The sequence below is a fragment of the Mustela nigripes genome, chromosome 1 (assembly GCF_022355385.1).
Source record: "Mustela nigripes isolate SB6536 chromosome 1, MUSNIG.SB6536, whole genome shotgun sequence".
Taxonomy (NCBI): Eukaryota; Metazoa; Chordata; class Mammalia; order Carnivora; family Mustelidae; genus Mustela; species Mustela nigripes.
The window spans coordinates 151,994,843-152,066,931 of record NC_081557.1 but is presented as its reverse complement, the minus strand read 5'-3'; the positions used below and the strand labels follow the sequence as shown (position 1 = coordinate 152,066,931).

Here is a 72,089-nt window from a genome sequence, read left to right as displayed (position 1 = left end):
TCTGATTTTACATCTTAAAAAGATCCAAATTTTCTATAGACCTGTTTGGGATAAAGAATGTGAAACACCTAGCAACTAACATTATAGACTCGGGATAACCTCAATTACAGAGAAAAAGATCCATATTTAGCTAATTCAAAATTTTGCATAGATATAACCTCTAATTATAAGGATACAATATGCTTAAGTAGCAGGATGAGCTTTAGAGAAGTCAATTTAAATACCCACCTATAATGTTGGGGACTCACCAAGAAAGAATAAAGGCTTATCTGTGACATGCTAGCTACACCACAACTCCCCCTCCCCCCAAAAAAAGAAGGTAAGAGTTTCCTTCTCTTTTTTTCTTTCTTTCTTTCCTTTTTTTTTTTTTTGGTAAGATTTTTATTTATTTATTTGAGAGAGAGAGAGAAAGAGGTGAGGGGCAGAGGGAGAAGCAGACTCCCATGAGCAGGGACCCCAATGGTGGGGCTTGATGAGGGGCTTCACCCTGGGACTCCAGGATCATGACGTGAGCTGAAGGCAAACACTTAATGGACTGAACCACTCAGGTGCCCCTGAGAAGATAGGAGTTTCTAGGATTCATTGTTTCTTGACATCTTATTGTGTTTTAAAAAAATACCTGATAGGGCTTCAAAACTGCAAGCTTCCTGTGTGAACTGAGACAGACCCTGGTTCTTTTGATCTGCAGTGAGACCCAGGAATCAGTACTATTAATTCCGGGAAATATTTTCTTCATTTGCCCAAGTTTCTTCTGACCTCCCTGGCTGCTGCTGCTTTGCATTTTTTGCTGGTTCCTCCCCAGTTCTCCTACCTCTAAACTTGAGCGTGACCAAAGGTTCCAACCCATTCTTAGACTGCATTTCTATTTTTTCTCACTGTTAATGATCTCATCCTCTCTTATGACTTCCAAACTATCTATATGCTGATGACTTCCAAATTTATATCTCTTGCCTGATTTTTCCATAAGTTTTAGAGATTGGGTGTCCAGCTGCTGCCATGACATTGCCTTTTGGGTGTCTAATAGGTATTATCTTCAGTTCAGCTCTACCAGAAAGGATCCAAATACTAGCAGATTTTTTTCTGTTGTTATATTTTTGTTGTTGTGTTTTATAGTAGGGGAAATCAAGGTAAGGAAATGGGGAAATGAAAAAAAGAAATGAAGAAATCCAATAAAGGATTCATTATCAAACCAGCTACCCTCTGGGCAAATGGAATGCTGGGAGAATTCTGGAGACCAGTGTAAAACACAAGCCTCACTTAGTCCCCTTAAAGGGCGAGGGAACTGGGGTATTTATATCCCAAATCCTGTCAGTTACTGGCTGACAGCTGCTCTTGGAGGATATTAATTCCCTAGCACATCCAGCCACTTTTGGTGGAAAGCAGACTCCTATGGCAAAAGAGCATCATCAGGCAAAGATGTAAATTTCTGGAAATGGAAGTTGGGCAGGTATACAGTGGAGTGGATAAGAGGACAGATGAGGACCATAAACCACTTCTGCCACAGACACTTCAAACTTAACCTGTCTTCTGATAGTCCGAACCCACGCTTCTAACAGAATTGCCAATCTCAGAAGTGCAGCAACTTTCTTCCGTTGCTCTGACTGAAGACCTTGGAGTCATTGCTGAGTCTTTTCTGTCCTTCATCCTCCAGATCCCATCATCCAGCAAATTCTGTCCTCTCTACTTTTGGAATGCACCCTGAATCCAAATCTTTCACTCCACCACTACTCCAAGCCACCATCACCTCTTGTCTAGATTGTCCCAATAGCCACCTTAGCTGTCACACTGCTTCTACCTTTTCACCTGTCTTAACCAGACAGCCAAGAGGTCCTTTTAAAATGTAGGTCTGGATAATGGAGCTTCCCTGCTCAAACACTCAGATACTTTTGCATTCCACTCAGTGAAAGCCAAAATACTTCCTATGACTTAAACAGTGTTATGTATTGGCACCTTCCTGCCCTAAATTCATTGTCTCTCTGACTTCCTCTCTTACTCTGACTACTCTCTTTTTGCCAATCATATAAGTCATACTTAATGCTCCTGAAACATTCTAGGCAGGCACAGTCCTGCCTTTGTATTTGCTGTCACCTCTGTCAGCGGTGTTCTTTCACCTGAAATCATTTTGGCTTGCTTCCTAACCTCCTTCATTTTTTAGTCAAAAGTTATTTTTCATTGAGAATTTTCCTTGCCACCCTATGTAAAATGTTAGCCCTTCCCACACATTCCTAACTCTCCTTCCTGAATTAGTTTTTTCCCTTAGTATTTGGCGCTATATAGCATACTATATATTTTAATTTATTTAACTTATTTATGACCTGTATCTACCCTAGATCTTAAGCTCCTAAAGGCAGGAATTTTTGCTTACCCTCAATGTTTGGTATTTTTTCTTTTTCTGGCTCTCAATAGATATTTGTTGAATAAATGAATAAAATTCATAGTACTCTACTTTTTTAATTAAAAAATTATTAATTGAATTATAATATACAGTTTTATAATAGTTTTAGGTACATAATATAATGACCCAACATTTCTATACACGAATCAGTGCTCAACACAGTAAATATACTCTTAGTCCTCTTTATCTATTTTACTTATCCCCTCACCCACTTCCTGTCTGGTAACCACAAGTTTGTTATCTGTATGTAAGAGTCTGTTTGTTTGTTTTTTAAGTCCTTTTTGTTTATTCTTTAAGTCCTTTTTGTTTATTCATTTGTTTTGCTTCTAAAATTCCACATATGAGTGAAATTAAATGGTATTTGTCTTTCTTTGACTTATTTCACATAGTATGATACTGTCTACATCCATCCATGTTGTCACAAATGGCAAGATCTCATTCTGTTTTATGGCTGAGTAATATTCCAATTCCTCTTTCTCCATATATCTATCAGTGAACACTTAGGTTGCTTCTAAATCTTGGCTACTGTAAATAGTGCTGCAAAAACACAAGCGTACATATACCTTTTCAAATTAGTGTTTTCATTTTCTTTGGGTAAATGCCCAGTAGTGAAATTACTAGATCATATGGTAATTCTATTTTTAATTTTTTGAGGAAACTCCATACAGCTTTCCACAGTGGTGGTACAAATTTGCATCCCCACCAACAGTGCACAAGGGTTCTTTTTCCTCCCCATCTTCATCAACACTTGTTATTTCTTGTCTTTTTGATTCTAGCCATTCTGACAATTGGAAAGTGATACCTCATTGTGGCTTTGATTTGCATTTCTCTGATGATTACTGATGTTGAGCATGCTTTCATGTGTCTTTGTGCTATCTGTATGCCTGCCTTAGAAAAATGTCTACTCAAGTTCCTCTGCCCATTTTTAATTGGATTATGTGGGTGGGGTTCTTTTGGTGTTGAGTTTATTTATTTATTTATTTTCAGCATAACAGTATTCATTATTTTTGCACCACCCCAGTGCTCCATGCAAGCCGTGCCCTCTATAATACCCACCCCCCGCCCCTTCAAAACCCTCAGATTGTTTTTCAGAGTCCATAGTCTCTCATGGTTCACCTCCCGTTCCAATTTCCCCCAACTCCCTTCTCCTCTCTATCTCCCCATGTCCTCCATGCTATTTGTTATGCTCCACAAATAAGTGAAACCATATGATAATTGACTCTCTCTGCTTGGCTTATTTCACTCAGCATAATCTCTTCCAGTCCCATCCATGTTGCTACAAAAGTTGGGTATTCATCCTTTCTGATGGAGGCATAATACTCCATAGTGTATATGGACCACATCTTCCTTATCCATTCGTCTGTTGAAGGGCATCTTGGTTCTTTCCACAGTTTGTCGACCGTGGCCATTGCTGCTATAAACATTGGGGTACAGATGGCCCTTCTTTTCACTACATCTGTATCTTTGGGGTAAATACCCAGTAGTGCAATGGCAGGGTCATAGAGAAGTTCTATTTTTAATTTCTTGAGGAATCTCCACACTGTTCTCCAAAGAGGCTGCACCAACTTGCATTCCCACCAACAGTGTAAGAGGGTTCCCCTTTCTCCACATCCCCTCCAACACATATTGTTTCCTGTCTTGCTAATTTTGGCCATTCTAACTGGTGTAAGGTGATATCTCAATGTGGTTTTAATTTGAATCTCCCTGATGGCTAGTGATGATGAACATTTTTTCATGTGTCTGATAGCCATTTGTATGTCTTCATTGGAGAAGTCTGTTCATATCTTCTGCCCATTTTTTGATATGATTGTCTGTTTTGTGTGTGTTGAGTTTGAGGAGTTCTTTATAGATCCTGGATATCAACCTTTTATCTGTACTGTCATTTGCAAATATCTTCTCCCATTGCGTGCGTTGCCTCTTTGTTTTCTTGACTGTTTCCTTTGCTGTGCAGAAGCTTTTGATTTTGATGAGTTCTTTATATATTTTGAATATTAATCCAAATACATTTATCAGTTGTATCACTTAAAAATTTCTTCTCCTATTCAGTAGGTTATTTTTTTGTTTTGTTGTTGGTTTCCTTTGCTGCAAAAAGCTTTTTATTTTGATGTCATCCCAATAGCCTATTTTTGCTTTTGTTTCTTTTGCCTTAGAAAACATGTCTAGAAAAATATTGCAAGGGGTGATCTCAAAGAAATTACTGCGTATATTTTCTTCTAGTAGTTTACTGGTTTCACGTCTTGCATTTAGGTCTTTTAGTCCATTTTGAGTTTATTTTTATGTATGGTGTAAGGAAATGTTCCAGATTTATTCTTTCATACGTAGTTGTGCAGTTTTCTTAGGACTATTTATTGAAGAGACTGTCTTTTCCCCATTGTACATTCTTGCCTCCTTTGTCATAAAGTAATCGACCACAGAAGTGTGGGTTCATTTCTGGGCTTTCTATTCTGTCCCATTGATCTATGTGTCTGTTTTTGTGTTGATACCTTACTGTTTTGATTATTATAGCTTTGTAGTAGGTCTTGAAATCTGAAATGGTGATACCTTCTGTTTTGTTCTTTCTCAAAATTGCTTTGTGGTTCCACACAGACTTTAGGATTATTTGCTCTAATTCTGTGAAAAATACTATAGGTACTTTAATAAGATTGTATTCAATTTGTAGATAGCTTTGGGTAGTATGGTCATTTCAACAATATAATTTCTTCAAATCCATGAGCCTGGAATATCTTTCCATTTGTTTGTGTCATCTTCACTTACTTTCACCAATGTTTTATATTTTCCAGAGTACAGGTCTTTCACATCCTTGACTAAGTTATTCTGAGGGATTTTATTCTTTTTGGTGCAATTGTAAGTGAAATTATTTTCTTAATTCTTTTTCTGCTACTTCATTATTAGTGTATGGAAATGCAACAAGTGTCTGCATATCAATTTTGCATCCTCCAGCCTTACTGATTTCATTTGTCTGTTCTAGTAGTTTTTTGGTGGAGTCTTTTGGGTTTTCTATATAGAATATCATGTTATTTGTAAATAGTGGAAGTTCTACTTCTACCTTGTCAATTTGGATGCCTTTTTTTTTTTTTTTTTTTTTTTTTGGTTGTTGTTGTTGTCTGATTGCTGTGGCTAGGACTTTCAGTACAACTTTGAATAAAACTGGTGAGAATGAACATCCTTGTCTTTTTAAAATTTTTTGAAGATTATTTATTTTAGAAAGAAAGAGAGAGAGAGCATGCAAACAGGGGGAAGTGCAATGGGAATGGGAGAGGGTGAGAGAGAATCCCAGACTCCCTACTGAACATAGAACCTGATGTAGGGCTTGATCTCTGGACCCAAGATCATCACCAGATCCTAAATCAAAGTCAGATGCCCAACAAACTAAGTCACCCAGGGGCCCCATGGACATCTTTGTCTTGTTCCTAATCTTAGAAGAATTCACCACTGAGTATTTATTAGCATAGGCTTTTCACATATGGCCTTTACTATGCTGAAGTATGTTCTCTCTAATCCTACCTTGTTTAGAGTTTTAAAAATCATGAATAGATGTTGTACTTTGTCAAATGCTTTTTCTGCATCTAGTGAGATGATCATATGGTTTTTTCCTTTTATTCAAATCTGAATCATAAAGCCTTTCAAAATTAATTCATATGCCATATCTGACAATGGAAGAAAATGCCATTTCTCCATGGCAAGAAAATTATTTACCAAGACAGTAGAAGAGATTAACATTACTTGGTATAAGATGTACAGTGGCACAAGTTGGCACACTCTTTTTGAGAATGATGAAAAATGGCTACAATATTTCCCCTTCTTTAAACACAACCTTAGTTAAGTAGTTGTTACTTGGGAAGTTGTGTGTCTCAGGACTTGACTTTGTGATTTGTTTTTGCCAATGCATCTTTAGCAACCATGAGGCAAGCAGGGCATTGGAAAGGACTTACATGTAAGACTTTCAGGAGAATATGACAGAGGTAGCCTGCTGGAAGACATAGGGTGATGAGGAAGAGAACTAAGCAATATTGCCTGCCAAACACCAGACACATGAGTGAGGCTGTATCAGATCATGCGACACTCAGCTAATAAACCAGCTTACAACAGTGGCCTGAGAGAACCCAGGAGAGAGCAGTTGAGCAGTCTAATATGAAAGAGCCACCTAGTCAAGTCAAAGGTCTATGAGCTAAGTAAAACTGTTATCATTTTGAGCCCATAAATTTTAAGGTAGTTAACAATATTTATTGATATATTATCTTGAATCAAATATACATTTGTTTTTACATTTTAAAATTTTCCTTTGGTTCCTAACACTTTTTAATTTCACATTCCTAAAGGGATCTCTACTGAAGTGTATATGTCCCTAATTACTACCCATATATTTAAGAATTAAGCCCTACTCTTAGGGCTTAATTATATTTGATGAATATATCCTATCCCTTCCTCCATCTAAACCACATGACTTGACCTTCTTATTTAAGATTTGCTAACAGCAATGTTATCATTAAATAAAGAAGATTAACTTAATATGTTCTAAGTATGTAACCTATAGAAAATAGCCTACTTATTTAGGCTGCTTCCTATAATAGGTGTGCTTTGTACCATGTTGTGAATGACATACATCAATTCAGCTAGTCATAATTTTCAAATTTTCCTAAGTATTGGTAGTCTTCAATAACTAGGAGTGGCTTGGAGTTACAGGACTCCTTCTCCAGAAACTTGTTACCATAGTACTATATTATAGTGAAAACAATCTCAGATAGAAATTGCAACATAATTAAGGATGGATTAGCAAACAGACAAAACAACCAAGGCACAAGAAGACCTCACTGTCTGTTCTTTTAGGTGTTTCCAAAAAGTACCTTGCATGAAAGATTCACTCTTAGGCAAATGCAATAATATTTTGATGACAGGTTAAGCCTACCTTCCACTTGGGTTAGGAAATAGAATACCCATTAATTGGAAGGCTTTTTCTAGACCTTAGTCTAGATGAACTAAGCTACTGGGTATATCAGACTCTTTCACTCTGTTCGCTTAGAAAAGCGACACTTGTATGATCTTTCTAGCTTGCTGTATGCTTTTGTGGGTTTATTTTGTTGGTAGTTCACTCAGCTTTTTTAATCTGTTAAGTTTTATCTTTTGCTAAATTTGAAAAGTTTTCTGCCTTTATTTCTTCAAGTACTTTTCCATCTCTGGCTTCTTTTTTCTCTCCTCTTCAACTTCTATGACATGAATGTTAGAACTTTTATTATAGTCCCACTGGTCCCTGAGACTATTTTTTTCAAAGTCTTTTTTCTCTTTGTGTTGAGATTCGGTAATTTCTATTGTCCTATCTTCCAGTTCATGTATTCTTCTGTTTGTCTCTTCCATTCTATTGAACTCATCCACTGAGTTTTTTATTTCAACTACTATATTTTTCAGTTCTAAAATTTCCATTTGTTTCTTTATATTTCTGTTTGTTTTCTGAGACTTTCATTTGTTTGGAATATGTTTATAAATTTCTCATTGAAAAATTTTATGATGACTGCTGTAAGGTTATTTGTTAGATAATGCTAACATCTTTGTCATTTCAATGTTGGCATCTATTGAATATCTTTTTTCATTCAATTCAAGATCTTCCTCTTTCTTTTTATGAGAGTGATTTTCAGTTAAGTCCTGGATATTTTAATAATAAACTATGAGACTCTGGACCTCATTTAACTTCTGTTTTGGTTGACTTTCTCTGACTCCGCTCCAAAAGAGGAGAGGTATGCCCTGCCTCATCAGGGTCAGGGGCAAGTAGAAGCTCCAGTTTCCCATGTGGGTTCTGATAACATCTAGTGCTTGTGTGTCTGTGGCTCCACATTACTCCAGGCAATGAAATTTCTGGCTTCCCATGTGGTCTCCACTGGCACCATAGGTGGGTGGCATCATTAGCACTAGGTAGTGGTGAAAGTTCTAACTCTCCATTAGATGTTCTCTGACATCACTTCAGTAGAGAGGTGCAGGATGGAAGTGGATCTATACTCCCCTCATGGTTCCCAGGGATACCACAGGGGAAGCTTCTCACAGGCTGGCTAAAATCAAAGTCTCATTTTCCTTCTTAGCCTTCTCTGTTACCACCCCAGTGGTACGGGTGAGAGCATGGGACACCTTCTTATAGCCTCTGCAATGTGGAAGTCTAGAATCCTCACTTAGCCTTGGCTTGCATCTGTGGGAGTAGGGCCACACATTTTTCTGTAGTGTTTGGAAGAAGTAGAGTAATTATTATCTGTAATGTTCAGTCTTGATAGGTTTCCCTATTCCTGTTCCTTTGACTAGAGAGTGCAGGGTTTTGTTGGGGCTTATATTTAATTTTTTGTCTACTATTATTGGCATTTCTGGGTTGCCAGTATCTCCAGCTCCAAGTCTGACATGTATGAGGTAAAAATAAAACTGAGGAAACTTAAAACCTTGTCATTCCTTGGATTTCATGGTCCCTGGCCAGTCTGTTTAATTCTCCCCATTGTTCAGAGTATTGTTTGGTTTGTTTTACATATATGTCCAGGGATTTTAATTGTAGTAAATGGAAGGAATAGGGGAAGATACCTGTACTCCATCTTCTCAGAAGTGAAACTCGTCTATCATTATTTTTAAGAACAGTTTTAAGCTCACAACACAGTTGAAAGGAAGGTACAGAGATTTTCCACATACCCATTTCCCTCACACATGTATTGCCTCCCCCATTGGCAACATCATTCACCAAAATGGTACATTTGTTATCAAGGATGAGTTTACATTGACACATCATGATCATTCAAAGTCCATAGTTTATCTTTGGGTTTACCCTTGGTGTTATACATTTCTGTGGGTTTGGACAAATGCATAATGACATATAGCCATAATTATAACATCATACAGAGTATTTTTCACTGCTCTAAAAATCCTATTTATTCTGCATATTCATCTCCCCTTCTCCCACTGGTCTTTTTACTGTTACCATAGTTTTGCCTTTTCTAGAATGTCATATAATTGAGATCATATAGTTCAATAGCCTTTTCAGATCGGCTTCTTTCACTTAGTAATACGAACTTAAGTTTCATGCATATCTTTTCCTGGCTTGATTGCTCTTTTTTTTTTTTTTTTTTTTAGTGATAAATAATATTCCACTGTCCGGAGGTAACACCATTTATTTATTCATTGTCCTCCCGAAGGAAATCTGGTTGCTTCCGAGTTTTGGCAGTTATGAATAAAGCTGCTATAAATATCCCCTGTGCTGGTTTTTTGTGTGGATATGTCTTCAACTGCTTTGGGCAAACACCAAGGAGAGTGACTGCTGGCTGATAAAACGAGTATATTGAGTTTTGTAAGATCCTGCCAAACTATCTTCCAAAGTGCCTGTACCATTTTGTATTTCTATCAGCAATATATGAGAGTTCCTGTGGCTCCACATCCTGGCCAGGAATTGATATTATTAGTGTTCTAAATTTTGGTCATTTTAATAAGTGCATAGGGATATCTCATTGTTTTAATTTGCATTTCTTGATGCCATGGAACATCTTTTCATATGCTTGTTTGCCACTTGCATATCTCCCTTGGTGAAGTGTTTGTTAAGATCTTTGACATATTTTTTGATTATGTCATTTGTTTTCTTATGTTGAATTTTAAGGGTTCTTTACTTATTTTGGATAACAGTCCGTTATTTGGTGTGTCTTTTTGTAAAATTTTTTTTCCCAGTCTGTGTCTTGTCTTTTAACTCTGTTGACAGCTTTTGTAGAGCTCAAGTTTTTAATTTTAATGAAGTCCAGGTTACCAATTGTTTCTTTCATGTATCATGCCTTTGTTGTTTTATCTAAAAAGTATTCACCCTACCCAAGGCCGTCTGGGTTTTTTCTTGTATTATCTTCTAGGAGTTTTATTGTTTTGCGTTTTACATGTAAGTCTCTGATATATTTTTGAGTTAATTTTTGTTGAAGGGTATAAACTCTGTGTCTAGATTCAATTTTTTATATATCGGTACCCAAATTTTCCAGCCTCATCTGTTGAAGAGACTATCTTTGCTCCATTGTATTGTCTTTATTCCTTTTCAAAGCTCACTTAACTATGTTTATGTGGGTTTATTTCTGGACTCTCTATTCTCTTCCACTGACCTGTTTATTTATTATTATTATTATTATTTTGCCATACCACACTGTCTTAATTACTGTAGCTTTACGGTAAATTTTGAAGTCAGGTGGGGTCAGTCCTCCACTTTGTTCTTCTTCTTCAGTATTGTGTTTGCTTTTCTGGGTCTTTTGCCTCCCCATATAAATTTTAGTATTGGCTTGTTGATACCCGTAAAGTAACTGACAGTATTTTGATTGACATTGCATTGACTTTATACATCAAGTTAGGAAGAATTGACATCCTGACAAGATTAAGTCTTCCTATTTATAAACATGGAATATTTCTCCATTTATTTTTTCTTTGATTTTGTTCATCAGAGTTTCGTAGTTTTCCTCATATAGATATGTACATACTTCATTAGGTTTACACCCAAATATTTAATTGGGGGGGTACTAATGAAAATTGTATTAGCATTTTTAATTTCAAATTCCATTTTTTCATTGTTACTATATAGAAAAGCAGTTGATTTCCTGTATGTTAAGTTGTATCCTGCAATCTTGCTAATCATTGCTTATCAATTTCAGCAGTTCATTTTTGTTTTGATATTTGGTTGATTCTTTGGGTTTCTATATAGATGATCATGGCATCTGTGAACAGAAAAAGTTTTATTTCTTTCTTCCTAGTGTGTATATATATATGTATATCTTTTCCTCCTTTTTGCTTTATTGCATTAGTAAGGACTTCCCATATGATGTTGGAAAAAAAGTGGTGAAAGAGGATATGATGATATTTAAATCTACATTATCACCATTTTTTTGCATAGTTTTGTCACGATTCTGATTTTGCCATTTTTTTCTTTTCTTTTCTTTTGCCATTCTAATTTTGATACTAATACTGGTCGTATGGATTTTAAAAATCTGGAAGAGCACAGAGGAGCCAACATTAGCATGTAATAGGGCACTGCCCTAGCCTCCACCTTGTTCAAAATTTGTACAAATAACTGAGATGAATGTTAAAAGACAATAATATATTTGGTAGAGCAGGCGGCCCCAAGAGGGCCTCTTTGGCATGAAGATTACTTTGAGTTAAAATGTAATCAAGACCCAGACGATTCAGAAAAAGCTCTTTGCTTCCTCTTCAACTGCCTAAAAAGAATTGAGATGTATAGGACCTACTCTAGGAAGCTGTAGATAACTACATTACATTATGAACTACACATGGTAGACAGAGGAACCTAGCTACACCTGTTTGGTCAAAGTCCTCTATGTGCCATTGTTTCTTGGTGGCCCAGCAAACATTTGTTTACCAAACATTTACTCTTTTTCATCTTCTTGCAAATTGCATTCCTTCCCTTTGAAGTCCCAGATACCTACCCCCATACCCTCATGTTACCAGACTCTCTTTGGAATTTCCATGTCTGTGTGGAATCCTCATATCTACAAAATTAAATTTGACTTTCTATTGTCAATATGATTCTTAATCCAGCTAGAAGGACCTTTGAAGGGGACAGGAAATTCTTGCTCCTTGACATTTGCATCTCAAAAAACTGGCAGCAGTAGTTAATACACAGGATCATAAAATCAAGATCCAAAAAACGTTGATAAAACAATATCATAAATATTACATTATGCATGTTGATTCACAAAATAAATTATATAATATAGTATAAAGAACAGTGTTGGTCTGGTATTGGTTCTTACGGAGCAAGTAACAAGCAAACAACAAATGGAAGGAAGATAGTGCTTAGATAGTGATTAGAAATTTAGAAAACAAACGAAGCCATTATTAATTCAGCTTGCATTTGGGGACAAGCACTGGCATAGCATCTTGTAGATGCTACAGAATCTATATTAACAGAAGGGAGTGGCCAGAATAGGGAGGTAATTATAACATTGTATGCTAAGATGTGTAGATGATATGTGGGCATTGTACCCAACTAATTGGAGGTGACAAACCTGGTGACAAGTGACATGAAAGACCATTGAAAAGTGTTTAATTTGATGAGGAAAAGGGTAGAGAATATGAAAGATGCCATGTGGAAAAAGAATAAATCATTCTGTGAGAAGTGAGAGATAGTGAGTTCCCTGCTACTATAAGTATTTAAGCAATGGAAAAAGGACCAGCTATCAGGGATTTAATTAAAAAAAAAAAAAAAAAAAGTGATCCTGCTTTAGGTGAACACTGGACTAGATGACCTCTGAGGTCATTTCTTCCATGAATCTATGGACCTTTATAGGCTGAGTTAAGAAGAGAATGGCGAAGTGTTAATCAGGTCTTTAATCTCACAAAACAGAGCACAGCTGGTCTTTGCCTTTAATGAGATCCAGACATTAATACAAATAACAGGTATTTTTCATTAGGATAAGTAATGGGATATGAGCATTGTAAAAGAGAGGCACCTGCTCACATATTTTAAAAAATAACTTCCTATAGGAAGATGTCTGCAAATTGAAACACGAATAAGAAGAAAAAAGACTCTTCGTCTCAAGTATTCTGCTTAATTTTGCACCAGTTTAAAAAAAAAAAAAAAAGTGAGTGAGGTTGCCATCTAGTGACTGTTCTCCGGTTTTCAGTTTAGGAGGCTCTGGGTTCTCACACCTGGTTGTTATGTTAGTCTCGCTTGGAAGTTTCCCCTACTATGGATTCCGGACATCCACCTGAAGCTGGAATCAGAATCTTTGGATATGGGGCTCCAGAGGTTCTGCTTTATTTTAAATATCTTCAGATGATTACTCTGGGCCTAGTTTACCACCAGTGTTTGGAATTAATTGCCCTGGGAATGTGCTGTGTGTGGGCTTTAGTGCTGCAGGAGCAAATTTATGGGAAGTACAGTATTTACCTACTTGCTCCAAAAACCAGGTTTTAGGCATATGCAACTTGGTGTTGCATCTCTGTATTTCTGATCCCAAAATAGGCTTCGCACAGCTAGAATTGACCCTCCTCTATACCTGAAGATACATAATCAAAGATGTTTACTGTAACACTAGTTTTAATAACGATTGACTAAAAACTAGGCACATGCTCATCGGTAGGCTTTGCCTAAAAAAAAACGACAGTAAATACAAGCACTGAAATGACCATTTAAAAAGAATGACGTAGGGGCACCTGGGTGGCTCAGTGGGTTAAGCCTCTGCCTTTGGCTCAGGTCATGATCTCGGGGTCCTGGGATTGAGCCCCGCATCTGGCTCTCTGCTCAGCAGGGAGCCTGTTTTTCCCCCTCTCTCTGCCTGCCTCTCTGCCTACTTGTGATTTCTCTGTCAAATAAATTGAAAATCTTTAGAAAAATAAAAAGAATGAGATAGTTCTATATATGCTGATACCCTAGATGTATTATGTGAAAAAAGCAGCTGTATTTTTAGCAGAGGTGATTCTGAGTCAATGATCTAGAGTCAGTCTTAGAAACACTGCATTAATGAGTAGAGAGAGTAGTATTTGTGACCTAAGGCCATGGATGGAACTTAAGGATTTTCATTTTTAACATATTCCTCAAGTGATTCTAATACAATCAACGCTTGAAATTATCAGCATAGGCATCTTCCCAGGTACCCTCAAATCAGCTTCCTCTAGGTCTGTGGCCAGTCCAGCTCTTCCTCTGTAATAATCTGGCATTGTGGGAATGTTTTCAGTCTCAACTGAAGAGATAGCATGCCCATGAAAATATGATTTAAAGTCAACTTCCAGACACTCTTCAAACATGGAACTTGAGACAAGCTCTTGTGAAACTCAACTTGTTCCCAGTGTGTTGACGTGGCCACCATGTGGAAAGTAATCTGGTGGCTTTAGAGCTATGGCAAGCCATCATGTCACGTATGAATCAGTCATTCTAACAGGATGTGACTGCACCCTATGTCTCTGTAAAAGAGAACAGAAAGTGCAATAAGGAAACAAAGAAGGAACCAATGATGGAAAAGTTGAAAGTGCAAAAGGAGCAAAAGCTCACAATGGGCTGATCTGAGATGTGTTTGCTCCTTTCCGTTTCCCAAAGGTTGGGGTTCTAGGCAGCTATCTCCTGTTAATAGAATCTTCCTTTAGCAGACTCTGTAAGCAATAATCTGTGAGTCTGTAGTGTTCTCCTACAGAGTTGACTTTCACAACCTGTTTAGCATTAGAGTTCTCTCTTCACAGAGAACCAGACTGTTGAAAGGAATGAGTCTCCTCTATGGAAGGCCCCTCAATTGGACAAACATCTAGGTGGGAGACTGAGGAATCATTGAAAATAGAGAAAGCTGGGTGTGAAAGCCCCCCTCGGGCCTACCCAAGCCTCCCTATAGCCAATGGAAATGAGTCTCCACTCTGACTCTCCAACTTATGGTTTACAGGGATGATGTAGTTTCGAGTAGATGAGATTTTATTATTTTAGCTTACTCTTGATCACTTACTAAAAGCATCTGAGAGTAAGCCTTAAATCAGTTTGCATGTGTTTTTTTGTCAAAATAATGTTTATAGTTTTTCTAATCATAGAAGAAAAGAAAAATTCGGGATGTTGGGGTGGCTCAGTTGGTTAAACATCTGATTCTTGATTTCAGCTCAGGGCATGCTTTCAGGGTCCTGGGATCGAGCCCTGTATTGGGCTATGTTCTTACCGTGACATCTGCTTGAGATTCCCTCGCTCTCCCATGGCCCCTCTCCCTACTTGCACTTGTGCATGCACACACACACACACACACACACTCTTTCTCTCTCTCAAATAAATAAAGAAAGAAATAAAATTTAAAAAAAAGAAAAGAAAAATTCAAAGGAAAAATCACAGATGCATCAATACATTTTCCCTTCAGTCCTTTCTGTAGGCATACATTTATATACATTTTAAGAAAACTGGTATTAACTCATGTCTATTTATCATTAAATATAATATTTGATTGTATGGATGTGCCTAAGTTTCTGTATTCATTCACCTGTTGAGGGACATCCTGTTTGCTTCCAGGTTTTGGCAATTGTAAATAAACTACTATAAACACTAAAAAAAGAAAAGAAAAGAAAAAAAGCTGATATAAGACTTTATATTCTGTTTGGTATCCTGTTCTGTTAACTTAAGGTATCCTTTTACCACAGTATTAAATATTTTAAGCCATTAAAACTTTTATTATGTAACTCTACCACAATTTGTTCAATCTACTTATGAAGGATATTTGGTGTTTTCTGGGTTTTTCTCCATTAAAAATTCTTTTTTTGGTTTTTAAAATTAAATCTGAATGCCACTGGTATTTCACTGTTGTTCATAAAATTATTTGTTTTTAAAATACACATTCTTTATCATATTTAAATGTGAATATAATATTTATGATATATCATATCATTTCATATCATATTTATCATTCTTTATCATATCAAATACCAGGAAGTACACTACTTCCTGGTATTTCTTGTTTACTAATAATCTGAAAACCAGAAATTGGTGTGGAGTATTTGAGAATGGCATTTTGCAATTTTCCAGTTTCTCAGTTCAAAAATTTAAATCGGTTGTGCCCTTTTTCTTTCTTTTAAAACCTCATATCCAGTCATCAGTGAATTGTGTCTACTTCATCACACACACACACACACACACACAGAATCTGACTACTTCTCACCACCTCCCTCACCTAGAACAGCCTTCAGACTTTAATTTGCTTCTATCTTTGCCAGACTACATTGTGTTCTCCATCACAGTAGCCAGAGTTATCCTTTTTTTTTTTTTTTTTAATATATAAACACACATATATTTTAAAATAAAAGTAAACAGTATAGAATCGCTGAATCACTAGATCATATACCCAGAGTTATCCTTTTAAGACAAGTCTGGCCATCCACTTTTTGTCCGCAATCTCTAACTAGATTCCTGTCTCATTCCTTAGTCTACAAGGCTCTGTCTTTTATGCTCCCATTGCTTTGACTTGCTGTCCTACCACTGCCCATTTGTGCATCCACTCAAACCATGTTTGCTTTCTTCAGTACACCCAGCAGGATACTTCCCCAGGGCCTTTATACTTGCTATTAATTCTTCCTGGAAATCCTCTTTCCTTCATATCTACATATGAGTTCCCTCCTCTTCCTTCATTCTGCTTGAATGTCCACCCAGTGCAGCTTTCTCAGACTATTCAGTTTAAAAATGGCAATTCCTAATACCCTTCCCTGCTTCTTTCTACAACATTCATTATTATCTAACATACTTTTCCTTTTTTATCTGTATATTGCTTGTCTTTCTTTCATTAGAATGTAAGTTCTGTGAGGGCATCCTTAGCACTGATGACAGTATCTGGCATATTGTAGGTGGTCAACAGATCTGATCTGAGTTCAACCCAATTCAACCATCTGTTGAATGAATAACAATGTCATTGTTTTTTGGTGAAAGTGGAGCTACTGATGTGATATATTATAGAATTAGATTGTATAATATTGAACATTAATATTTTAATATTATAATACTACATATTTATAATTTATGTTTAAAATATTTTATTTATTTTTATTTTAGAGAGAGTGAGAGAAAGAGAGCACTGTTGGGGGGAGGGGTAGAGAGAGAAGGAGAAGTAGACTCCCCATTGAGCAGGAAGCTTGATGTGGGGCTCCATCTCAGGACCTTGGGATCATGACCTGAGGCGAAGGCAGATGCTTAATTGACTGAGCCACACAGGTGCCCTATAATATTATTTAAAGAAGTACTTTTGCACATCCAGGATTAATTCTTTTTGGTCATACTGAATGACTCTATAATGAGCACTGGGTGTTATATACAACTGGTGAATCACTAAATTCTACCTCTGAAACAATTTTTAAAAAGTACTTTTGGGGGGAATTGGAAGGGGAGGTGAACCATGAGAGACTATGGACTCTGAAAAACAATCTGAGGAGTTTGAAGTGATGGGGGGGAGGTTGGGGGAACCAGGTCGTGGGTATTAGAGAGGGCATGGATTGCATGGAGCACTGGGTGTGGTGCAAAAATAATGAATACTGTTATGCTGAAAATTAAAAAAAAATACTTTTGATACATCAAAATAAAAAGCTTTTGCATATCAAAGGAAACCATTGGCAAAACAAAAAGACAACCTAGTGAATGGGACAACATATTTGCAAATGATATGTACAATAAGGTATATCCAAAAAGATATCCAAAATACATAAAGAACTTATATAACTCAACCTAAAAAACTAACAGTCCAAGCAAAAAATGGGCAGAGGACTGAAAAGACACTTTCCCAAAGAAGATATAAGATGACAGACACATGAGAATATGCTAATCACTGGGAGTGCAAATCAAAACCACAAAAAGATATCAACTTATATCAGTTAGAATAGCCACGATCAAAATGATTAGAAATAACAATTGTTGGCAAAGATGTAGAGGAAAAGGAACCCTCACACACTGTTTGTTACAATATAAATTGGTAGAGAGGTGCCTAGGTGGTTCAGTCTGCCTTCGGCTCAGGTAATGATCCCAGGGTTCTGGGATCAAGTCCCTCATCAGGCTCTCTGCTCAGCGGGGAGCCTGCTTCTCCCTCTCTATCTCTGCCTGCCGCTCTGCCTACTTGTGCTCTCTTTCTGTCAAATAAAAAAATAAATAAATAAATAAGTACCCACTGTGAAAAATAGTATCAAGTTTCCTCAAAAAATGAAAACTAGAAATACTATATGGTTCAATAATTCCACCACTGGGAATTTACCCAAAGAAAATGAAAACACTAATTGGAAAAGATATATGCACCCTATGTTTATTGTGGCACTATTCTAATAGCCAAGACATGGACACAACCTAAATGTTCATCAACAGGTGAATGGATAAGGAAAATGTGGCATATCTATTATTTACATATAGATACATATAGACACACAAACACACACACAGAGTCAAATATTACATAGCCATCCAAAAAAGGATGAGATCCTATCATTTGAGACAACATGAATGGACCTAGAGGGTATTATATCAAATTAAATAAGTTAAACTGAAAAAGACAAATACTGAATCATTCTACTCTAAGTGGAAAGTAAAAAGAAAAAAAAAACCAAATAAATAAACAAAAAAGCAGAATCAGACCTCTAAATAGAGAACAAACTGATGGTTGCCAGAGAAAGAGGGGTGGAGAGATTGCAAAATGGGTGGAGGGGAATAAAAGATACAGGCTTTCAGTTATGGAATGAATAAGTCATGGGAATAAAGGTACAACATAAGGAATATAGTCAATGATATCATAATAGCAATGTAACGGGACAGATGGTAGTACATGGGTGGTGAGCATAGCATAATGTATAAACCTGTCAAATAACTAAGTTGTATATCTGAAACTAATGTCACATGTGTCAACCATACTCAAATTTAAAAAGGTAAAACAAGTTTTTAAGTACTTTTGCAATTAAATTTGCTTGGACTTCCCAATTTGTGCTCATAAGTGATGTCTGTCTTATAGTTTTCTTATTTTGTTCATTTTTTAAGGGGTCGATATCAAGGTCATTTTAGCTTTACTTGATGAAGTGGGCAGCTTTCCATCTTTCTCATTACTACCAAAACAGTGCAAAGTGCATGTATCATTCCAATTATCTATTCATTGAAATTATGAGAGAATATACTAGCAAATCCATTTGGCAATAGGGATATTTTGAGAAGTAATTCTTTGATAACATCTTCCAATTTCTTTCCTGGTTAATAATATATTCAGGTTTTAAGATTTCTTTAGGATTTGTATCTTCCCAGAAAAGGCTACTTCATAGAAATATTCTAATTTATATTCACAAAATTGTTTTCATTTTTTTTTTTAAAGATTTTATTTATTTATTTGACAGAGAGAGATCACAAGCAGACGGAGAGGCAGGCAGAGAGGGAGATAGAGGGAAGCAGGCTCCCTGCTGAGCAGAGAGCCCGATGTGGGACTCGATCCGAGGATCCTGAGATCATGACCTGAGCCGAAGGCAGTGGCTTAATCCACTGAGCCACCCAGGCGCCCCAAAATTGTTTTCATTTTTATGTTCTATTTTACCCAGTGTTATATTCTTATTTTCATTAGCAGTTTTCTTTACTTTTTTTTTCATATATTTTTATCCCCAAGGGTACAGGTCTGTGAATCGCCAGGTTTACACACTTCACAGCACTCACCAAAGCACATACCCTCCCCAATGTCCATAACCCCACCCCCCTTCTCCCAATCCCCCTCCCCCCAGCAACCCTCAGTTTGTTTCTCTCTGAGATCTTTCAGAGGCTTCTCTCTATCTTACTGCTTTAAATAAAAATTATAAAATTATAGTTGTTTAAATTCTATTACTAATCTGTTAACCTAACAATAGTAATAATCTACTTAATATTAAATATAGCAATGATCATATTCCTAATTATGGAGTACATATGCTATTCTACACTATCCTCATGAATTTATAAGGTATTGTCCATTCAATAAAACAGCCCACTTGTAGCTCTTCCTGTTCTTTTGTAAAGCAAAAACCACATATGTTCATGTAGATTTTCTTACAGATGTTGGGTTAATCCACTCATCATTTTTAGTTTTTTCTCATCGGGTTTTTGGCCTTGAGATTACATTGGAGTTTTGTTTTCCTTCTTTTCATATTTCTTCAGTAAGTTTTTTGTAAGCCTTTATTCATTACTTACCCTTCTGTTCCCAATTTCCCTTTCCATGACTTTTATCCAGACCCATCTATTTCTTCTCTTTTTTCTTTGGACTGTTTAATATTATATATTTTTTATTTTTAATTTACTATTATTTTTTTTAAAAATACCTTATTTATTTGACAGGGAGAGACACAGCAAGAGAGGGAACACAAGCAGGGGGAGTGGGAGATGGGGAAGCAGGCTCCCCACTAAGCAGGGAGCCTGATGCAGGACTTGATCCCAAGACCCTAGGCTCAGGACCTGAGCCAACGGCAGACACTTAAGGACTGAGCCACCCAGGTGCCCCTAGGTATTTTTTTTTAAAGATTTATTTATTTATTATTTGAGAGAGAGAGAGCGAGCAGGAAGAGGGGCAGAGGGAGAGGGAGAGACTATCCAGCAGACTCCATACTCAGTATAAAGCCTGATGCAGGGGTCGATTTCACAACCCGGAGACCATGACCTGAGTCGAAATCAAGAGATGGACACAACTGTCTGGGCCACCCAGGTTCCCCTAATATTATATTTTAACACCTGTGATTCCAGATATCAATATCTCGACTAGCAGGGTTTACCTTATTAGAAGTTGGTTTTTGAAATCTGGACTTCTATGAAAGCATCATAATGTCTTTGCCACTGTTGCCATCTTGAGTACCTACTTAGTTCAAAGCAGATCCTAATATGCTGAGTGAAGAGATAATATTATGTTTTTCTAGACTATAGCAATAGTCCATGGATATATATATATATTTTTCAAATACTTATTTGACAGAGAAATCACAAGTAGGCAGAGAGGCAGGCAGAGAGAGAAGGGGGGGAAGCAGGCTCCCTGCTGAGCAGAGAGCCAGATGCGGGGCTCAATCCCAGGATCCTGGGACCATGACCTGAGCTGAAGGCAGAGGCTTAACCCACTGAGCCACCCAGGCACCCTGTCCATGGATATTCTTACAGCCGGTCTTCTGCCTTCCAATTCATCCTACACTTCTCACCCACTACCACTTCCCCATCCTATAGTTGAAGTGATCTTTCTTAAGCTCTAAAATACTATCATTTAAGGTCATTGACTATCAGGCCCTCATTTGTCTCTTGGAACTGATTGTCTGCAGCACCTCTGAATGTATATTACCTTAAGGAAAATGGATTTACTTTATGTTTGCTCTTACCTTCAGCTGGAGTCATCTCTTCCCTCAGAACTCCTATAATCTCTTTATTTATGTTTCTATCATTGAATTTACCACAATTATCTTGTGTCTTTTGTAGGCCTTTCTCCTTGACTAAATAATAATCTCGATAAGGGCCAGGAGCATCTCTTCTCTCCTTTTGATCCCCTTGGAATTTTGTGAGATGTAGTCATTTAGTAAACGTTTTACAACAGAACTGAATGTTATGTCAAGCAGAATCAGATACATCGTCCTGACTAGCTAGATTGCTAAAAACAGAGGAACTCTAGCTGCAAAATCAAGGTAGATATTTTTAAGCAGAGATATGTAGGATGGTGAGGTTGGAGGGAAGTAGCCAGCATTGGAATAAATGCCAGAACCTAGAGCAATTTTTTTCTTTTTGGGCACAAGGTGGCAGAATATGCCCATTTTATGCAATCAATCATTGCATAAAAGGCCCCTTTGTGAAGCTGGAGTTTTCTGCCGTTTTGGAAATCTATGTTTTTAAAAAAAAAAAAAAATGTGAAGCAGTAGAGCTTGATGGCTGAAATCTGTGTTTGGATACAACACAGATCCATGGCCTGACTGCAGGTTGTGTTTCCGCATCTGTGGTCCTTCAGTTTTGGTCTCAGCCCTCTATGTCTGGATCCCTTGGCAAGGCATCGAAGAAATCGAAACTTTTCCAGTTTCCCTTAAATGGATGAAAATCTGAACATTGTCAGTGTTTTAAGTGACTGTGCACCAATATTCAAGCTTGGTGAGAAGAAAATCTGAGAGAATTGAAATGTGCAATTTCTCCACTAGATAGCAGACTAAGACTGCCTGCAATTACCCAAAGAAAACATCCGTTTTCTCCACCAGTTCATTTCTTTTCTTTACAACACCAAGTGTTTTTCATGTGAACAGTCCATTTACTTGTAAAAGTCTGATATAATCTGGGATATAAGTAGAGGGTTGATTTCAATTCATTTTTTCTGCAATTTAAATTCTGAAGTAGTTTTCTTCATTTCATTAACTGCTCAGGGTTTGTGTGTGTGTGTGTGTGTGTGTGTGCACGTGTGCACCAAAATTGTCTTTTTTCTTTAAAAAACCAAATTACGGGGCACCTGGGTGACTCAGTGGGGTAAAGCCTCTGCCTTCAGCACAGGTCATGATCTCAGGGTCCTGGGATGGAGCCCCACATGGGGCTCTCTGCTCGGCAGGGAGCCTGCTTTCTTTCCTCTCTCTCTCCCTGACTCTCTGCCTACTTGTGATCTCTGTCTTTCAAATAAATCAATAAAGTCTTAAAAAAATAAAAATAAAAAAATAAAAAAGCAAAGTACTAGGAAGAGCTTACTCTGGAATTCTGTTGGTGAGTAATTTATTAGGAGATATGTTAACTTTTCATGGACACTATTTACTATTGTACCTGGAAGATGGAGACTAAATGAGGGAAAGAAGATATTTCTTGTTTTCAGGTTCAACTTGCAGGTTCTCTCTTGCTGTGTGTCTGTGTGTGTACACGCATATGCATGTGTACACACACTGTCCATGTATAGTGTTTGTATATTCATCCATCTATATATTGAATGCATATTCTGTATTATGTCTATCTATCTATGTGATGTATGACAGTACAGTGACTGTTTAAGAGCAAAAGACTGTTTAAGATCAAATCCTAGCTTACTGGTTGGGACACTTACAGTTCTGTGGCCCAGTTTCCTCAACTGTAAATTGGGGATAGTAATGGTATCCATATAGTCAGACAGTGTGCAGATAAATGATTGTAACAGAGCACAGCACATTTAGTGATTATTATTTGGGTGTATGTGGAGAATCTGATTTTTTCCATAGCTTATATTGCAATTTTTATTTAGCAAAAAAAAGTACCTTCTATCAACCTAATGTACAGTTTAGATTTTTTTAAGGCATGATGGTGTTGTATTGACACTGCTGTTTTTCATTTGTGTTATATACATTATTCAACTCAATAATCTAGGTGCTGTCCAGAATATACCAGTCATGATTTCTGCTTTTTGGAAACTCGTATCTTAGAGAGACAAGAGAAGTAGTAGGCACTTTTCTCTACCTTCTACCTTTCTTCTTCTCTTGGTCCTTCTCATTTAGAAGAATATCAGAAACAGAAAGTATATGAATTAGTAATTCAATTCAGCTATCAAAAAAAAAAAGAACAGTTGCTTAACACAGAGAAAATTGTTTTATTCACAGAACAAGCATTCTGGGGGCAGGAGGCTGATGGAGCTGGGGAGCTAGTTTAGTGGTATCTCTGATTATTTTGTCTTTTTGTGTTAGAAGACCTACATTTCTTCTGTGTGTCTCTTTTACTCTCACACTTCTACCACACTCACAATACCTCTGACACAAGCCAGGTGAGTTTTCCCCTCACACTAAGCACTTTGTGATACCAGCTGTATGTCCTACAACTTATCTTTGACACTATCTACCTAGAGATAGCCTCAGATCCCACAGGTTAAGACCTCAGTCCCATAAGACTGCCCCCTCCCCAATTCAGATGCCAGTTGTATGTCTAGGTTGTCACCTATGGTTCTGACTTATTGGACATAAATCAGACTTTCCCACAAACCCCTCCTCTGTTTCAGTTAATTGGTTAGAGCAACCCACAGCATTCAAGAAAACAGTTTACTTCCTGTTTACCAGTTTATTGTAAAAGAATAAGATAAATGATAGTGATGGACATCCAGATGGAGGAGAGGTGAAGGGTAAGGTACGTGGGAAGAGGTACAGAGCTTCGACGTCCTGTCCAGATAGGTTACCTCCTGTCCCCTCCATGTGTTTGCCAGCCTGAGAGCTCTCAGGACACCAGACATTTGAGGTGTCTCTAGAGGCTTCATCACATAGGCATAACTATTAACTCCATTGCCAGCCCCTCCTCCCTCTGAAGAATGGGGGATTAGGACTGAAAATTTCAAGTTTTTAATCTGGCCTCTTTGGTGACCAGCCCCCATCTAGGAGCCCACCAAGAGCCACCTCACTAGAACAAAAGTTCCACGAAATTCCAAGGGATTTAGGAGCTCAGTGTCAGGAACTAGGGTCAAAGACCAAATATTAGAACAAAAGATGCTCCTAGTGCCTTTATCACTTAGGAAATTATAAGAGTTTTCAGAGTCCTATGCCAAGAACCGGAGCAGAGACCAATCTGTATATTTTCTGTTGTCTCACACCTTTTCTTCATGGTTACAAAATGCTGCTGTGCCCCGGAGCATCATGTTCATGTCAAGCAAAGAACTAGGGTAAAAAAGCTGTAACAGCTTCTCTTATCAGGAAGAGCAAAAGTCCTCCAAGAACCTCACTCCCCTCCCTTACCAGGCAGCTTGCGTCTAATTTCCAGAAGAGTGTCAGAAGGCCATTAGTTGGAAAAGCATCTAGATGAAAGATTGGGGAAAAGAAAAAAACTGGAAGTGATTTGGGATCCGCCAATGAAAACTCTCCACCAAAGTCAGTTTTGGTCTGGTCTTTGCACTCGCGCTTCTCCTTCTCATTCTCCTTGTTCCTCCCATTCCCTTCACCCCTGTTTATTCTATTTCCTTCTTTGTCTGGAAAAGCGATAACATAGACCTTTGTTTTAGGAAAGAAAGCTTGCCTTATAAGAAGTTATAAATGTGCAACACGGGAAGGAAGTGTAGAAAGATACGAAGCAGGATATCTCTGGTACAGCACAGGGAGGTCAGATGAAGAAGGAAATGCGGGTTTAAGCACAGTGGGATGAGGGAATGTGGTTAAGCTTTATTCAACAGATTAATTTCGCAACACTGCCTTTGCCAGAAGGAGAACTAATCTCATTGCCTCTGAAATAAAGCACCACAGACAACAGACGTTTTAATAGGTTATTTAATTATAGATTATTATATGAACAATATTATTGCTTTTCATATCTATAGAGCAAACCAACAAAGGCTTTTGTGACATTTAAACTAGTTTTAATGACATCTATTCAAATGTTACCTATTCCACATATCCTTAATTAATTTTTCTTCTTGAAAAAGAGCATGGTAATTTTGAATAGAATCTCATACTGTGACTTTTACAATAACAACAAATCTCCCCAGGAGGCCAGGTTTCTTGGCTTACTCAATTCTCTGCTCTGCCCTTTCTCACCTGGTATGCTCTCAGGTGGCTCTCCTTTTCTGTAAGGTTACAGATGACTAGATATTTGAACCTTAATCCTGCTGGGAATTTCTAGTAGCTAATCACCATCACTCTCACTGGAACTGCCACTGTCAGATGATTCACTACTGTCATGCTTTCTAGGGGGGCTAAACCTTCTCCTGGAATTGGGTTTTCTGTAACCCCAGGAGCCTTTCCTTTGTGACACGCCCTTATTCCGTGTAGAATTTTGTCTGTGGGGTACATAATGATTTTTTCTGCTGAGGCCATTATGGGAACCTATTTCATTTTTAATTTCATTATCAAGATCATGAGAAGGAGCAAGCTGGCCCCGACTTTTGCCCTTATTGGGAAATCTTTGTTTTTCAATTGAGATTACTTGATTCCTATTAGAATGCTCCATATCTTTTCGGCTACCACCTTTGCCATTTTTTGGAATTTCATTATAATTAGTACTTTCAGCAACATCTCTACTGCCTTCTTTCTTTTTCTCTTGTGAGGGTAGATGAGGATGAGGGTAATGAAACTCTACTTTCCCTTGGTGAGCATTTTGGCTGTTGGCATCTACTCTGTTTCCTTCTTTTCCAGGGAGTTCCTTAAAGTTGGTGCTACCTATGATATCATTGCTGCCTTCCACTAGACTTACATCAGCAGTGCTTGCCTCTTTTCTTGTTTCATCCCTGGTTCCAATGGTACTTCTGCCACTTTCTTCTTTCTCTGGAATCTCATTATAACCTGGCCCTCGTCCATCAGGACTGATGGTATTGGCTTCAGTTGGGCCAAAAAACTCTGTTTGAATATCTGCACCTTTTAAGTCAGGACCAATAGGTTCTCCTTTACCAGAAATGTCCTTAAAAGGTTGACCATCGCCACTGAAAGGAGAGAGATCATTGTCGCCCCTTTCTTGAAGATCTGGGTAACCACTGCCTTCAAAATCACTGGGGACTTTTTTGACTTTCGGGAGCTGTTTTGGATAGTCAATGTTGTGTTGGGTATGGTAGGTGCTTTTGCTTTTAACTGGAATATTCTGGGCTTGGGAATCTCTTTGATAATTCTTTCTATCTTTTGAGGAGACTTTAACATAGTTCATACTTGCTGGGATTTTGCTTAGAACATTCTTGGGTTTGTTCTCTTTGTTTTCCTCTGCCAAGAGTTCAGTCACAGTCCTTGGCTCCATTATATACTGCAAATTATTTCTGATGAGAGTTGCACCATATTCTTCTTGGTTACGGAATTTGTTCACAACATTGTCTTCATCCTCAGCCCCCTTATTCCCAGTGGATTCAGGATAAATGGACATCTTTAGGTCACTGTGGGCATTTCCTTGGTTATTAATACTATCATCTTCATTTGTTTTCTGTCTGTTCTCAAAAAGAGTTTCGGTTTTGTTACTTTGGTAATTTTCATTGGCTCTAAGAATGGAAGAGTTTTTCTCTCTTTCCTGGGCAATATTTTCTTTAGGTGCTGGCTCTTGATTTCTTCTTTTACCAAAATTTTGAAGAGCAATATTGTCTTTATTTTTTTCTTCCTGCTAAAGTGTAATTTTCAACATAAAGTATTATTTTATGTTAAATTTTAAAAAATTAATAATTCCTAAGCAATTTAAAAAGAATTACCCACCAGATATGTAAGAGAAAGACTATTAACTCGATAGAGGTTTGTTGGTAGAGATAATTTAGAAATGATCAGAGCAAGTTTCATGGATAAAGAATGAGCAAGCTTTGAAGAATGGGTAGGATCCAAATATGTGATAGGATAGTAGTGAGGATATTTTAAGAATAAGTGGTATATTCAATGTCCGGAAACAGGAAACATTTGAAAGATAATACGAATAAAACTCCATGGTTTGAAAAGAGAAATCCTAAAGAAGCAAAAAATAAGTAAGTTTGGAAATATGGATAAGTGTCTGATCTTGAAGGAGGATCTGAATTTAAGGAGCATATGATTCAAGAGTGGTCCCCCTAAACACAGAGACATATTTGCTAAAATAAAAGAAATTGAAACCATGATTAAAGTCTCAATGACAACATTATTTGTTGTTGAGACAAAGACAAATATTTGGACCTAAAGTGGAAGTTCACTACTAAAATTTTTATGATTACTGCTCTAAACAATAAGATGTTTAAATGAAGATTGATAATATTTTTAGCAAAAAAAAAATGCTGTCTCATCTTGCATAAGCCATTGCAAGTGAAATGGAGTTCATATTTTAAAAAATAATTATTCTCTCTGTCTTCCTTTCTGTGTGTGTGTGTGTGTGTGTGTGTGTGTGTGTGTGTTCTTGCCCTGGTCTTCAGAGATATTCATCTGCCTAGAGTGAAATTTCCTTTTTCTTTTCATTTCTTCTCCCCCAATCCTTATTTTTAGAAAAAAGACCAATAGATGAATCTAGGTAATACTCAGCTTCTGACATTCAAACAAAGGATTTGCAGCAAGTGTTACAAACCCAGCTGTTGTCAGAAAAAAGGATTCATTACCTTTCTTTTCTTCCCTGTTTGTCATGTAATAAACTAAATTTGATAGTTTAGATAAATAGTTCTCAAATTTAGCATTTATCAGAACTGTTTGGAAGGTGATAAAACAAAAATTGTTGAAACCAATGGCCAGAGTTTCTGATCCAGTAGATCTGGGGTGAGACTCTAGCATTTGCATTCAATAACATTTCCCAGGTAATGTTGATAGTTGCTGGTCGATAGACTGTATTTGAGAACTACAGTTCTAGATCATAAGGTGAAATATGGAGATCTAGACAAGGAAAGTCCCTGAGTGATAATGGGATGAAAAAAAGAAAGTGAAGAAGGAAAGTGAAGTGTTTATACATGTATCTCCATTTGTCCTTTTTGGGGGAAGCCTATAAAAAGGCTGCTTCATAGGCTGTACTTTACCAACTTGAGGTGCAGCCAAGTTGCAATAAGCTTGGCAGAACAATATGGTCAAAAAGAAAAAGGGGCTGACAGCAACTTTGCCCATGACACTCACAGTATTTCTATGGCATAAGCTAGATATGAAAGTGAGAGTCTGGTCGGGAATTTTCCAGAGGGTATCCTCCACAGTGATACCCTCTGGAATCAGAGGTGGCTCTAAATCAATGAAAGGGAGTCACGTAGAAGGAACATATACACTATGGACAAAGGTGAGTCATACTCAAACACACAGGGGTCTAAATTGTTTACGAGAGCCAAGAGAGACTGAAACACCACTGGGCCCCAACCAAGACTATACTGTGCTGATCCTAAGCTATGGCAGCCAGAGACCTCATTTTATAATACAAGCAGGCAGGATAGCATACAAGTGGTCAAGCAACATTGCCCATGCATGTCTGAGGATTCCACATCTTCCCTTCCACTGTGGTGGAAGCCATGTTTGTACATATGGTATACTGTATGTAGTGGATGATATAAGCCATACCCTATTGTCTCATATATCTGTATGCCATCTTAGAGAAGAGAAAGAGAGTATCTGAGTGTTTTTACCCAAACTAAAGGACTTACTTAAAGAACTATTATAATGATTTGATAGCCTTAAGTTTAAACAGGCTGAATTTAAATTAATTTCTGTAGACTCTCCCCTTCCTCTCATTACCCTTTGGGTAGGAACTCTTGAGCAACAGAACAATTATAAACAGAATAAATAAGATACTTTCTCTCTACCTCCAAATTGTAAGGTGAGGTAAAATTGACAACACCATGACATAGGCTTTTGAACTGGTGAGTAATATGAAATGGAAATAAGAGGCATTAATCGAAGGACAGGGGCAAGTAGGAAATGTGGCTGGATGCCCCATGTACTAAGCAATACCTGATGACTCATGGAATGGCAGAGGCAGTAGACCTGCAGGACCAAAGACGGGGGTGTAGAGCGGTGGGACAGGGACCTCATATCCAACTGGGGTTCTCACAGACATATAGGGTGCTGGAGCATTCTAGAACCTGAGACTCGAGGGTAAAGAATTTGGATTTATTTTGCAAAGGGTGAAGAGCTAGTGAAGGTTTATGAGCAAGGGATTAACAAAATAAAAATCAACAGCTCAGGAGGAATAGCAGTAAGAAAGAACAGTTAGGAGGATTTGTAGCGTTCAAGGCTGAGATATAATCGCTTGGATTTGGATTATGCCAGAGAAAAACACTACAAAGGAAAAAAAAAAAAAACCCTTCTACTGGTGTTCAGCCAGAAGGTGGGTTAATAACTAAAATGGACTGGAATATTGACCTGCAAAAATGAAGACAAGAGAGAAAGAGAACAACTCTAATATCGGACAGATTGATGCTGTGAGAATGTAGCACCTGAGCTCAAAAAACAATACCTAGTTAGAGAAAGGGTCAGGTATCCCAGCCTCACAGGGTCACCCAGGGCAAGTCCTTCCCAGTTTCATGACCTATGGTCAGCTGTTCCTTCCTTGAAGACTTTACAGGCAAATTGCTTGTAACGTTTTATGTGAGATCTTTTCATTTATATTCTAATTTTCATTGTGTTTTATTTTTCAAGTTTTTTGTAACCTGCACCTAGTAACTGATGCAACAATTAAGGTTATTTCCTCTTTCATATGCAATCTTTTTAATATCTGGAAAAGTTAAGATTTTCTCTAAACTCACTGGATGCTTTCTTTCTCTTCTCCAAGTTAACACTTGTGGTTCTCTTTTATTAGGTCACTATGTTCAGGACTGTCATCTGACTACAGATTTCCTTTAGCTTGTGGGGTTCCAGATGGCCCCAGACTCCGATGTGGCCTGGGTAGCCTGGGCACACAGCTTCTAGTAGCTTCCTTGCCCTGACCACCTATTTTTACTAATTTTTACAAATTTTTTTAACTATTTTTACTAATACAGCTTAATTTTGTCCCACTTTTTTTGGCCACCACTTTGGTCTGTTGGCTGCTATTGAACATATAGACATTTTCTTGAATGTATTAATTAAATATGTGCAAATACATAAATGCTCCCAGATGGAGGAAGAAAGTAGAGACAGGTTGGAGGCTTGCATGCACACAGCAAGGGTATAGGGAAGATAAAGGAGATGGAAAGCCCACATTCAGGGAAGTCAGGATAATGGGGAATCATATTTAGTGGAACAGCAGGCAGGAGGAGTCAAATGGTCTTTCTTGATCCATCAGTCAAGGGTTCATTGAAAGTAGGTGTACTATGGAAAGATCACGGTTACTGGATGCCCGACCCTGCCATTGATGAGCTATGTGACCTTAAAAACCTTATTTTACTTCTCTGTGGCTCAGCTTTCTTAATAGGAAAATAAGAAAAATGATAGTTGTCTTTCAGGATTGTTGGGAGAATTAAATGGTTTTATGAAATGTTATAATGTGTATAAAGTATCTAAAATAATGTCTATGTGTAAGATGAATTCTATATAAATGATGGTAACTATCATTTCATACAGAACCATATACAGCCCTTTATCAAATGGCCGTTTGCTTCCCTACCTATTGTGAGTGATGGGAATGATAGTGGTTTGATTATTGGATGCACAGCTGTTTTCCCAGGCTCTGTCCCTCCTTAACTGTTGTGGTGGTAGATGGAGATGGATGAATTCTGGACCCTTCTATCCATGTACTACCTGAATATCACCCTCTGGGAGGGTTCTGCGAGCTTGCGACCCCTGAGACTATGCTATCCTAAATGTATTTTGCTTGATCTTCCTTTTAATCTCTTTCTTTGGTCTGAAAATAAGAATACCATTTTACCTGGAGGACTGCTTGTTTTCATACATGTATCTCACTGTTGCAAATGGGGGGGAAAGTGTTGAATCAGCTCATTCTTGAATCTCAAGATTAAAAATACCTTATGAAAATGCCTTCTACCTTTAGGAAACTGCTTACATACAGCATGCTAAAGTTAGAACTTGTAATATCTTTAAGTTACAATTTGAAATCATTTATTTGTGGGAATTATGATATTGCCTGATCTTTTATAGTGGCAGAATGTTCTGAAAATAAGTAAGATTTTTCTGTGGGGAAAAATATAATAGAAACAAACTTTATAGTGAATTATTGCTGAATTAAAAGTATTTTGAACATTTGACTTATTTTAAGTCATTGAGTCTTGGAAAGTTTCACGTGGACATTTATATTTTCTTTTGAAATCAAGTTTATTTGCTCATTGTGAATATAGTCTTTTGAGTTAAACAGATGCGTTAACAAATCAGTAGTTTGGGATCATCCCTTTTAATTTTGTTTCTCCCCTTACTCTGCGGTGGGAAAGTTTGTTTTCTTTCTGGTGCTTCAACTGCTTTAAAAACAGTATCATGTATACTAATGAATTAAGTGCATTTCACTAAGGACTGAATAGAGCTCTTTTATAGATGAAAACATGGAGCAACTTTTAAACTGTGGAATGTGATGGTCAATCTTTTTTGTATTTGTTATTTTAAATGATTTCTGGTTGCATCGCTAACTGCATGGTGGTCCTTATATCAGTTGGCTGGTCTGATTTCCTGTGTTCTGTCTTTCTATCTCCATGCCCTAGTTCATAGTATTCTTTTTGTCTGGAATGGCCTCTCTCCTCTACTTGTTTGCTCAAATTTCTCTCATCCACTTGTTTGCTTAAATTGTACTCAGCCTCCAAGGCCCAGCTCAATTATTTCCATTATGTAGGCTTTCCCTAAACACCAGACTAAGAGCTAATCTTTTTCTACTCTAAGCCCCTAAAATCATATTTTTGGGGGTACTACTCTCACAGCACTTTGCACATTCTGTCTTGAGTTTTATAATGATTTTATAAATGCATTTTTTTTCTTTTCTAACTCTAAGTTCCTGGAGAGAAAGAATTAAGTTTTCTCAATCATTTAATCTCACATAGTATCTTGCACAATAGGAAGAGCTCAACATACATTTATTATACCAAAAAGTTTTAACTTACTTAATGTAACAAATTAGCTTAACAGGCAGTTAGTCTTAGAGATGCCATCTAAAGAATAATGAGCAGAACAAAATAACATTCTGAAGAGAAGCTACCACTTTCATGGGAAATGAAGCCAGATTTGGAAAAAGTAAATAGTCCTTTTGCTGATGGCATTTTAAGCTGTTTCCAGCTCTTCGGCCAATGAATCTGCAAAAAGGGGCTGAATGAAAAGAATTATTGTCCTATTCCAGGGACAAGGCCCTCATTCTTTCTCTTCCAAGCATTCTGACCCAGAATGGAGTCATCAGTGGAATGAATTTAAGGGACACTAAAACATGTCACTCTTTAGGCTAAAGTGATTTCTTCTGTTAGTCTTCTAATCCTCATCATTAGAACACATGATAGATTATGTTCAGAAACCCTCCTTATAAAAGATCAAACGTTACTTGGAAGCAATAAGCAAAGGTCACGGGCATTAGAGGTCCACCAGCATCACACCTGCTGGGGAAGGTCCCGAAGCGGGGCAGGATTTGGGCTAAGCTGTAGGGTGGCCCATCTGTGTGAGTTCTATAACAAAGTTGTTTAAGAAGCCAGGGACTATAGAAAAAGGGCAAAAGCACCCACCAGACAGAAACCCAGAGTAATTAAAATAAATTTGTCTCCTCTACATTTTCCCCTGTGGTTAGTCCAGATTTTGGCTCATGGTAAGGATCTTCTCTCAGAGATTTAGCTTACCTTTATGTCACTTTGATTTTTCCTCCCAGATGATGTGTAAACATACTTAAAAATATAATACCCGTGTTTCTCATGGTGGCCTTTGTACGTTATCTACAAAAACATAACATTGTATTAAGATGTGTTTATATCTTATTAACTTGTCTGGCTCTCTTTTTGATTGTACAAGATATTCTTTAACTTAAGTGAAGTCAAATTCTGCTTCTGACAAATGGTAGTTCTTCTTATAATCACAGAAGAGCACCTATAAACCTTGTCCCTTTCTTTTCTACATGTCTGTAAGTCTGTTTGCTCTAAGGATGACTATCAATGGCTCTCTCTCCCAAGGCGTATTAATTTTATTAACAAATTTCAATGGACAGGGAGCATGTGGAGATATTTGCAGGTGGGAGGGGCTGTAAGGAAAGGAGAAATGTGGGTTTTACAGTATTCATGTCTGATGTCAAATTGGAAAGACACAGCATGATCATTCAGACTCTGCTGTTTGCCATTTTTTGCCTTTGTAATTTTCAACTGAGATAAAGAACAGAAGATTGTTAGGTCCTAGAACAGAATTTCTGAGGCTGCCAGGAGAAACCATGGTAGGCTGCAATTTGGTGACATGAAAAGCTGAGGATAGTTGTTTTACTTTCTACATGCATATGGAATTCCACATTAAGATTCGTTAACTCCCTTTCCATTGTTTCCTCCCTCATTTGTTGTTTTGTTCTCGTGTATATGTGTGCGAAAATAGCTTGCTAATAATACACCAGGATTTTTATTCACTTCTTCTGGAGAAAGAAATCACAGTGAAGAGAAATCCCCATTCAGAATGTTTCTCTTTTCTATCAAACATTGTCTGAATTAAGTGCTAAAATTATGTGGTGTAATTTTGCATTTCCATTCTAAGTGCACAGGAATATTTTGACAGTTAAAAATTTCCTCTCCTGAGTTTTTTCTTTAAAAGAGTTGAAATAGATTTATCTGAGAAGAATAATTCTGTTTACCCTCTGTTCTTCCACACAGTCTTCCTTAGTTTTCTCAGTTTGTGGCAGAAATGTCTGGAAGGAAACAAGAAATACAACTTCACAAAACATTCATTCTTTCGTCCATTTCTGCCAACAATAAATGTCTCATTTATTTTTCTCTTACTGGGTTGTATTATTCAATGTGGAAAATCATTCCAACCAAAGAAGATGGATACATTACAATAATATTTGTTTTAGTCTTACAAAACAGGGTGCCAGCATTCGTCCACCAGAGGGAGACAATGACATAAGCATTAGAACCACACTCATGCACAGAATTGCCAAGTTGGGGAGGGGTGTCACTCCAGATGTGGAAGCTTGGATGTTGCTGATATCAACTGAAAAATAAATTTTCACTGACACATTGGAAATTGTTTAGTATCAATGAACCAAAATCAGAGTCCTGTGATGAGAATTATGTTTGCATGAATTGCATGAATTTAGAGTTTGCTATACAAGCAAAGACTTGATGCTGCTGGTGGTCCAGCAAAAGTAAAACCATAGCTCTGTCCATAAGGTGTAGGATCATGTCCAAGGATGAGACTTTGTTGTTGCCAGTCACCTGAGCAGAGATTTCTGTCAGGGAAAGGAAAATGGAGTGGCCTACGGATTGGGACAAATACTCTTCTTGATCTGCAACAGACATGTCCAAAGATCTTGAGAATACCTGGGGTGAGAGGTAGCTATTGAGGTGGAGAAAGGCCAGAAACTAGGAAGGAATAGATCCAGGCTGCATGTTCTAGGTCTTTGGGCTAAAATTTTCGTGTCACAGGAGAGCACACAGAAGATGACCTGAGAATTTTGGAGCAAGTTTGCTGTAAAAGAACAGACACAACAATTCTTTTGTTCCCAGTATTTTAATTTTTTAAAAAAAGATTTTATTTATTTCTTTGACAGAGAGAGATCACAAGTAGGCAGAGAGGCAGGCGGTGGGGGTGGGGGAAGCAGGCTCCCTGCTGAGCAGAGAGCCCGATGCGGGGCTCAATCACAGGACCCTGAGATCATGACCTGAGTCAAAGGCAGAGGCTTAACCTACTGAGCCACCCAGGCACCCCTGTATTTCAATTTTCTTATTGATTTTTGAAATTCCTAGTGTATCTCAGATTTGGGAAGAGGAACCAGTGGGTGGGACTTCTTTGTGTTTAAATGCACGTGCTAAAGTAGAAACAGGAGTCATGGTGGTATCAGTCATAGAAGAGAGAGAACCCCTCAAGGGAAAGCTGAAAGAAAAAGTTCTTAATCACCTAGAGAGTATTCTTCCTGAATAAACCTTAATGTTCTGGGTTTTTCTGCAATAAAATATAGGCAATTATCCTTTCAGATATTGTGCTTCTGCTCTCTCAGGAATGACCTCTACAAACTACATTTCTTGAGCAACTTTGCCATCTGGCTTCAGTCTGGGTTGGCTGACAGAAGGCCTAGCCTGAGATTGGAGGGTAGAAGGATAGAGTGAACAAGTATGTCTTTTCCTGCTCTCTCTGTTTGGGGCTGCATCTCTAGGACTGGACACATCTCTTTTGGGGTCCTGCCTCTCTGCTGGGTCCCTTCCCCACTCAGGGCACTGAGAACACCACTTCCTTCCTTGTTTCTTCAGCCCAAGGGGTGGCACAGTAGTTTTAATCTTTGGGTTGCCTCACTACCCATGATTTGCTCTTTCTGTTTGTCCTATACTTAATAACTATTCTCCAAATAAAATCCCTCTACTGAACTTTCTGTCATGGGAATTTTATTTTATTGTCCTGACTGGATCCTGACTGATGAAATTTACTTTAGTAAAAGTGCCCTACTGGCTTGGCTCCAAGGCAGACCTGCCTAACAGTCCCTTACATCCTAGAAACAAAAATAGTTTGTGAATAACACCTTTTGTTTACACAGCACTTTACAGTTTATAAGCTGTTTTTGTATACCTAATCTCATCTGATTCCCATAATAACCCCTATGAGTTAGGCAGTAGAATAAACAAAATTATTTACACTTAAACATGCAATAGCAGTTATAGAAGTAAAGGAGATATTTCAACCAAAACCTTTGTCTCAAATTCCCAGGGTTAAAATAATAAATTTTTAAATGGCTTGCTACCTGCCAAAAAATATTAATAATAAGAGAAAATGTTTCTGAATTTTACATTAAGTGCCTTCAAAGTATACATTTTTTTAAAGCTTTTATTTATTTATTTGACAGACAGAGATCCCAAGTAGGCAGAGAGGCAGGCAGAGAGAGAGAGGGGGAACAGGCTCCCCGCTGAGCAGAGACCCAGATGCGGGGGTCGATCCCAGGATCCTGAGATCATGACCTGAGCCGAAGGCAGAGGCTTTAACTCACTAAGCCACCCAGGGGCCCCTCAAGGTATATTTTATAATTCTATCCATTACTGACTTTTTTCTTATGCTGTTTTTTTTATTCTTTTATGCATGTAAATTTAGATCACTGTATCACTTCCCAAAAATATCAAAACAGTTAAAATAATTTTGAATATGGGGTTATAGGAAAAAGAAAACATAAAAATGAGATGACTAGATACTAAGTAAGAAAAAAGCAATTGTTTGGGATATTCAGCATCTTCTCATAGAACACACACACCCATGAATTAAAAACATATTGTTAGTATAGAGTACCTTAATGAAGCTGGCAGCAATAAGTCATGAACTTACAACAAAGTAAATTTTAACAGTGTTTGTAGTCTAATTGCATGTTGATGAATATTAATTGAATTGAATGGCCCAATTTCCATCTTTTGTTTTCTTCCACTTCCAAATTTTGTCTTTGAAGGAAACCAGAATGTCACTCCCAAAATATGCTTCTTTAACATAAGAATTATTTTGAACTGAAGGCAGTTAAGTCATAAATGCAGAAAAAGTTCCCCCTTTTCTGCCTAAAGGTAGGAAACAAAGTGTCTTGTTACTGGTGGCCAGCTCTTAGCAGTTCAGAGAGGACACTGGAGGAATCCACAAATCTTGTGAAACTAATCCTAATCTTTCTCAGTAAGGAATATAAGGACTACCTAGACCGGGTTGGATTACCTTTAGCCCAAATTCCTTTGTCTTATCAATTTTTCACAAATTTGTTTCTTCGTCTAAAAGGTGTAAAAGCTTCCTGCTTTGGTTACCTTTTTGGGTCTTCATTCTCATGACTGCTCCCATGCACATGTAGAAATTTAATAACATTTGTATGCTTTTCTCCTGTTAATCTGTCCTTATCAGCTTAATTTTCTGACAGAGCCATGAACACAAAGAGAATTGAGGAAAACTTCTTTTCTCCTACAGTTTGAATTTAGAATATAATTCCAAAACAGATGTAAGTGACTCAATATATTCCAATTTCTGATACCACAATCTATTAATAAACAATTTAGGTAAACATCACATTTAGTCATTCATAATTCAAAATTTTATGTATGTCCTTGCTGAGCCTTTTTCATCTGAAATATGCATCCCTCCCACCACCCCTCACACCCGCTTTTCTGTTCTCCCACGCTTGAGGGTGGCCTGCTGGCTTTTTCTCTTGACCAGTGGTCACTGAATTGATATTGACATAACAGTTACTGGAAAATGGTCAGAAGGTGCCACTTCAGCTGCTCCTTGGAATGTGTTGCTCAAAATAGATTCATCCTCAGCTGGTGGGTTTGAGCCCGGTCAGCAAGACCCACTCAACCTCTGTCATGCTTAAGCACATGCCCCTGTGGTTGGTTGAGCTGAGTTGTGTGAATTGGGCCTGGCAGATGTCTATTTTTAAGCACTATGGCCCACTGCAGGACTGTCAAAGGATATGCGCTAAGAGGGACCATACTTTCCTCAACTTCTGCTGTCCTTACTGGATGGCATCATTCATGCTCATCACCGGGTTTCCCAACTGGTCACTCAACTGGCTCAGGACCTATATTTAAGCACTTCCGGCAACAGAATGACTACTTGTTTCCATGCTCTCCAACTGAAATGGTTGTTCTGAAAGGCTAGGATGCTTTTCAGACATTGTCTAATTAGCACTGTGTCTGCACAGCAGAAAATATCGGTAACACTCAGCATTTTCACAAGATAATTTAGTCACATCCTGAATACTCATCTGGGTGAATCAGAGGGAGAAAAAAAAAAAAAGAAATTGCAACTCAATTTATGTTAAGCTTAGGGGTCCTTCTTCCCATCTTTAGCCTTGCACATGAAGAGAAAATCATTAGCAGGATTTCCGTATTGGTGGGTTACAAGAATAAGAGAAAAGGTCTGGTTTCTTTCTATTGCCAACGTATTTACAAAATCTAGTTGGCCAGCTGTAAAACTGCCAAGTCAAATTTTTTTCAGTTTTTAGTAAAATATCGAGAATCTCTTTAGATGTGTTAAAATTTGGGTCTCTGAGCATTTACTCATTAACAGTTGATTTGAAACACTGTGACTAGTTTTCCCAAAAATATATTTTTTGGCATTTCTTAAAAGGCAATATGTTGACATTTATAATTCAGCACATGTTTATTGAGGTCCTCCTTGGTGATAGACATTTGCATCAAGGGCTGGATGCTTTCTTTTTGTTTGGTACTTTATTGCAACTGAACTAGGTAAGGGTTACTAATTAAAAAAAGAAAAAATATTGCTTAGAAAAAATAAAGAGACCAGAAGATAATATGATGCATAAATGAGTTTATAAATGCTTACTGGTGCTGCCCAGGTCACGCCGAAAAGAAGCAGTCCCAAACAGACAATTTGCATCTTTGAGACTCTCTGCAAAAAAGATAATAATATTTTACCCTAAAGCATTGTCAAGTTTGAACTATATTCCTAAGAATAAATAACATCCTTCTCCCAGTAGTTCGTTTCCTTGTTTAAAAAAAAAACATGTATAATTTATATCCAAGTATAGATACTTTAAGAGCCTTCGTATGTCTAATTATTCTGATGTGAAAGTGAAAATTGGCGAATATTATTAAAACAATGAGGTCAGTTGATAGAAATGAATTTTATAGATATAATTACTTGTTATATTATCAGTCCAAACTTTTCCTTTTGTGTTTAGAGATAATTTAATTTAATTATTTCTATAATTCATAATAATATTAATCTAATGTAACAACTCATAACAGACTCTTTATATGGGTGCCAGCAAAGCAGGTCTCACTGTGAGGAATAAAGTCTTATCTGCTACCAGGATAGTCCCCCAATATATGTCCTTATATTCGTTATATTCTGAGCTAGTAACCATCCATGGGCTGGAGAGTGAAACAATTTATGTAATCCATATATTAATAGCTAAAATTTATTGAGTACTAAAATACCTCTGTGCTAAAAGTTTTACATATATTCAATTATTGAGCTTCATGACAACCCTATGAGTTCGATGGTATTACTCTTCCTTTTTTTTTCTTTTTAGTTTTTTATTTTTTATAAACATATAATATATTTTTATCCCCCGAGGTATAGGTATGTGAGTCACCAGGTTTACACACTTCACAGCACTCACCATAGCACATACCCTCCCCAATGTCCATAACCCCCCCCCCCCCCGTTCTCCAACCCCACTCCCCTCAGTAACCCTCAGTTTGTTTTGTGAGATTAAGAGTCACTTATGGTTTGTTTCCCTCCCAATCCCATCTTGTTTCATTCATTCTTCTCCTATCCCCTTAACCCCCGCTGTTGCATCTCCACTTCCTCATATCAGGGAGATCATATGATAGTTGTCTTTCTCCAATTGACTTATTTCGCTAAGCTTGATACCCTCTAGTTCCATCTACATCGTCGCAAATGGCAAGATTTCATTTCTTTTGATGGCTGTTTTAGAGTATGAAATAGATAGAAAGTCAAATAACTTGCCCTAGAACTCCCACGTATTAAGAGGCAGAACTGGGATTAATATTCAAGCAATTTAACTACAGAGCCAGTAGTCTTAATGATGACTCTATGCCATCTTGAATAAGTTTTTATTCTTTCGTCTTATTACAGAAAAGTCTACATGTAGTTGATTTAAAGGCAAATAATATTTCATATTGAGCTCAACAAAATTAGGTGTAAACATTAACATTTAGCTATGGATAAATGTATATATTTATACTTTGGTGAATATTCTAAAAGGACCTAGTGAGCTCATTTAAGTCAAGTAGCCATTATAGAAAAAGAATGTCAGTATAACTGTGAATTACTAATCTCATGGTTTCGAGTAATATTAAGCATTTACCACATAGACATATAGCAACCAATATGAGCATAAAAAAATTTACACCACTTTTTGAGATTATCTGAGGAAAATGCTCTTAATGACAATAATCTAAATACTGTTGCTATCTTGAAATTTTTCAAGGTAAAAATTTTTATTTGAAGCAATAATGTAACTGTTAAATATATTCTAAAGCTCTAGTCTACTCTCTTCTAAAGAATATAATTTTCAAGATCTTAATTTTAACTGTAATTTAGCCATCCAAGTATTTTAGAGATAAGGACATTACAAATAATTTATCAAATGATTTAGTGTTGCTCAGTAGAAATGTCTGCACAGATGAGGTTTAAAACTATGAGTGTGATCACATTATCCTTATTCTGGTTTGTAAGTGAAGGTAGAGAGTAAAATTAGTAACTTTAAATTATGGTGAATCTTGATAATGCTAAGACTTAATCAAAGAAGAAGTTGCTATCAAGCTATCAGTTTTAGTTGATGATTTCCAGAACTCGGCAACACATTTTATATTTCATAAAACAAAGCACTAAATATTACACAGTTGTGCTGAGCAGAGAATACTTTCAATATACATTCATTTTCAAAAGCAATCTCCCTACCAGATGACATATACCTTGAAAATGTAAACTATGTTATAAAGCTATTTGCTATCAAGAATATCAAGAGAGCCAAATTACCTGGTATCTTTTACCTTCAGAATACCTGGCTTCTTCCACAGGATTAGCAGTCTCTGGGAAAATTTTGCTGAAATTTAAAGTTTGTTAGAGTTCCCAATGGCCAATCAGCATAGACTCACTTAGCACTAGCAAACAATTTGTTACCAGTGCCCACAGATAACCATAGGGGGCAAAGTAATTTTAATCTAAAAATGTTTTTGTGGTGAAAAGCTGCTATCAAATGTTCCAGAAAGTAGGATAAACAGAACATATAAATACCTCAGTTTGGTGTATGATGTTGTCAGATAATTCAAATTGATTTCAGAACTATTAATTAGGACTCTCTGAATAACAAGTTTGTAAGTGGAAACATTTTAGCTATCCTTTTGTGTAGAAAGTTTATAATTTCAATTTTTTCTGTATTAAACCCAGCAACACTTAACAAATATGTATTGGGTACCTAATATGTGACAGACACTGAGGAAACAGCAGTGACAAAGCAGACAGAAAAAAATAATCTGGTGGGGAAACTGACAATAAACAAAATAAGTAAAATATATTGTGTAGATAGTGAAAAAGACAAACTCTAAGAAGAGAAAGTATTGTAAGGAGAGGGGATGACAAACACTGTGGGTCAGGACATAGAGACACTGAGTTGAAATAGTAGAAGGCCTCACTGAGAAGGTGACTTTTGAGCCATGTAAATACATGGCATCTAGGGGAAGAACATTCTAAGTAGAAGGAAGGGAAAGATGAGAGCCCCAGAGACAAGACTGCTGACTTGTTCCAGAAATAGAGAAGAGGGCATTTTGGTTAGAAAGACTGAATGAAGTGAGTAGCAGGAAATGTAGTAGTAAAAAAAGGTCATAGATGGCAGATGACATAGGGCCTATAGATCATTGCAAGGCTCTTGACTTTACCCTGAGTGAGAAGGTTCCCCTGGACGTTTTAGGCAGAGAAGTAACTGTAGAGTAATTGAGGTAGGAAAAGGCAGACATGGGCTAGGAAGCTCTCAAGGTAATCCAGGCAAATGGTGATTAGGAATCAGAGTGATGACAGAAGGTGTTGGGTAACCGGTCAAGTTCTGGATATATTTTGAAAGTAAAGCCAGTAGGATTCGTTGACATACCAGATGTGGAGTATGAGAGAAAATCAAGAATTAAGGGTGACTCCAAAGTCTTTTCCTCTGAGCAACCAGAAGGAAGAATTTGTCTTTTATTGATATGGAGGAAACTGTAGAAGAAGTGGTTTGGGGAGAAACATTGAGAGTTTTGGTTTGGATATGAATATTACAGAATGGTCAATTTAGGACATTGACTTTCTCAGTGAAACAGGTAGTACACCCATATTAGAATAAGCCTTTCTGGGGCAATTGCCTGCTCTCTCCTCTTTTGCCCATTCTGTGTGCCAAAATAATGATTGCAATAGTTCGGGTTAAAAATACTACAATACCTGAAGGGATAATTTACATTAGAACTAAATATGAAGCATTAATGTACAATAATGTAAGAATTATTTAATCCATACCAAATGATAAGAATTGGTTAAACACAATTTTAACAAACTATAAATAATAAATAATGAGATTTAAATGTGAACTTCCCATTTCTCCCAACTTCTGAAACAGACAAAAGCCAAAATAGAGAGGAGAAGGGAGTCGGGGGTAATTGGAAGGGGAGGTGAACCATGAGAGACTATGGACTCTGAAAAACAATCTGAGGGTCTTGAAGGGGTGGGAGGTGGGAGGTCGGGGTACCAGGTGGTGGGTATTATAGAGGGCATAGATTGCATGGAGCACTGGGTGTGGTACAAAAACAATGAATATTGTTATGATGAAAATAAATTTAAAAAATTTTTTTAAAAAGCCAAAATAAAACAAAAAAACAACCCTTGGACAGCTTTAGCTGAGAGAATGGTGTCTTTTCTAGTTCCGGCTGAATCCCTATTTTTGCTCTGTCAAAATTCTGCAGATCCTTTTTGAGTTCTGGAGCTGGTTTTTAAAACACTCGCCAGGACTAGAGTTTGAGCTATTGGACTGGAGCTATTGTTGATTCACCATTCAACCATGGATATTAGAATATTTGAGGGTTGTCATTAATGACAGAGACATTTAGATCCAGTAGATTTGGAGTCAAACAGACCTGAGTTCAAAAACTGACTCTAGAGGCGCCTGGGTGGCTCAGTGGGTTAAGCCTCGGCCTTTGGCTCAGGTCATGATCTCAGGGTCCTGGGATTGGGCTCTCTGCTCAGCAGGGTGCCTGCTTTCCCCTCTCTCTCTGCCTACTTGTGATCTGTCAAATAAATAAAATAAAATAAAATAAAATAAAAGAAAAGAACTGACTCTACCACCTGTTTGTTATGCTCAGTTGCCTAAGCATCTAAATGGGATCTTTCTGAACTTCCATTTCTTCATCTGAAAATGAGGAGCATAGTCACAAGCTAAACTTTCATTGAATGATAACTTTGCTGTGAGCATTGTCCTTAAAAACATTTTCACCACATAAGGAATTGGCTGTAAGGCAATTTTGTCATAAAAGATAAAAATAATTACTGTTTGACAGTTTGGCTTAAACATTTGGTTTGATTTCTCCATTGACGACAGTACTCTCATTTTTATATGATTTAAACCTTACCCTCATAATTGTCTATACAATGGTGAAGAGTTTTGAACCTACATTTCCCACAGAACTTAATAGACATTTACCACCAGACATGTGACAATATGCCAAAAACAAACAACAGTGTAGAAGGCTTTCACAAGGGGACACAAAGTTTAGTTATAATATGCATCCTAGTATTTGGAAACTGATATTAAGATTTATTTATTTATTTATTTATTTGAAAGTGAGAGAGTAGGAGTGCATGCGCATAGGCAAGCACAGCAGGGAGGAGTGGAAGGAGAGGGAGAGAGAGAATCTCAACCAGACTCCCCCTGAGAATGGAGCTGGTGAGGGGGAGTGTTCCTTCTCACACCCTGAGATCATGACCTGAGCCAAAATCAAGACTCAGATGTTTCATATGATATGGAACAGCTGCACTGAAGTGTTGGTTTTCAAATCACTAGTTTCTGATGTGAAAACAAATCTGAGTATCTTCTGAAAAAAATTTTTTTATGAATATCATCTTCTCATTTAGAAAAGTAAAAGTTTAAAAAATAAAAGGGAACACAATTATCAGTATTGTGATGACAGTAATGATTTACTTAAATCAATCTTTTTTTTACAGTTGATTGGATGCTTGTTGACGGTTCCATGTTTAGTATTACAAACATGTATCTATCCGTTTTGTTACAGCAGTACCTCATAATAAACCACTCCAAACTCAAACAAAGAAAAAAAAGAAAAAGAAAAAAGCCTAGGATGCTTAACTGAGCCATCCAGGCCCCCTTATACTTCTCTTAATGGAGGAAAAAATTTTAGTGAAAAAAGAAAAGATGTGATGCCAATGAGATGAATCTTCAGGCCAAAAAAAAAAAAAAAAAAAAAAATAGAATTCTATGAATGGAAGACATTTTGATAACACGGGCCTAGATATAATCTATAGAATAAAATCAGTTATTTGTGCAATATTAGCCCAAATCTGCACTATACATTTTGAATGTACTCAATATTTTATATTTTGGAGCAAAATGTTTTTAATGTTGTTATTCATTTTTCATGTTTCATTGTGGTGGCTTTTTCATTTCTTACCCTTCACTTGAGTGAGTGCAGTCATATAAAATGTTAGTTAACTGGGAACCTACACTATCAGTTCCAGCTATTGGACCCTCATCTGGGAGTAAGGTTTTAGTTGTTTTGTCTTGTGTTCCCATCTATTTCTGGAATGTTCCACCCATCTTCCCTGTACTTGTGCTCTAAGCCCAATTGCTTTGATAGATATTTTTAAAAAAATATTACAGGAAATGATTTTATCTTCTGGTATCTTGATCCCCAACTTATTTTTTTCCCTAACTTATTTTTAACACTATTCTGCAACACATTTCTCTGTATCATCTTAGGCAATTAGAGGTAAACATATTATTACACACAGAGAGAGGGAGAGGGAGAAATTATATAGTATATAAATATATATATAGTAATTCCTTTTTTCTAATTTACTTACACAGCACATGTACATTTCCTCTCCAGACTCAGTGGGGTATCAGTACAGTGTTGTGATTAGAAAATAGGGGCGGTGTTGAGTTATTTCCTTTTTACCTATAAATGTCTATAAGAAGACATTTTAAAGATTTGTCAAGGCTTTAGGCTTTTCATAGAAGTATTTATTCCCCCTTAATCTTCAGAATGGAGTCCAGAATGGGTGTGCTGGGAGTCTTATCCTGTGTTTAGAGAAGAAAAGGTTTTTGTTTTAAATATGTTAATTCATGTGTATATCAATATTCATCCTAAATTACAGAAAAATGTCACTTTTTCTAAAATATCACTTGCAACCAATTTTCTCATCTACCCTAAAATTATTTTTATTTTTAGTTTTTATTTTTTTTCCTTTCAGTATTTGAGAATTTCAACAGAAGTACATAAAAATTTCAGCCAGATAGGGAAACATGGAGGGTCACAGAGCAGCATGAAGCTAGCTGTGTTCATTTCTCTAGGCTATTTGTTTACTCATTCAGCTATTAGTAGCAAAGAGAAGACATGTCAATATAATTTACTTTTATTTTTATATTAGAAAGATGTCTTATTACACCTTAAAATGTAACTCAGAGGATGTAGTTAAAATATAATTATAATGATACCAGTCTTTTCCTTCAGGACATGGTGACATTGCTGGAAGTGGCTGTAAAACTTTGTTGTTACCTCAAGGAGGGGAAATGTCTTTCATTCTCAAAATAGTGTTTTTCAGAGGTTGCCGTTTTGTTTTTCAGGACTGAGAATCTTGTCCTTAGGAGACAGAATATGACAACATTTACCAGCTAGTTATTCATTGCATTGGGCACATACTAATATTTTCTTACCAAATTGGAGCATATGCCCTCTTCTCAGTTTTTAGTTTTCAGTGTTAGTATTTCATTTTAGCTCTTCTCTCATGACTTTCTTACTTCTCATGAACCCAGATTTTCTCTATGCTTGTCAACTCCTGTTCCAGTTATTTGTTGGTTATCTATTGGTCTTTAACATACCAATATAGGGCTGCCTGTGTGGCTCAGTCAGTTTAGCAACTACCTTTGGCTCAGGTCATAACCTCAGAGTCCTGGGATTCAGCTCCATGTCGGGCTTTCTGCCCAGCAGGGAGCCTGCTTCTTTCTCTCTGTCTCCTGCTCTTCTGGCTTGTAATCTCTCTCTCTCTGTGTGTCAAATAAACAAATAAAATCTTAAAAAAAAAACCAAAAACCAATATATTATATTCTCTCAAGGTTCTGTAGTGTGATTTGGTTTAGCTATGAGATCCTCACTTGGGATCTTTCATTTGGAATATTCAGAGAGGAGAAAGCGCAAAGTCTTATTCAAAGTTATCCAAGACTTGACTGAACTGTCCATCCAAGATGGTGCCTTCTCCATATGACCTCTCCATATGACCTCTTCTCTCTCTGGTAGAACAGACTGGACTTCTTACATGGTGGCTCAGTACTTTAAAATATTCAGTGGGCTAAAAGCTCATTAACTGGATTTGTTGGCTTAATAAAAATTCCCATGCAAATAACATTCTATCATATTCTGTTCTTTCTCAGATGGGCTCCTCTTTTATTTCATGAATTCCAGGTCTCAACCAGACAGAAGAAGTTGTTAAGCCAGTTTTGTGAGTTAAGCCTGGAATTGTTATGGAGTCATTATCATTATGTTGGTCAAAGTCATCAGATCCAGAGGACTGCGGAAGTAGTTTTTCCATGCCTTGATGTAGAGAAGTGACAGTGTCCCATTGCCGAAGAGCTTGTAGAATGGGGATACCATAGGAATCATTTTTGGAGACTACAGTGTCCCCAAGTCAATCTCTGAATACAGTGCAGGTATTGAGCTTTCAAAAGGCATTCAATTCAGAATGTTTGGTATACCTGTGTTAGTGAGGGTTCCCCAGAGAAACAGGACCATATAGGAGATATATATTTATTCATATGAATGTGAGCCCATATATGTATGTATGTGTCTGCATGTGTGCGTGTGTGTTTGTTTGTTTGTTTATTTCCATATGTGCTCACATGATTATGGAGGCTGAAGTCCCATAGTTTGCCATCTGCAACCTGGAAACCTAGGAAAGCCAGTGATATAAATCCAGTCTGAGTCAGGGGAACAGATGGCATAAAACCCACTCTAGGGGCAGGAGAAGACAGATTTCTTAGTTCAAGCAGCCAGGTAGGAACCAAAAACTGCAAATTCCTCCTTCTACTTTTTGTTTTATTCTGGCCCTAAGTGGGTTGGATGATGCCTACCAATTGAAAGGGACAACCTACTAAGTCCACATATTCAAGTGCTAATCTTACTGAGTTTTACTTAGAGATAATATTTCATTCGGACACCTCTGTTGACTCAGAATTGCTGTATCAAACACCAGAAATTTTACTGAATTTTAAAGTACAGTTGGAAATAAAGGACCAAACTTCAAGTTAAAAAAAAAGAAAAGATCATCAATTTACTAATAGTTTGTTTATATCCTAAGTGATAAAAGCAGCTAAATTTTAAAATTAAATGTTTTTTTTAAAGATTTTATTTATTTATTTGACAGACAGAGATCACAAGTAGGCAGAGAGGCAGGCAGAGAGAGAGGGGGAAGCAGGCTCCCAGCTGAGCAGAGAGCCTGATGCGGAGCTTGATCCTAGGACCAGAAGGCAGAGGCTTAACCCACTGAGCCACCCAAGTGTCCCCAAATTAAACAGTTTATCATGGTTATGACTTTATATAATCATCTATAATAGGAATCAGTAATCTATGGGCTGTGGACCAAATCCGTTCCATCATCACAAAGTTTTATTGGAACACAGCTGTATCTGTTTGTTCACATACATCAATGGCTGTTGTTGCTACAATGACAGATTGGAGTAGTTGTGACATGTGAACTGCATAGCCAAAAATGCTTACTAACTGATCCTTTAAAGAAAAAGTTTACTGACTTTTGCTTTACAGAAAGGTTTGGTGACCTCTGAGTAAAATAGTGAGGGTTAAATTTGTATTTTAAAAAGAGATGACATGTTCTCACTCTGATGCATGTCTTATCTTTTATTTCTATTAACATATAATGTATTACTTGCCCCAGGGGTACAGGTCTGTGAATCATCAGGCTTACACATTTCATAGCACTCACCATAGCACCTACCCTCCCCAATGTCCATAACCCAGCCACCTTATCCCTCCCCCCACTCCCCAGCAAGCCTCAGTTTGTTTCCTGAGACTAAGAGTCTCTTATGCTTTATCTTGCTCCCAATCCCATCTTGTTTCATTTTTTTCCTCCCTAGCCCCCACAACCCCCCACCCTACCTCTTAACTTCTTCCTATCAGAGAGATCATATGCTAATTATCTTTCTCTGACTGCCTTATTTTGCTCAGCATAATACCCTTAGTTGCAAATGGCAAGATTTTAGTTTTTTTGATGGCTGCATTCCATTGTGTGTGTGTGTGTGTGTGTGTGATACACACACACACGCTGCATCTTCTTTATCCATTCATCTGTTGATGGACATCTAGATTCTTTCCATAGTTTGGCTATTGTGGACATTGCAGCTATAAACATTGGGGTGCATGTGCCCCTTTGGATCACTACATTTGTATTTTTAGGGTCAATACCCAGTAGTGCAGTTGCTGGGTCATAGGGTAGCTCTATTTTCAACGTTTTGAGGAACCTCCATACTGTTTTTCCAGAGTGGCTGTACCAGCTTGCATTCCCACCAACAGTGTAGGAGGGTTCCCCTTTCTCTGTATCTTTGCCAACATCTGTCGTTTGATACAGGTCTTATCTTTTTGGTACTCTAGCAGTCATAAAATTGAAGAAGGGAGACCTGAGAAAGACCAGAGTAATTTGCATGGGAACTTTTACAATTAAACCAACAAGTCCAGTTAATGAGTTCATAACCCACTGAATAGTTTAAACAAGGGCAGAAATATTTACAAATATTTGCACTTGGTTAAACAAAAGTCTGAGTGATTGCTTCATGGTTTCCCTTTAACTAGTATTGATTCTTTTTTTTAAAGTGAGACTCATATTTCCCGACATTATATTATCCTTTCCAACAAAGTGTTTTTATATTTTTCTGCTTTTTTCCCCACTTTCATTATTTCTTCTCTTGGTCATTCAGAGGGATTCACTTACCTAGAGATAGACTGGGTTTTGTTTGTTGTTTGTATTTTTAATGAAAGAAATCCAAATGGAAAGTTAAAGTTTGGTTTTTCAGTTCAGAAAGGGTAATAGAAAATCATCAGGGTTAGTCATGAAAGAAGCAGGGTGTAGAATATGTCACAATAGTAAATTGAAAAGCGGGGCAGGGTGATATTTAGTGTTCTCCACTGATTAAATGTGGGTTACCTGACTGCCATCGGGGAGGATATTGATTGAGAGGCATCATGTTGAAGGAGATAGGAAGGGCTTGAAATGAGGAGATGGGACCTAGAGTGACCACAGAGAGAGGGACAGAGTCCCTCTCTGCCCTGTGGCCACCCTAATAACCAAGACCATGCACCCCCACAGTATGGCCTATGCTGAGAAGACTTAGTTTACCGTTGCCTGGTGAGGGCCCGCATGTTTGCTCATCTTGTAGAAGTATTCCTCCTCATGTCTTAAGACCTATCTTAATTTACCCAAACTCCTTTATGTGGCCAGCCTTCTTTATGTGATCCAAGAAACTTATAAACCTCCCAGACTTTGGGATCTGGAAGAGATGTGTAGGTGAAGAACTCTATCGCCACTTCCTGAGAACCTGGCATGTCTCCATATGGACCACATGGGCAAAGGTTGACTATAGTCTGACCTGAGGCTTGGCCAAGTACCCTGTGATTCCTTCTGGAGCAAGGAGGGATAAGCAGCCCTGAGAAGAAATTCCAGAGACAGTTGCTCTCCCACCTCTCCATCTTCTGGGAGTTGGTCACGAAGCTATTTCTCATCCATCTCCCTGGTTTCCGTTGATCATAAGACTTTCAGCCTCTTCCCCTTTAAGGCTCCACTGCAGATTTCCTTGGAAGTCTCTCTACTTAGCCATATGTGAGAGCTGGCTCCTCCACAGTGGAATGACCTACTTCCCTGTGCTATCTGTCATCTGGACCTTTTGGCTCAGTGATCATCCTCTGGGCCCAGAGAGCTGACACCATGCTGATCCTGCTTTTGTTCTCTGTGAAAGTAACAAACTGTTTAACTTCATTTGAGCTTGGTATCTCCCTGCTGGCTGAATCAGTGGTTATGACATGCAAACCTAGCAGCTGCAGTTGAGATCCTTAGGGCCCTGTTACACATCACACTGCCTTTTGGGCAGTGCTTGACAGTTTTGTCCTATTTTGACAACAGCATTAAGGGATATTTTCCTTGTTTACTCACAGTCTCTGTTCTCAAAAAGATCCTTTTTTGGGGGCACCTGGGTGGCTCAGTGAGTTAAAGCCTCTGCCTTCAGCTCTGGTCATGATCCCAGGGTCCTGGGATCCAGCCCCGCATCAGGCTCTCTGCTCAGCAGGGAGCCTGCTTCCTCCTCTCTCTCTGCCTGCCTCTCTGCCTACTTGTGATCTCTGTCTGTCAAATAAGTAAATAAAACCTTTAAAAAAAAAAAAAAAGATCCTTTTTTGATCATCTGAGCAGGACATGAAACCTGTAAAATTATATCTTTTTATTAATACCAAAGGACAAAGAAGTAAAAACATAGATAGGGTTGCTGCATGTGCTCTTATCCAAAATTTCCTCTTTTGATTCCCAGTTAAGTTCACCCATTTTAAAAGGTGACTTTTCTCTATAAAGAAAGAAGCTGTGAGAGATATATGGGATGTGGACTTTGGAGCAGATTGTTTTTCTCCACTTCATAGCTGCATCATCTCAGGCAAGTTACTAAATGTCTCTGTAACTCAGTTTCCTTACCTGTAAAATGTGGTAGACTTATAGTATTTGTTGAGAATGTGGTAATGTATGTAAAAATGAAGTAATATATGTAAAATGCTTAGAATAGAAGTGGCACACAGTAGGTGTATAATAAGCATTAGCTCCTATATCAATGAAAATCATGGTATTCGGGGCACCTGGGTGGCTCATTCGTTAAGCTTCTGCCTTTAGCTCAGGTCATGATTCCAGGGTCCTGGGATCAAGTCCTGCATCAGGCTCCCTGCTCAGCGGGAAGCCTGCTTCTCCCTCTCCCCACTTTCCCTGCTTATGCTCCCTCTTTTGTTGTTTCTCTGTCAAATAAATAAATAAAATATTAAAAAAAAAAAAAAAGAAAGAAGATCATGGCACTCAGACTTTAAGGTGCACAAGAATCACCTGTCCACTCCTAGTTTCTCATTGAGTAGGTCTTGGGTGGTGCTCCACAATTTGCATTTCTGATGCTGCTGATCAGATGACTATACCCAAGGCCTCAATCTCATCAAAAGCTTTTGTTTACAAAGATGCATTAGGGCAAGAAAAAACATGTTCTTTGAGTTTCGGAAGGACCAGGTAATTATACAACAATTGGATGCACCCAAGTGTTAAGATGGAGAAAGGAAGGGGAGTGGAGAGGAGAGAGATGACGATCCTGAGCACCTCATTAACATGTTGGGCTCTAAACAGCAACTACAGAGTACACACCACATGTAAGAGATGAGGTGATGAGGATTAGAGGAGGATATTTACTTTCAATAATCACATTACTCAAGCCCATCTAACTTGAGAGTTCATGCACTTTGCACAATATGTAAAAACATATGCCAAAATATGAGAAGACCCTTGGTTTGAAAATACTCTTTCGGGATGCCTGGGTGGCTCTGTCGGTTAAGCCACTGCCTTAAGGTCATGATCCCAGGGTCCTGGGATCAAGTCCTACATGGGGCTCCTTCCTTGCTCAGTAGGGAGCCTGCTTCTCTCTGCCTCTGCCACTCTGCTGGCTTGTGTGCCCGCTCTCTCTCTCTCTGACAAGTAAATAAAATCTTTAAAAAAAAAAAAAAAGAAAGAAAAAGAAAATATTCTTTAGGGCTCAAGTCATTAAACCTGGCTAAGAAAATTGTGATATAGGGCAAGCTTACTTTTCACCAGTGTTCCCATCATTAAAGATTTCCTGCTCACTTATGGCTCGACATCCATTACTGACAAATATACACTAACGAATAGAATATATGGTAAGGAGCACAGATCCTAAAACCAGTCTGCCTTTGTTTTACCCTCAGCTTTGCCACTTGTGACCTTTTGCAAGCTGTGTATCTCTTTGTGTCTGACTCAGTTCCTTCATCAATAGAATGGGGGATGACAAAAATAACTACCTAATAGAGTTCTGTAAAGATTGAATGAATTATTAGAATAATTGGAAAAATGTGAATATGATCCGTATATTATAAAATACTATCATAGCAATGTTTAGTTTCTTTAGAATGAGAACGAGAATGGTATTGTAGCAATTTAGGAGAATTTCTTGTTTTTATACTAAATACTGAAGTATATAGGGGTGAAGCATTATGATGTCATGATGTTTGCAACCACTCTATAATGGTGTGTGTGTGTGTGTGTGAGTTTTCTACTTCATCCTTCTCCCTACCCCACCTAAAACCAGATCAAATCAGAGTAGGGTTGCCAGATACAAAATAGGATGCTCCATTAAATTTGAATTTTATATAAATAAGAATGATTTATTTAGTATAAATATGTCCCAAATAATTCACAGAGGCCAAGTAGTGCATGGAACATACTTAAACTAAGAAGTTTTTCATTGTTATCTGAAATTTAAGTTTAACTAGGCATTCTATAGTTTTGTTAAACCTGGCAACTCTAATAAGAGCCATTTATTCTCCTGATATATATGGTTGACCCTGCCCACAAACATGCCAAAATCTTAGTTATATTGATTTATCCATGACAAAATACTTACAGTTCTTCTGAGTTTTAAACCATACTGGAAATAAGCTTTTTCGTTTAGCTTAGTTGTTCCCCATTGGATTCATCGTTTTCAATTCTGAATCTCTCTCTCTCTCTTTTTAAAAATTATAACATATTTGAAAGACTGCATTTTTATTTGTGATACAACCCATGGATAGAATATACATAAAGATCACATAAAAATACATGAAGCTGATAATTAAACATAATATACAGTGTTGGGTAGGTAGGTGATTAAAGAACTACACATATTTTATATAAAGTGTCATTAATGTTAATTCATAGAAGCATGTCTTGCATGAAGAGTAGTTTTAGCAGTTAATAATAGTACAAACATGTTAAAAATACTATTTATAGAACTACAACCTCAAAACAGGTAATCAAACTCCATCTCATGGATTGGTTTAAATGGCCCTGATTTACAATAACCTTTCAATAATAAACCAGGGAAAAGCAGTAAGAAGCCCATTACTTGCAGAAGCAATTACAGAAAATTACTTTGGAACAGTAGCACCATTCTACATTATAATATGCACATTTGTTATATTGCACCTTCCTGAGTTGAACTTTGAAAATGGTAGCCACATGAAATGCCAGAATGGAGGAATTCATCCCAGGCTGGGCCTTCACTGATGGCGGTAGTAATAATCTTGACCATCATAGCCATCGTAGCTACGCCCTTTATAGTAGCTGTACTCATCCTCATAGGCTCGGTAATTATCCCCACGAGGTTCCCCATTTTCATTTTCATAGACTTCATATCCATTGTCATATTCATTAGTGCCTGTTTGTTCATACTCTTCCTCATATCCGGTGGGGGTGGCTTCCCCAGACTGTCGGGTGGTAGTCCCATAGAACTCTGGTGGCGGAGTTGTAGGTTCAAATCCACCATCTGGTGAGGTTGTTGTCTTAGAGTCACCATTGTCCTGCTTTCTAGCCACTGTGGTTCCTTCTGCCTGGGCTTCAGTGACACTTTGTTCTTCACCTTCTTCTCCATTATCTCCATCACTGCTGCCATTACCATTTTCTGCCTCTGTGCTGTTACTACTGGTGCCATTTATGCCTTGCCCATTTTCATCCACTTCTGCTTCATTTTCTTCATTTTCTTCATCTTCCTCTTCTTCTTCATCACTTTCCTCCTCTTCTGTAGCCTTGTGTCCTTTATCCCCAGCCTGTAAGGAAAAGTTTGAAAGAATCCAGATCTAGGTGTGAAAATGTAAAAACCTAAAACAATTAACTTCATTCAACTCAGGCTATACTAAGGCCTTATTCTAGATATATTTTTGAATTGAAGCTAGCTTAATTTATAAAAGAATTAGTGGGTGTTTTAAGAATTCAGGATTAGTACCTCTGAAATTGGGTTTTGACGGAGAAGAATGTACTTGATAAATAAGTCTTCTCTGTGGGAGATGCTTCTTATAGCTTTGCTCTTGACTTTGTCTTAGAGCCCTCTTCCCTGAAATACAGTGGCATCTTGCAGGACCTTTTATTCATTGCTAAGATGCTTGCTTGTCCTTAGTTTTCTGCTATAATGTAGGAAGTCAGTGTAATAACCTGGGATGAGAACTTGTGTGGGAAAAGAGCTTTCCTTATTTATAAACAGAGATATTGAGTCTGCTCTTGCTTTTTTTTTTTTTTTTTTTTTAAATATTGTATTTGTTTATTTGACAGAGATCGCAAGTGGGCAGAGAGGCGGGGAGAGAGGCAGGCAGAGAGAGGGGGGGGGAAGCAGGCTCCCCGCTGAGCAGAAATTCAGGGCTCCATCCCAGGACCCTGAGATCATGACCTGAGCTGGAGGCAGAGGCTTCATCCACTGAGCCACCTAGGTGCCCCTGCTCTTGCTTTTCCAATGAGTTAATGAAGATAATGTAAAACATCCTGTTTGGTGTCTAAATAACCTTTGATTTCAGTAAAGAAGTGAAATCAGATTTAAATTTTTGAGGAATGATTACCTTCTTGGGAAGTTGGATTGCAGCTAAACCTATATACCCTGTTCCAGGTGTGGTCTCTCCATAGCCAGGTGTGGTAGAAAGGGTGGTATTCTCAGCCTCATCTTCATCTTCGTTTTCATCAGAATTTGCATTCTCTTCATTGTTTTCTTCTTCATTTGAAGTCTCCTGGTGAAAATATCCAGAGCAAGAGAAGTTATTTTGGTTGGAAGAGAACTCAAAATTTGTTGATGTCATGAGCCACAATTGAGAAAAACATTGTATTCCTCCGGCAGCTCATCACCTAATGCTAACAGTTTCTTCCTCTTGTGCCATTTACACTTCTCACTTATTAGAACTCAACTCAGTTATCTCTTTCTGCTTATCTCACTGTAGTCTGTTTTAGACATTTCTGTATTCTATTTAACCAAGAAAATATGCTTTTATAATAATTTCAGCATAACTGACGATATCCTCATATTATATCCTGGATGCCTTAGGCTCTTAAAGTCTTTTTTTTTTTTTTAAGATTTTGTATATATTTATTTGACAGAGAGAGAGATACACACACACACACACACACACACACAGTCAGAGAGGGAATACAAGCAGGGGGAGTGGGAGAGGGAGAAGCAGGCTTCACGCTGAACGGGGAGCCAGATGTGAGGCTCCATCCCAGATCCATGGGACCATGACCTGAGCTGAAGGCAAATGCTTAATGACTGAACCACCTAGGCACCCCAAGGCTCTTAAGGTCTTATCAGTACTATTAAAACATGGTAGCAAATAGATTCTTACATTTGCTGACAAATCAGCTGAGAACTTAGACCTGTTTTTCAAGGTAGGATTATTATTCACTTTAGAAAGGGAAGGTGAGCTCAGAAAAGCTAAATAACTTGCTTAAGTTCTTATGTGTGATGAAGCTGTATCTTTCTAATTTAAAAAGCTGAGCCCTTTGTAATGCACTGTGATGTTTTTGATGAAGAAGAGGATTTATATGAATGTCCACAATACAACTAGGATATTTTTTCTGAAAGGAATTCTTATGGAATTCTTATTTACTGGCAAAAAAAGTGAGCATTTTTCATAATGCTTTCAAGTGTATCTAGACAAAAAAAATTTTAATTCAGAAGTCATCTGCCAACATATAAGCTAGTTCTGTATTGTATGCAATATTCAGAAAACTTTAGGCATTTGACAATCAATTTTACCATGCAATGAAGAAAGTAAACACTCCAAGAAATTTTTAGTGGTATATAAAGTTATTGAAGAAAGATGTTTTAAAAGAATTAACACTCCTCAAATCAAAGCTTATTATAATCTTATAATATTACTATAATCTTATTTAACATTGTATTCTTGGCCTTTATGTTGTTAGGCAGTTGTTTGTTAATGGAGTTTGTCTGATGTGATTCATAGCTAATATTAAAAGTCAAGACTTTAAAACATGCATGGATGAAGAGGATGTGATGCATACACATATACATATACATACATGTATACATATATATAATGGATTACTATTCATCCATGAATAAGAATGTAGTCTTGCCATTTGCAATGATGTAGATGGAGCTAGAGAGTATTATGCTAATGAAATAAGTTAGAGAAAGACAGTACCACATGATTTCACTCATAGGTGGAATTTAAGAAATAAAACAAACAAGCAAAGGGAAAAAAAGAGAGAGGGGCAAACCAAGAGACAAACTCTTAACTACAGAGAACAAACTGATGGTTACCAGCGGTGAGGGAGGTAGGAGGATGGGCTATATAAGCAATGGAGATTAAGGGGGGCACTTGTGATGAACACTTTTCACTGAAAGAAATGAATCACTGTATTGTATACCTGAAGCTCTTATTACCTTTATGTTAACTAACTGGAATTCAAATAAAAACTTAAGATAATCCACAGATTGCAAAACAAAATACTAGAAGAAGAAAATGAGTTTATATAAAGAATAAAAATTTAAAAATAAACACAACCCAGATTCACGCTGCCTTATTACTAAAACAAAGTGACTAAAGAAGAATATGTTTTTTTCATCAAATTTGTAAATTCCACTGTTCCAGTAAACTTTTGGGACTGCTAGAATCCACCCCAAAACAGTCTCTAAACTAATTGTGTCAAATAACCCACAAACACCATGCTGTTTATTTTTTCACATTTATGCTTTATTCCAACAGACTAAACCTTTCAGGGGAGAAAGAGGAAAGATTCTTAGACTAGAACATACAATTAGGGTTCTGTACTGTCATATTACACATGAAAAGCCCATCAAATCGATGGTAGTTCATTAGTGGTGAGGTCATGATTAAAGATCCAAACTCTCAACTCATGAACTTCTGTATTTTCTCCTACAAAGCCCTTTCTTTATTAGATACTTTATTTAAGGATATCCTGTTACAGTGAATTAAAAAGGAAAACAGGTCAGTCTATTAATGGGCATTAAGCATCAAATGTCTTTTTGAATAGAAAAATTAGCAATGATTTTTTAAAAAGATTTTATTTATTTATCTGCCAGAGAGAGAGAGAGAGAGCGAGAGCGAGTGAGCACAGGCAGGCAAAGTGGCAGCAGAGGCAGAGGGAGAAGCAGGCTCCCTGCCGAGCAAGGAGCCCTATTCGGGACTTGATCCCAGGATGCTGGGATCATGACCTGAGCCGAAGGCAGCCGCCTAACCAACTGAGCCACCCGGGCATCCCAGCAATAATTAAAAAAAAAAGTATTATTAACCTATTAGAATGGCTAAAATGACTGAAAGAAACAAGTGTTGGTGAGAATGTGAAGCAACTGATACACTGATAGAGGGAGATCACAGTATACCTGCTTTGGTTGTTTCTCCTAAGATTGAACATAAGCATACTTTTTGACTTAGAAGTTTAACCTCTAAGTAAAATGGCCTCCAGAAATAAATGCATATGTTCACTAGAAGGAGTAGTAGAATGTTCACAATAGCCCAAACTTGGAAACTACCCAAATGCCCATCAACAGGAGAGTAATACATTTTGGTACATTCACTTCATGAGATACTGACAGTGAGAATGAATGATATACAGTCGTAGAACAATTCAGATCAGCCTTTGAAGTTGAGAGTAGAAGAGAAAACACACAAAATAATGTACAATGTGTGATTCCATTTACATAATAAACAAAAATAGGCAAAGCCAGTATTTTGTTAGGACTTAAAATAGCAGTTACACTTGACGGTTTTGGTTAATGAATGAAATGGAGCACAGTGTATGTGCTGCTTTTTTATATGGGTTACACTTGTGTGTTCAGTTTCTGAAATTTCAGTGACCTCTATACACATGATAATTGTGTATATTATATTTAATTTTTTTTTAAAGATTTTATTTATTTGTCAGAGAGAGAGAGAGAGGGAGAGCAAGTGAGCACAGGCAGACAGAATGGCAGACAGAGGCAGAGGGAGAAGCAGGCTCCCTGCCAAGCAAGGAGCCCGATGTGGGACTCGATCCCAGGACGCTGGGATCATGACCTGAGCCGAAGGCAGCTGCTTAACCAACTGAGCCACCCAGGCATCCCTTGTGTATATTATATTTAAATAAATTTTTTTAAAGTGAGGCTGAGGGTTTAGGAGTGGAAAAAAATGTTAGATTGCCAAATAGAAAACATTCCCTAGTATCCTCTCATATGAATATAATTCCTGGGGATTCTATGTATTTAACTTGAATTGACAATGAAATTTTAGGGAGGAAATGGGGAAAAAGGAAGTTCTAGAATCTCTTCAGGATAGAAGCCTCCAGGCTTATTTAACCACTTTCCTATGGTCACTTTCCATAAATGATGTTTGGAGTATTTATTCTCTGAAGTTTTCAAAACCAAACTCCCAGATATTTTTGGATACCATATATTGTATAAGAAACTGTGCTAGGTAATGTGAGGAGGTGTAAGGAGAGTACAGCACTGCTTCTCCCCAAACCAGAGATGAAACATATGGTCTCTAGTCCTCTGGGTCATGAGAAGTTTCAGATTACTTTTGGGAAGATGATAAATGTTCAGAGATTGTTGGCAACATTCTGAGTGTGCATGATTTTATCACAGTTTTAAAGGAGTCCTAATCTTCCTCCATTCCCAACCACTGTCATAGCAAATGAAGAACCTTTGCCAAAAGGTATGCAATCTAATTGGGAAATCCAGTTGGCAAGGCAATTTTGTGATCACTGTACAGCTAACAGTTGTAGTAAATGGATTACCTCAGCTTAGTTGTTGTGTAAGATTACTAAATGGAACTCTGGGTAAAATTCTGTGGGATTTTGTAGGTGGCATTTTCCCTGTACTGGCTTGATATTCTTGTAAGGTCTTCCTTATGCTATTAGGGTAAATTATAGTACTGGAGATGATACTTTTTAAAACTATCATATCATATCAAACCATATAAAAATGATTTTTATGGTTAAAAAAATCAAACTAATTATTTGTCACATTTTAAGTTCCCACACTATTTTATTTTCAAGATAACAGATGTTTATGTATGATCCATTTTTGACTGTCACTGCCCATTCATAAGCAGTACTTAAGAATACCCAAATTTAGAAGGTCCCCAAAGAAGTGGATAGCTATAATTTACTCTCCAGGAAAACATACCTAATTAGCATATTGAGCAAGTGTGTCAGTTATAAACATGTTAGCACAATTTCCACGATATACAGATGAATTTTAACTGTGAACTCTACTAATTTGTAGTACTATAGAGAACTGGGCAGTACTATGTGTAGAATCTGTAGTACTATAAAATGCTATATATATTTAGACATCTTGAGTATTCAGATTTCTATAAGAACACAAATTTTATTATTAGACAAAAAACATGAAATTCCCATATAATTCCCACATAAGAACATTCCCACATAATTACCACATAAGAACAACCCTACTTTGTGGGTCAAGAAAGACCAATGAATTGCAGTATCATTGTAGAGGACATAAATTAGCTTTTCATATACTACCCACTTAGTAAATTAAGTTTAAATTTAATCCTTTTTAATACAAGTATTGCACTGAGTTTAGGTACTCGTCTTTTACCATCATGTTCTGTCCACCTAAGTATAAATAATACTTTCTTTTCTTTTTAACAGAATTTATAAAGTATAATTATAATTTATTGTAAGTTAATTATAATTACATTATAACGGAGATATTATAATGTAATTATAATTACACTTATAATGGAGACATTTTTGGTTTTGTGTACAGCTTACAGGTTACTTTAATGTCAAATTGCAGTAGTATTTTAAACAAGTCATTTAGTTGATTCTAATTCAATAACATTCCCCTTGTCCAAAATAGAAGACTGTGGGTAGCTGGTAAACTGGCAACGGCTGTTTGCTGAGTCCAGGCTACAGTAGACCAGTTTCCTATTTGTTTTTATGGTGCCTGGTTTGTTATGAAAAATCCTGCAGAAATTCCTTACCTCCTCTTCTTCCTCCTCTTCTGAGCTGTCACCATTTCCATCTTCTTCAGATGAGTCACTACTGCTCTAAAAAAAAGTGTATACATATGTGAATTCATATATATATATGGATATCTATGTACATATTTATGTACACATACTTTCAACACCAAGGAAAATTTCTTGCTGATTGAATTAAGATAAAATACATACAAATATTTACCCTAATGATAATTACCATCTTGATTGATTTATTAGAACAGTTCTCATATGAATCTGAGAGATAAAAGGAGATTAGGGATATATAAAATAAGGTTAGAAAAAGGCATCTTTAGGTATCAAGATATGAAATGAGATACACAGGAAATATGTTGAAACATTTTGTAGAGCAATGAATCACAGAATTATCTAACTCTTTAAGAACAAGAGGATTATCTGGTTCAATTTATTTTATAGAGAAGGAATCAAGCCCAGAGCAGTTGTGACTTCTCCAGCCCGTTCAAAGCAAGTGAACTAGCACATAGATCATGTTATTCTATTTTCTTTATAAAACATAAAGGAAATGATGATTAGGCTTATTGTAAAATAAATGATTTATTTATTTATAAAAGAATGATTCTTTTAAATAATGAGCTCTTGATGAATTTAAATTAGAATTTGATTTGAAATTAGATTTACACATAATTTTTAGTATCTTTCAGTCTAATTAAAGCTGCTTCATAAAATAAGCCTCTCTCTATATATAAATGAGATTTTATATATATATGAGGTAAAAATTATATAAAAACAAAATTAATTCACTTACTCATTTAGGAGAGTTATAGAGTATCATCCTTCTAAAGAGCTCAATATTGAATGAGAATATATTAAACCAAGGAGTCTGCATATAAAAATATAAGTTAACAAGCTTCACTTTTTTTTAAAAGAAAATATAAGTCTAAACACCTGTTATCAGAAACTTTAAGATAGTATAGGAGATTTTTCATCTTGATAAATTAAATTTTCTTTTTCTTTCTGCAACTACCTCTAATGGTACCAGGTAGATAAATGGGTACCTGACTTAAGATGCTGTTTTCTGCACTACAAATCTTGGCTTTGATTCTGGTGACCTAGTTAAGTTCTGTGAGTCTTAGAAAATATAGCTGCAGAAGAACCTCAGGGTTAGGGATCAGATATGAGGAAATACTCATGTTCCAGTCCTGCCCAGGGCTGTTCTGTAGGGCTCATTCTTCAGTGGCCATGCCATCCACCCAAGAAAAGGGAATGCTTGTCCCCTTGAGCCAAGAATAACCTTGGGTGGAATAGAGAATAATTAGACCTGCTCTTCCACTTCCATGACCTTAATTGTTGTACTTTCCCAGCCTAGAGGGTAAATAAAGCATGGTATTACAGTAAACTATTTTTCCTTGTTAGTTAATAGAGAGGACAGCATATTTTTGCAACGTATTTTGTCTCAGTGGGAGTGTTTGAATCTTTTTACAAGCTTCCTGACCCCTAGCCTTCTTGCTGTCCCAACTACATGACTCTTCAATTAGTGTCTGCAGTGAGAACAATTTTAAAGCTTCATGAAATGCCCGGGAGCCTTAACATTTTCTTTTTTCCTTTCTTTTATTTATGCCAATTTGTAACTAAGACATATTTTTCTTCCGGAAGTCAAATACACTTACACACACATATATGTATGTATATGTATTTTACCATTACTCCTTTCAACTTCTGTCATTCCCATTTATTCAATCCCAAAAGATATGTTTCAGGCATTATTTTGAGAATGAGGATGGTAGCAAGAGAGAAAGATGGATACGTGGACAATTTCCCTATGTCAGAGACTATGATAGATGAGATCAGTACAATGAAAGGAATTTAAAGTTTCTGCCCTCAAAGAATTCACATACAATTCAAACAACATATGCTTCCTGAAAGAAGGCATTTCCTTAATTAAAAATGCTTAGGTTGTTATGCTTATTTATGCTTCCATTTCTATAGCCAAACAGATAGATAAGCTATAGGTAGACTGTTTATAGCTTTATAATTGATATGACATATTTCATGGAAGTTGGTATTTTAGAAATGATTATATGTAGGGGTGCCTGGGTGGCTCTATCTGTTAAGTGGCCAATTCTTGATTTCCTCTTGGGTCATGATCTCAGGGTCATGGAATCAAGTCCCATGTCGGGCTCCATGTTCAGCAGGAATCAGCTTGAGGATTCTCTTTCTCCCTCTCCCTCTGCCCCTTTCCCTACTTGTGCACATTCTCTCTAAAATAAATAAATAAACCTTAAAAAAATAAAAGAAAAAAGATATTATATGTAAACACAGATTTGTTTGAATAAAACAAAAATTTCAAAGCCAATACAGCTTAATGCATTTTGGGGTGACAATCTGAGCACCAAATACTTGATAGATTTAGCAGAATAAATAATACAGAGCTATGGGAAATATATAAGTAGACATATAAGGGGAAAAAATTCTGGAAATCAAGCTTTGTAAAGTAGGAGAATAAATCATCAATACTAGGTCAGACCAGACTGTTGGATTGGGGCATATATTTTATTGAGTATTTTAATTTATTTATTTGACAGAAAGCAGGAGAGCACAAGCAGGGGGAGAGGGAAAATCAGGCTCCCTGCTGAGTAGGGGAGCCCGATTGTGGGGGGGCTCAATCCTAGGACCCTGGGATCATGACCTCAGTGGAAGGCAGACACTTAATGACTGAGCCACCCAGGCATCCTGCCCACAGATATTTTTAAAATACAACTGTCTTACTAACAAATTATATATTACTTGAAATGAGTTTGTCTGCATATAATTTCTCTAAATATTGTATATTAAAAACCAGAGATTTTTGAACTTTGAATTTATCAGTAATAAAAAATATAACATCTCCTAATATCTTTTCACTATGGCTGTTTTAACTGGATCGCATTTATATATCTATAAAAATTTACAGATGGGAATATCTCTATGTGATATTTTAGAAAAATTGTGGAGCTAGCCAGAAATTTAAATTTTTATCATTTCCCTTTAGTTTAAGAAAGAGAACGAGGCAAACATTCAAATGAGCACTGTTTATTTATGGGTCTGAAGTGTACCAAAGAATGGAAGACAATTCTGAAAACCCACAACTCTTGTATCATCTGTGTTCATATTTCTGTGGCCACACACATTCCCCCTAATTATTATGGTGCTATAAATACTTTAAGATTATCATTTCCTATCATTGTATGAGTTAGAAATGGGTTAGCCCAACATATGGTAGGATGCTCTGCCAAGCCACTGTGCTGAGGCATCGTTTTCAGCATCTTGACTGCTTTTAGCATCTCAGGAGTCCCAGGTCAAATGGTGCATAATTGGTGCCCTGAACCCAAACTGTATAGTAGTAAAAATAGCACAGTTCTGGTTTGTTGAGTATTTTAAATCAACACCACACCCTCAAGTTTTCAAAGGCTTTCTTCACTAGTAACCTAGTAAAAACACAAATTCTTATTTTTAGTGTTTGTTATTTTCTTTTTTTGTTTACAAATTTTAAGGATGTTTTATTTTTCTCACAGACACTCTCATAATTCACTTCATGAATTTCTCTCTCTCCTCTATAATTCCTGAGCCACACTTCTGTTATCGTGACCAACACAGGTCAGAGGTTCAGAGAATCCTCAGCAATCACCACTGATTATCAGCAATGTTTTTAAAAATGGTCTCTCCAAATGAAACAAGATGGGATTGGGAGGGAGACAAACCATAAGTGACTCTTAATCTCACAAAACAAACTGAGGGTTGCTGGGGGGAGGGGGTTTGGGAGAGGGGGGTGGGATTATGGACATTGGGGAGGGTATGTGCTTTGGTGAGTGCTGTGAAGTGTGTAAACCTGGTGATTCATAGACCTGTACCCCTGGGGATAAAAATATATGTTTATAAAAAATAAAAAATTTAAAAAAATGGTCTCTGCTATTTATGAAGTTAGTCTTTAACTTACCAGTTAAAGGGCTCTAAATTATCAGCTGTTAAGAGCTGTATGACAGTATTGTCTCAACTATAACATGACAGTTAGTGACCTCATCACTGACTTAATTGTCAACAATAGATAAAGTGTTCATTTCATCAATGTGTTAACCAGAATACCTGGACTCTGTACCAAGATGTTTGCTTTTATTATATCATTCTAGATTGGGCCCAAATGATATGTATATCTCTGCTTTAAAAGAGAACTTAGGAATACATTTTATTGTATTGTATTAAAAACAAACTTTTTATAATAAGTAAATCTTTCTGGCTGACCAGTGAGAATTGAATTTAGTTGTTTTATAGTTAAATTTGATCCCCTTTAAATTGTAATGGGTGGGAAAGAAAATTATTTTTTATGCTTACCTGAGCTAGAAATCGTTTTAGAGGAGGATAAAAGTAGGCATGCTTGTAAAGAGAATATCGTGGCCGGTACTTAAAGACCTGCATAACCAAAATAAATGACATATTCATGTTTAATGTATAATAAATCTAGAGGAAGAATATAGTCAGACCAAGAATGTATGCTAAACATAATTACCCCATTTTCTTCAGAATCCTGTAATTTGGCTCTTCGATGCAAATTTTTCATCTGTTTGAAAGAACATTTAATTATTATATATTCTATCTTTTACATAAAAAGGCAAAAAAGGAAATAACTATAGGTTTTTAATATAGAACTTACTGAGAAAGCACAGGCCATTCCCAAAATGCTGAGCAAAATTAAAGCAGTCTTCATTTTGGTGATTGCTTCTGGAATTAATGAAGCAGTAAAGTTAATAAATATTAAAACTAAGAGTGTAACTTTTATACTCATACTAGAAGGTGAAATATTTGTTTTCATTTCTGTCCAGTTATAGTTTGACTAAGACCAATTTCCTGGCTTTTATTTTTAAATTGTTCCTTTTTTAAGTGGTAGAAAACTAACTTTACCTGTCTGTTTAAGTAATCTTTAGTTCTGTACTTGGTTTTACCCTATCAGCTGTGATTTGTCAGTGGCAGACCATTTCATTACTATACGGGGCTTTAATGCTTGATGTACTTCACATTGGGGCAAAGAGTCTTCTTAATATCATTGATATAGGAATATCAGCTAAGTTAGTATAGTTCTGTGACCTGGGTTATTTTTTTATATATATATAATTGAAAACTAAGCAAAAATTGTAAACATTTAAATGATTGCTTTTACACCAGTGGTTATTATATATATTCTGTATATTGGTTCTATATGGGTTTTGAATCAAAGTTTTATTTGTAAGATGGAAAATAGGAGCCATTTTCCTATGAATACCTTAGAATACTTTGTATTTTTTTGTGTGTATGAAATGATCCATAATATGTGAAATTCTCTTATAGCACGTAGCACCAGACAGCCATGTTGAAGGATAACTCTATGAGAAGAGTTCATCAGAGTTTCACCTTGGGATATCAGGGGCAGATTTCCTCAAATCAGGTTATTCTTCAGTGCCATTTACGCTTTCCATCACTAATGGGGAGATTGTCACAGGGTGGGTCAAGGGCTTTTCAGGGTCAGAGCAGTAGTCATCATGGAGACTATGGAATTCTATAGAAGAATTCACTTCTATGGAAGAATTCTATAGAATCCAATTCTGTAGAAGAATTGAAGATTGACTCTCAGAATGGGAATAGTTCTCAAACAGTCCTGGGTTTTGCGGCCATGCAAAGATCTCACTTCCACATAGATTCCTCATAAATAAAAAGAGAGAGATAGTAAAATCCTATCTGACTTTAATTTCATTCTATTTGATAGAACGCTGTTTTAATAGAGGTTGAATAAACTTAGCTAAAAGCCTGCTAATACCCACCCATTTGCACTGACATATGTTTAACTGAGTGTTTAACTGAGAGTGACAGCTATGGCAACATTTTAGAAACAATATGTAACAATGATGGCAATTTCCCCATAAACACACTTGAAAAAGTAATACTTAAAATGTATGTATGAAAGCCATGTCATATACTGTATTCTGTGGTTCGATATTGCATTTTGTCATTAGCCACATTTATTGCTTCCTTATTGAATATCTAACACTAAAACATTACACAGAGTAAAATTTAAGGCCTGGAGACAGTGTCTTGGGTCCCAAGTCACACTCTATTTGTGGCAGACTGGGTTTTTTTGATTTTGGTGTCTACAGACTTCCTCACAGTTCTGTCTACTTTAGTAAAAGTTCTTGATGGCCACACAACGATAAAAGAGGCTTTGCCCCTGAAGTGGACCCATTTGTCTAAGAAGTTTTTACTGATATTGGGGTGCTTAAAGTAATACTTTGAACTTTGTTACCCACGATCAGGCTTGCTAGCAAGCAGGGAGATTATTTCCTTGCAACTTTATTAAAAGAATCGAATGTTTATGATGTCTTAAAGAGCTAAAAACTTAAATACATGGAACTGTAGAAAGGGTTTTGATTACATAAATTTCTCATAGCACACCGTCAAAACAACTAGGTGAAAACATAGCAGGAATAATATAAAAAGAACCAAGTGATTCATGTAGGCAGCAATTGGCTGCCTCCATAAATCTCATTTTATTTACTTTGTGATTCATAAAAAACAAAGACGTCTATATTGACTACTACTAACCCAGACAACAATTAAAACATTCTTAAAGGATAGTTTTAAAAGTGTAATTACAAGTTTTCATTGGGAAAAGTATGATGAACTACCATTATTTATTTCTTTAGTACTGTGTACTTTTCTATACTGATTTTAGAGCTACGGGATATTTACACTTTGAAACAGAATGTATTGAAAAGACATTGTATATAACTGAAGTATAGATTAGGCATAATTTATGGTGAAATATGCAGAGTTACAAGTGAAAAATAGTATTTCAGTCAGGTTATCTTGAATACATCACAAGGAGAAAACAAATAGTTATTTGTGAGGTGGAGACATAGAAAGTAGGCCACAAAATTTTCTAGTTTACGTGCACAATATTAAGGACTTACTTACATGTGTAGGTTAATAAGCTTAACCTTTTGGAAAAAATCTAAACTCTGAGGTACTAGTTTAATGATAAACAAGTGTTAAATTACATAGCCATTCTATACAATTCAGTAACATCAACATTAAAATAAAAAATTAAAAGCCAGGTCTAGAGATGTAAATTGTGGAGTGTTCAATTTTAAGAAAATGAAGCCATCATAGTAAATCTTACCCTTTTGCTGTTCTGGAGTGAGGAGACAGTTTCACAGGAGTGAGTGACACAGATTGAATATTTCCTCTGCTGTCTCACTCACTCATTTGCTTGCTGTGACTGGCTATAAACTCTTCTTTGCCTTCCAGCAGCCAATCGCCGTCATGGGCAAGGTGATGTCAGAATGTGGATTCTCACCAGAAAACCCCCAAACTTCAACACTTTTTCAAGACACAGTCTCAGTTGAATAAACATGAAATGTGGTTCTAGTGCCAAGAGGTTTGCATTGTGGAATTTAATTGAAGGTTCAGATGAAGATGAATAGTTTGAGTTCTGAATATATATAATAATATACTGGATTTGAATTAAAATAAGTAGCAAAAGATTTAACCATTTAAAACTTTTATAATTGTACAAACTTTTCACTGTTGAAAGGAAACTTACTGTAATCAGATACAATCCTACATTATTAATTTAGTAAAAAAAGAAATAATAGGGTGCCTCGGTGGCTCAGTTGGTTAAACAACTACCTTCGGCTGAGGTCATGATTCCAGGGTCCTGGGATCGAGCCTCGCATCAGGCTGCCTGCTCAGCAAGGAGCCTGCTTCTCCCTTTCCCTTTGCGACCTCTCCTGCTTGTGTTCCCTGCTCTCTCTCTGTCAAATAAATAAATAAAATCTTAAAAAAAAAAAAAAGAAATGACAAAGGAAAGGAGCTGATGAGCAATTAATATTTTAATATCAACTATTATATATTTTTCCTAAAATATGCTTCAGTGACTCAGAAATTTAAATTGATATAATTGAAGTCAACACCATCAATTTTGTTCAGTTTACCAAACTTGAATTATTGAGCTTTCCATTGAACCAGGACAGTGGAGAGCCTGTGTCCTAGGACATGAAGAATCAGATATAAGAAGGATCTTGTCCCTGTCTAAAATTTTCAGTTGTGTAGAGAGACAGACTTACAGCCATAGGGCACAGCAATGCAAATATCTACAAGGTTTAGAAATTAGAATTAGAATTTTATAGATTATTAATAAGGGAGGGGTTATCAAGAAAGAAGAGTAAAGTGTTCTTGGGAATAGATTTAAAGGACACAGAAATGAATGAACAACATCATGACACCAACACTATCCAGTTATGCACTGAGTGCTCTTTTGCTAGTTTTTTACTTGTGCTATTTCAGTCCCCCTACACACACACACACACACAGTAATTCAGTGAGACTATTCCTATTCTACAGGTGGGGTAAGTGGGACACAGAGGTGGTAAGTAAGTTCTGGGTTGCATGGGATAGTAAATGGGGGAATATAGAGATTAAACACAAGTCTAATTCTAGAGTCTACTTTTAATCACTACATATCCTTGCTGGCATATTCAGAAAGCTTCAATGATTCAATAAACTGGAATATAGTGAGTTGAATTAGTGAAGATGAGGATGGTTGGATAGATAAGCCTTGGTGATAGAAGGTACTATAGGTTACATTAATGAATATAGACTCCACCTTGGAAATGAGAGATTATTAAAGTTGTAAAGCAAAAAAAGAATATATTTAGACTTGTAACTTGGAATAATCTTTTATTGACAAGGTAGATCTTGGTTGAAAAAGACAAGATAACTGTGAAGGAGGGGGGCTTCAGGCAGTTATTTTAGTGATTCAGGAAAGCAATGAGAAAGGTCCGAATAGCAGCTGTGGGGGTGGAAAGGATGGAACAAATGAGAGAGATATTAAATAGATAAAATTAACGAACTTAGTGAAAGTAAGAGAAGTGAAGAAACCTAGAATGACTTGTGGATTTATGGCTTGGGTAATAAGTGGTGAGTGGTGAGACCTTATTTCATATAACACATAGCAGAGTAATTGGTGTACTATAATCACTCAGCAAGATGTTAGCAATATATGACATAATGAAAGGAGTAGACAACAGAAAATGAAAAGGCTGGGGTTTTGTTCTTGATTTTATCACTGAATGAAGTATTTAACAATGCTGGGGCTTCAGTTTCATCGATATTTTGAAAATAAGGAGGGTTTATGGGGTGCCTGGGGACTCAGGTGAGTGTCTGCCTTTAGCTCAGGTCATGATCCCAGAGTCCTGGGATCAAGTCTTGGGTTGGGCTTCTGCTCAGCAAGGAGTCTGCTTCTTCCTCTGCTCCTCCCCTGCTCATACTCACTTGTGTGCATGCTCTCTCTCTCTCAAATAAATAAATAAAATATTTTAAAAAATAAAAATAAGGGAGGTTCTAGATCAAAAAAGAGCCAGCCATTGTGTGCCTCTATCACCTGTGGAGCATTCTTTTTTTTTTAATTTTTATTTTTTATAAACATATATTTTTATCCCCAGGGGTACAGGTCTGTGAATCGCCAGGTTTACACACTTCACAGCACTCACCATAGCACATACCCTCCCCAATGTCCATAACCCCAGCCCCCCTACTTGGATTTGAATCTGATGAAGCCTATATATATCAGGTTAGAGAAAATTTTAATCTCTGTGACTTATTCATTCTGTAACTGGAAGCCTGTATTTCCCATTGCCCTTCATCCATTTTATTAATCCTTCCACTCTCCTCCTCTCTGGAAGCTAGTTCTATTTATGAGTCTGTTTCTGCTTTTTGTTAGCTGTTTTGTTATTTAGTTTTCACATATACGTGAGATCATATGACATACGTCTTTCTCTGTTGGACATATTTCACTTAGTGTAATATACTCTAGGTCCATCCATGTTGTCACAATGGCAAGATCTCATTCTGTTTTATGGCTGAGTAATATTCCATTGTGTTTATATACCACATCTTCTTTATCCATTCATTCATCAGTGGACACAAGTAAATAATGCTGCAATGAGCATAAGTGTGCATATGTCTTTTTAGATTAGTGTTTCTGTTTTCTGTGGGTAAAGAGCTAATAGTGGAATTACTGGATCAGTAATTTCAGGAACCTCCATACTATTTTCCAACTTACATTCCTACCAACAAATTCTTACCACCCTACTGGTGGCATTCTCTTTACATCCTTGCCCACATCCTTGTCTTTCTGATATTAGCCATTCTGACAGGTGTAAGTGAGATCTCACTGTGGTTTTGATTTGTATTTCCCTGATAATTAGTGATGTTGAGATCTTATATGTCTGTTGATTATTTGTGTGTCTTTGGAAAAAGGTCTATTCAGTTCCTCTCCCCATTTTGGGGGTGTGGATAAAGACAAAACAAGAGTGGCTATAAACTGGTAATTATTGAATTGGTAATAGGTTACCCTAGGGTTTCATTATACTGTTCTTTTCACTTTATGTATGTTGGAAATGGTCTATAAACAGTTATTTTTTAAATGGAAATAATTGAACTAAATCTTCAGCACTTTTTCAGTTTCTAATATTTTGTAATCTCTTAGTTTCAATCAGTCATATGAGGCTGATATATCCTTTCCAATAACCCTCTAGCCCAGTCAAACTCTACCTCTCACTTGATTAGATATATTCATGCATGCTCATCGGAGCGTTTTTTCTAAGGAGTAGTGTTAGAGAAGAAAAATCATAGATCCTTACTAACTCTGCTTTTTCTATAATCAGGGCTGACTCAACAGTGCTTTTTGTTCAGCCTCATTGTCATGATAATCTTTATTTAAGCAGGTTGTTATGAATTGATTCTCTTAGATGACATATGGACACATATTCATCTCATTGGCATGCCACAACCAAGTTGCACTGTGTGGTGAGTCATTTCTGAGGAAACCCCATATTCATTATGATGTATCCTTCTTTCTTACCTACCCCATGTAGTCAGTTGTCAAATTCTATTAACACAACCTCCACAGTTCTTTGGAATCCCAAACCTCTCTCTTTTTTCTTGTCCCTGTTTGTTCAAATTCTCATTACTTCTTGCCAGGTTATAGTAGTAATATTCTGATTGTGGGCATGTTGCCTATTTCCCCTTCCAAAATATTCTGTGACCACAAGATTTAGAATCAAAGATTAAGGTGGAGTCCTGGTGCTTTCTCTTGCTAGCGTTTGACTTGGATAAACTCTCTCAACATGAAAAGTCTGACCCAAGCTTTCTTTTCCAATATCATTTATACTTCTTGCCAGCTAGAATTGCAAAATGCTCTATATGATACTTAGGAATAGCCAAGTCAAAAAAGTAGATACTTTTAAAACATGCTTTCATGTGAGTCTCTTTGTAGCTCTTAATTGAAATCTTAATAACCTAGAATTTTCTAGAATAAATGATAAAATTTTTTCCCCTCCATTAGAAAAATGCTATAAACTTGGCTATGCCAACATTCTGTTTATTACTGAATTCTTCTATTATTACTTCCATATCCATGCCTTCTCTCTGAAACCAAAAGTTAATAGTATCTAGTTTGGGTACCGACACTCATCTCTACAATATTCTCCTGAACTGTCTCATCAGCCTGATTGCTCTTTGATATTCCATTCCTGGAAACATTTACCAGTCTAAGATTTCATACCCCTTTAATGCTTTGATTTCCAGAATGCATTCTGTCTTCCATCCAGGCTGATCTGTTCAACCTTAGTTGAACCTAGTTGAAAACCTAGTTTTTCCGTTAATGAGTCTCTGGATCTAGGACTTTGTATAATCAGTGAATTGCTGTCATTTACTGAGCATTTACATACAACAGGTTTTTTTTCCTCAGAATTTATAGATCTGTCAAGCTCTCCCTCCCCACTTACTTCCCAGGCCTCCTCTGTTTTTGTGGAAGTCCAGTAATGCTTTTCCTAACCCCACCCAATATTCCAATAAAACTCTCATGTAATCCATAGCCAGAAATAACAAATATCAAACTCTTACCCAATATAAATTCCTATTTAAGAAGTGTCATGTTCTCGGACCTCCTGGGTGGCTCAATGGGTTAAAGCCTCTGCCTTCAGCTCGGGTCATGATCCCAGGATCCTGGGTTCGAGCCCCACATTGGATTCTCTGCT

General features: G+C 37.0%; 2 protein-coding genes across 3 annotated transcripts; both read right to left on the bottom strand.

The window, feature by feature from the left end:
* Window positions 1-25,376: 25,376 nt before the first annotated feature.
* MEPE (matrix extracellular phosphoglycoprotein) lies at window positions 25,377-38,581 on the bottom strand. Of its 2 annotated transcripts, XM_059394495.1 has the most exons (4): window positions 38,528-38,581; window positions 33,867-33,920; window positions 32,881-32,973; window positions 25,377-26,828 (listed from the first exon to the last, which is right to left on the bottom strand). In XM_059394495.1, exons 1-4 carry the CDS (start codon window positions 38,579-38,581, stop codon window positions 25,377-25,379), a joined length of 1,653 nt encoding a protein of 550 aa, XP_059250478.1. The 2 variants fall into 2 exon arrangements, with proteins under 2 accessions (XP_059250478.1, XP_059250487.1); XM_059394504.1 differs by lacking the exons at window positions 32,881-32,973; window positions 38,528-38,581 and having other exon boundaries at window positions 33,867-33,914.
* Window positions 38,582-53,170: 14,589 nt separating this feature from the next.
* Window positions 53,171-64,726, bottom strand: IBSP (integrin binding sialoprotein). Its single transcript, XM_059394481.1, has 6 exons — window positions 64,673-64,726; window positions 64,529-64,579; window positions 64,354-64,431; window positions 60,010-60,075; window positions 54,604-54,768; window positions 53,171-53,823 (listed from the first exon to the last, which is right to left on the bottom strand). The coding sequence occupies exons 1-6, from the start codon at window positions 64,724-64,726 to the stop codon at window positions 53,278-53,280; spliced, it is 960 nt and encodes a 319-aa protein (XP_059250464.1). The 3' UTR covers window positions 53,171-53,277.
* Window positions 64,727-72,089: the final 7,363 nt, after the last annotated feature.

Coding starts and splice junctions, on each gene's coding strand:
- IBSP (XM_059394481.1), bottom strand. CDS start 64,726: ATGAAGACTGCTTTAATTTTGCTCAGCATTTTGGGAATGGCCTGTGCT. Junction 60,076..64,353: donor TAAAACGATTTCTAGCTCAG/GTAAGCATAAAA, acceptor ACTTTTTTTTAG/AGCAGTAGTGACTCATCTGA. Junction 54,769..60,009: donor AAGAGGAGGAAGAAGAGGAG/GTAAGGAATTTC, acceptor TATTTTCACCAG/GAGACTTCAAATGAAGAAGA.
- MEPE (XM_059394495.1), bottom strand. CDS start 38,581: ATGCAAATTGTCTGTTTGGGACTGCTTCTTTTCGGCGTGACCTGGGCA. Junction 33,921..38,527: donor GCGTGACCTGGGCAGCACCA/GTAAGCATTTAT, acceptor GTTTCCTTCCAG/ACATTTCTGCCACAAACTGA. Junction 32,974..33,866: donor ACTGTGTGGAAGAACAGAGG/GTAAACAGAATT, acceptor ATGTTTTTGTAG/ATAACGTACAAAGGCCACCA.